Source organism: Peromyscus eremicus, chromosome 3 (assembly GCF_949786415.1).
Source record: "Peromyscus eremicus chromosome 3, PerEre_H2_v1, whole genome shotgun sequence".
Lineage (NCBI taxonomy): Eukaryota > Metazoa > Chordata > Mammalia > Rodentia > Cricetidae > Peromyscus > Peromyscus eremicus.
The window spans coordinates 142,798,060-142,870,148 of NC_081418.1; the positions used below are offsets into that span (position 1 = coordinate 142,798,060).

Consider the following 72,089-nt stretch of genomic DNA (forward strand, 5'->3'; position numbering starts at 1 on the left):
GAAAGAAAGAAAAAGGAGGGGGCTGGAGAGATGGTTCCGTGGTTAAGAGCACTGCTTGCTCTTCCAGAGGTTCTGAGTTCAATTCCCAGCAACCACATGGTGGCTCACAACCATCTATAGTGAGATCTGTTGCTCTCTTCTGGCATGCAGACATACATGCAGACAGAACGCTGTATACATGATAAATAAATCTTAAAAAAAAAAAAAGAAAAGAAAAGAAAAGGGGGTCTGGGGGTCCTCGAGATGGCTCATCAGGCAAAGGCACTTGCTGCCAAGTCTGACAATCTGAGTTCAGTCCCCACAGGGTGAAGGGGGAGAACTGACTCTGGGGAGCTATCCTCTGCTTCCCACTCAAGTGTGGTTAAGAGGGCTTACTGCTCCTGCAGAGCACCCTTAACCCACATGGTAGCTCACACAGCCTGGAACTGTAGTTCCGGGGGATCCCCTGGGCTCCTGCACATAGGTGGTGCACAGACACACTAAGGCAAGCACACATACACCTAATTCTTTTTAATTTAAACGGGACTAGGCAGGTCCTCAGTCCATTTTCTGAGTCACGTTGAATTATCTAATCAGCCGGACTCCTCATCTGTCTACACAGTCACTCTACAAGTCGGGTCGTTTTTGTCCTTTTTCTTGCTGTGACAAAATGCCTGATGAAGGGTTTATTTGGGCCCATGGTTTAAGGTTCAGTCCTTAAACCATGAGTATGAGGCAGCTAGTCACAGCATGTGCAATGAGGAGGCAGGGTTGATGTCACTGCATCTGTATCGAGGAAGCAGGGTTAGTATCACTGCATCTGCAGTGAGAAAGCAGGGTTGATGTCCCTGCATCTGCAGTGAGGAAGCAGGGTTGATGTCACTGCATCTGCAGTGAGGAAGCAGGGTTGATGTCCCTGCATCTGCAGTGAGGAAGCAGGGTGGATGTCACTGCATCTGCAGTAAGGAAGCAGGGTAGGTGTCACTGCATGTGCAATGAGGAAGCAGGGTGGATGTCACTGCATCTGCAGTGAGGAGGCAGGGTGGATGTCACTGCATCTGCAGTGAGGAGGCAGGGTAGATGTCACTGCATCTGCAGTGAGGAAGCAGGGTGTGTGTCACTCCATCTGCAGTGAGGAGGCAGGGTGGATGCTTCTGACAAGTTTGTTTTCCTTTTTTTCTGGGTCTGGGTCCCCAGACAGTGGGATAGTGCCATTCACATTCAGGGTGAGTGTTCCCTCCTCTGGAAATGTCCTCATAGTAAAATCTCAGCAAGTTGACAAGATTAACCACGAGGTATGAAAACCTGCTTGTCAAATAGCACAGGACGGGGCTGGCAGGACGGCTCAGCAGGTAAAGGCACTGGCTACGTTTGACTGCTGCAGGCCGCAGGAATATATCATAAGAACTCAGCTGGTTATGGCAAAGTCACTACCTGGAGGAATCAGGGAATTCCTCCAGAGGAAGCCAAATCCCAAGGAGTTTTTGGTGTTACTTGGCTTGTTATATATCAGCTGTCTTCTGTTATGAAAATCATGTGTGCCTTCATAGTTTTCCCAATTGACTTTTCCCTAAGAAGGGCTAACAGTGTGGACTGATCACTCTCTGGACATACACATTCCAGGTATTTGGAGAACAGCCTCAGGAAAGGCTTTCTCTGGAATCAGATATCTCCCTTGGCCACTTTCAAGGACTAGCAGTAATAACAGTCCACATGCAAGTCTCCTGATTTAAAGTAAATTCCACAAGGAGACACCACCTAGGTCAGGTGGATGTTAAGTAATAGCTTTACACAGTTCAGCTCGGACCCTCCTTTCTTACAGCCTTACTAACTTTATAGACCGCTAACTCCTTACCTAACCACTTCTAGGAATATTTAGATAACCTTCTGCACTGACAGCTATGCTCAGCCAGATCCCCAGTTCAAGCCTCCCTGTAATTATCGTCATTGGCAGCATCTGACCAGGTCCATCCCCAGATGGAGGAAAGTACCTTATCAGAGTTACCTCTGTATTCTCTAAGAACAGACTTAACCATCCAGGCTACCTGTTTGAGAAGGCCTGGCGGATGTGCCAGTTAAGCTTTACTTCCTCCTTTCCCAAATCTTACCTCTGGTTCCAGATCTCCCGTTAACTATCACCAGCGGCATCTAGCTGTATACAGGTTGCTTAGCGACTGAGCACACTTTCCCCCACCCTGCAGAAAAACGGCAGATAGCTTGGACAGATAGGAGCCACAGGAAAAAAGAAGACAGTTTTATTTTCTCCCATTGACCTAGCAACTTATAGATTCTTAACATTTTCTACCAATCATGTTTAAGATTATAGTTGAGCACGTAAGAGCCCCCTTCCTAGATATTACCTGAATTTAGCCTTTAGTTAATTCATTTCCCCATTGGTCACTTCCTTTGGGGTTGCAAATGATAATTAATGGTTATTGCCTCTCAATGTGATTCTTATCACCTCTCCATTTGACCCTGGAAGCCTGGCTTTATATACCAGGACTTCCAGGGCACAGAGGACAGAGAAGAGAAAAGAGAATGGAAGAACTAGACGGGTAAGAACTTGAGAGGAACAAACTGAGATGGGGAAGAACTAGATTGAAGGGCTAGAAGAGAGGACTAGAGGAACGAGATGGAAGATGAGGAAGAGCAAGATGAGAGAGAAGGAGATGGGAGAGGAGCTGAGATGGGAAAGAACTAGATGGATGAGAACCTAGAAGGGACAGAACTAGGTGAAGGAATTAAGATAGAACCTAGAAGGGACAGTAGATAAATAGAGAGAAATCAGGCAAGAAAGGAGCTAGACATGAGAGCAGAAGAGAAGCTGTGCAGAGAGAGAACTATCACAGAATAATAAAGTGTATGAACTAAGGAATTTTGTGTACATAGATTCATTTCTTCTCATCAAAGATTAATTATCAGCTGGTTGTAGATTCTTCCCGGACCCTGGGAGGGGACTATCGAGGGGCTGGACCTCCATAGTCCCCATACTTGACAACCCGAGCTGATCCCTAGAACCCACACATACAGTTGAAGGGAGATCCCTCTCTCCCAAGCTGTCCTTTGATCGCACACCCATATACACACTAAACAAATGGGAAAAAGTAAAGATATTCACAGTATGTAAGGATTTAAGTTATCAAAAAGAGAGACATTTAATGAACTCAAAATGTAGTGTTAGCCTATTCCCAGGTTGTTTTCTGTATAGTGCTATGCTTATCCTTTGAATTGGTGTAATTGGAGGCTCTTGTGGCAATAATAGTCCTCAATTAATTAGGTTCATTTTAAAAACCACTGATGTTCCAACTGGTGATATTATGCTCTGATTATCCACATACAATGATTTTCAGGCTGCTAAATTCTAGGGTTGTTTTGTTGTTGTTTTTCCAATTCATCATTTTACTTAATTACAAGTGGTCATTAATCCAAGTCTGGACTGTCCTGTAAAGTTGTGCTGATTTGTGCACTGCACAGACACACAGTTAAGGTGGCTGATGGGCCTGAACTCTAACTCACATTCCCCCTTAATAAACCCTGTAGAAGAAAGCCACCTGTCATCTGCTTATTGAACCATGTCTGTTGCCTAGGTCTGCCCAGAATTTACCCAATCAGCTCACCCTTTTTAATTCCTCAACTCACTAGGGGTGCTCTTTTGAAAAGTGTGCAAAATAATGGCATTTTACAGATGGCTTTAGCCCAATTAAGTGTGTATCTTCTACTCTATGTTCAGTGACATTGGTGTGGTAGTTACTTAGCAATGGTAGGTGTGTGTACTCTATGGAAATCAGTGAAGGCTACAGACCATGGACAGTCAGTCTCCAGCGCACCACTGAAAATGGCCAAATGGAGGCTAGCACAGCCCAGCTCCGAACAGGTACAGCTGAGGCCCCACAGTGTAGGCTCTAAGAACACAAGGACTGGAGGATCTCAGAGACTGTAACAGCATGGAGCTGCCCAGAAGTTCAGATTCTGTTGCAGGACAGATTGTAGTTGTGATTCCGAAGCTACTGAAGCTCCACCCACTCTAGGACCCTGAGACAGAAGATCGGCTGAATTTCTTTTTCTTTTCTTTATTTAAATAAGGTATCGGGCTAGAGAGATGGCTCAGAGGTTAAGAGCACTGACTGCTCTTCCAGAGGTCCTGAGTTCAATTCCCAGCAACCACATGGTGGCTCACAACCATCTATAATGAGATCTGGTGCCCTCGTCTGACCTGCAGACACATATGCAGGCAGAACACTGTATACATAATAAATAAATCTTTAAAAAAAAAAAAAAAAAAAATAAGGTATCACTCTGCAGCCCTGGCTGGCCTGGAACTTACTATGTAAATCAGGCTGTCCTTAAACTCACGGAAATCCACCTGCCTCTGCCTATAGAGTACATGGGTTAAGGGCCTGTGCCACCACATCCACCTGAATTTTTAAATCCTGGGGTCTCCACAGACTCAACTAATCCCCTTACTGTGTTTGACACAGGATCCCAAACACTGTGGGTCTGGGCTGGCCTGGGCTGGCCTGGGCTGGCCCGGGCTGGGGTTGGGCAGTGAGCTGTGCCAGACAGACCGTTTGGGTCCTCAAAGATCTGAACAGGAAAAGCCCAGTCCAATCTTGTGTCCCTCAGCACCCCCTTCCTGGCAAGGACTTGGAAGACCCTGAGACAGTTGAAGTGACATCAAATGGAGTCTAAAGGCCAGGAAGCTCAGAATCAAATAGGGCAAAGACCACACCAAGACCACACCAAAACCACCCCTTCCAGGGCCGCAGGAGAGAAGATACAAGGTCTATGGCAACCAACAAGACATGACCCTCATTAAGCCCTATCCGGCTCCTTTCAGCTGAAGGGAAAAGGATCACCCTCAGCTACATCACAAGTTTGGGGCCAACCTGGGATATGTGAGATGCCATCTCAAGAAACAAAAAGATAAATGCATAGTGAGTCTTGGGCCAGCCAGAACTGTATATCAAGATCCTGTCAAAAAACAAAAAAAACCAAAAAACCCAAGACTGACAGAAACTGCTGTTGAAGCTCAGCAGCCAGGCCCCACAGCCACACAGGAAGACAAAGGAACATCAAAAAGACGAAGAGGAAAGCTGATGAGGCCTTCATCAGAAGACTGGCTTCTGTGAGGGCTGACGAGAGACACAAGCTGGGAATGCCCCTCACCGTATTAGCGTATCCCCATCTTTTTACAAGTACAGGCCAAAAAGTGAAAATCCATGTGAACATGAGCTTTTTCAACCAGAAAGACCAAGAACTATGCCAAACATGGGAAAGGAAAAAAGGAAAAAAAATAAGATGTTTTTGAAAACTTTGAAACCTCACGAAAGAGCCTTGAGTACAAATGACAAACAGCCCAGTTCGAGAAAGACATCACACTGGACCCCAAACAGTATTTTAGAAGAGGCTTCTGAGATAGACTATCTTGAAACTTGAAGTGTCCACATTTGGAAAAAGTATAGTAGAGGGTCTGAGGTCAATGAGATGGGCCTAAAGTGAATTCATTCCACACCAAATTTATTTTACCCTGCGCATGCGCGTCCACTCAGGGGGGCCTACAACATACTGCTACGAAGTCTGCACATTCTCTGAGCCAAATTATGAAAGCAGAATAGCTCAGCTTGCACAGTGCTTACCCAACATGAACAGAGTCCTGGGTTTGCTGCCCAGCAATGAATAAAACCAGGTGTGATGCCGCATGTCTGTAATCCCAGGACTGGGGAAGTAGAGGCAGGAGGATCGGATCGTTAGTTCAAAGATAGTCTGGGATGCAGGAGACTCTGACTTAAAAAGAAAGGGAACAGAAAACGGAGAGGCCCCGGTAAATGCTGGTGGTACCACTGCCAGTTTGGTGATCTATGGGACTTTTAAAGCATGATCACATTTGTAAAATGGGTTTCAAACAATATTTCGAGTAGTGATTTCGTGCCTGTAGCGTGTATTATTTGCTAGGGAATCTCCTCCGATGTTTTTTAAGCACACTGATTGGTTAACCCACAGCTGAGTCTGGGAGCTCCGCAAACTTGGCTGTGTGGTTGCTAAGAGACGAAGGCTTCTCTGAATTCCGGTGACCAGCTCGGTGAAAAGAAGCCGGCTCTGCCCGCTAGGCGCAGCGCCACCAAGCGGCGTCTCGCAGAACTGCGTCCGGGTTCTCCATCCTTCCCTTCGGATGAATTAAGAGAACAAAGGACTGTGTATCCTTTCAAGGTCGGCCCTCAGCGAGGACGTTTATTCTCCAACAAATGAATCGTGAGAGATACAGAACTAGTTGCCATATTTATTTAAAAATAAATGTTAAATAAAATTTACGGGGGTGTGGGGAACCATAGCAGGTGTGTGGAGGTCAGCTTTCAGGAGCTGGCTCTTTCCACTGATCCAGGGACAGACCCCAGATCTTCAGTTTGGTGACAAGCACATGCTGAGCCATCTCGCCCACCCAGTTTGTCAAGAACGGTAGATTACCTCTAACTTTACTTATTGGCTTGAGGCTTCCAGGGCTCCTTCTGCTCTGAAAAAATGTGTATTTAATTTAAATTGTTATTTTATGCATTTGCTTTTTATGAGACATAGTCTCATTTTGTAGCCTAGGCTGTCCTGGAACTCAACTATGTAGTCCAGGGTGACCTCAAACCTATGACAGTCCTCAGCCTCCTAGGATCCAAAGCATGAGCCTAAATCTTTTTTAAGTGTGTGTGTGTGTGTGTGTGTGTGTGTGTGTGTGGTGGTGGTGGTGGTAGTGGTGGTGACTAACTTTAATGTCTTACATGTTAGACCATCATTTTGCCATTGAGCTATATCCCCAGCCCTCTTTTTACATTTTTTTTTTTCAATTTTAAGAGGGCCCTACTGTGGCAGGGCATAGATGACACATGACTTTAATCCCAGCACTCTGGAAGCAGAGGCGGGCAATCTGTATGAGTTTGAGTCTAGCTTGGTCTACATAGTGAGTTCCAGAACAGCCAATGCTACATAGTGAGACTTACCAGCATTCCAACCCCCTCCCCCAAATTAAATTAAAAAAAAAAAAAAAAGCTGGGTATGGTGCTGCAAACTAGTAACCCCAGTATTTGGGAGGTAAAAACAGGAGGGTCAGGAGTTCAAGGATAGCCTTGTCTTTATAGAAAGTTTTAGACCAGCTTGAGCTACGTGAGACTGTATCAAAAACAAAAACAAGGCTGGGTGGTGGTGGCACACATGCCTTTAATCCCAGCACTCGGGAGGCAAAGGCAGGCGGATCTCTGAGTTTGAGGCCAGCCTGGTCTAGAGAGTGAGTTCCGGGACAGCCAAGGCTACACAGAGAAACCCTGCCTCAAAAAACCAAAAGCACAACAACAACACAAATAAAATAGAAAATAAAAAAAAAAAAACCCAAACCCCTAAATAAATAAAAGTGGAGCAAGTGTGCTGGTCAGCCTTTTGTCAACTTGACACAAGCTAGAGTCATCTGGGGAGAAGAACTTGAATCGAGAAAATGCCTCCATCAGACTGGGAGCAAATCTGTTGATGATTGATAAGGGAAAGTCTAGGCCACTGTGGGCAGTGCCACCCCTGGGCTGGTGGTCCTGAGCTGAGCAAGCTCTGGGAACAAGCCAGTAAGCAGCATTCTTCCTTGGGCTCTGCTTCAGTTTCTGACACCAGGCTCTGCCTCAACTTCCCTTCATGATGGACTGTGAGGTGTGTAAAATGAAATAAACCCCTTTCCTCCTCAAGTGGCTTTTGGTCACGGCGTTTATCACAGGGACAGAGCAAACTAGGAAAGCCACTGTTCTTGCTGAGTGAGCTTGGCATAAGTGTGCACACACATCATACATATGCACAATAACAATAATAAAGTCAAATTAAAATAAGCGGGGCCTGGAGAGATGGCTTAGCAATTAAGAGCACTTGCTGCTCTTGCAGAGGACTGGAATTGGGTTTCCAGGAGGTTCTGATGCCCTCTCCTGGCCTCCATAGGCACCTGTACACATCTACAATACATGGACACACACACACACACACACACTACAATCAGTCTTTAAAATAAGTGCCAAGTGGTGGCACACATGCCTTTAACCTCAGTATGGGTGAGTTAGAAGCAGGCGGATCTCTGTGAATTTGAGGCCAGCCTGGTCTACAGAGTGAGTTCCAGAACAGCCAAAGCTACACAGAGAAACCCTGTCTCAAAAAACAAAACAAACAAACAAACACAAATAAATAAACAGAACAACTAGAAGGGTTCTTTCTACTTTAAAGTCTGAACCATAAAATAAAAGGGCCAAGGGAGGCATCTGCCTCATTCAGAGACATCTGCCAAGCCTGTGAAGAGGGAAGAAAGGGGATAAAGGGAAGCACTTATTTTCTTTTATATTTTTAGCCTTCTGAATTGGTCCTTTGAAGGAAGCATCTCAACCTAAAAGCATTTCTGAAGGTATTTTGTTGTTGTTGTCATTTGCTGTAGAGAACAGTCTCACTGTTGGACCCCGCTGGCCTGGAGCTTACTGTGTAGACCAGGTTGACCTTGACATTCTAGGTCCTCCTGCTTCTTGATGATGACAAGGGTATGCCAGCATGTTCAACTCCTGTAGATGGTTTTAGAGCAAATATCTTTGTTCTGTTGGGGTTTTGCCTTGGCTTTTGAGACAGGCTCTCACTATGTAGCCCAGGCTGGCCTGATCTTGCTGTGTAGACCAGGATGGCTTAACCTCAGGGACCTGCCTCTCTCTGCCTCTTGAGTGCTGTGATTTAAAGCGATTGCTGTCCTTTGTCACAAATACCAAACACAATCTTGTCTTATTTACTGGTGTTTGTGAGACTAACTTCTGGATCTCAAAACACTCAGTACCAGAGATTGAAGAGCCAATCCATGGCCAAGAGAAAGGTGTGAGCCAGCTCATTAAACTCCATCTTGACGCCATCAGAACAGTCAGATTACTTTAGACCTTACAGTTCTGCCAAGGTTGTGATCAGGCCAATGGGGCATGTCTCGTTGGGGGCACTCACGTTCTCTAAGGAGACATCTGAAATGGTAAGGAATGAGCCACAGGGGGAGGGCCCAAGTCAGAATGCCAGCTGTCACATTCCGACCTGACAAGCTGCATCACTGAGTTCTAGACTCCTTGTCTGGTAAATAGAGGCGATTATGAACTCATCACAGGTGAGGCTGAGGCAAGATTGCCTTGAGTATGTAGCCAGCCTGGGCTATAAAATGACACCCAATGTAAAAGAACACAAACAAAAAACAAACACATCATGGAGTTGTTGAGAGGATGAGCTAATACAAGCAGATTGCTAAACAATGAGTTATTACATGCAGCTCGTGTTAACTAGCCCATGAAAATGCAAACCAGGCTTGTCTGTAAGCCCTTATTTCATCAAAATAAATTCCTTTTGTCTTGTGTTGTACTGCCTTTGAGACAAGGTCTCATATGTGTAGTCAAGGATGACCTTGAACTCCCGATTCTCCTGCTTCCATCTCCAGAGGGCTAGAATTATGAGTGTGTGCTATATCCAGCTATTAAAAAAAAACTTCTAGGGGCTGGAGAGATGGCTCAGAGGTTAAGAGCACTGTCTGTTCTTCCAAAGGTCCTGAGTTCAATTCCCAGCAACCACATGGTGGCTCACAACCATCTGTAATGAGATCTGGTGCCCTCTTCCGGCCTGCAGGGATACATGCAGGCAGAGCACTGTATGCATAATAAATAAATCTTTAAAAAAAATTCTAAATGTACTAGTGCTAGATTTCAAATAATGTACACCAGGGAACCAAGGAGTCAAATCCTAAGTCACACAGGAAAGGAGAGTTTGAGTTTGGAAGGTGAATCATGGTTCCATCTAGAGAGAGAGAAGAGAACCATATCTGACTGGAGATGAACCTCATGGGGCTAGAGGCATGGCTCATCAGTTAGGAGCACATACTGCTCTTGCAGTGGACCCAAATTTGGCCCCCAGTACCTGTGTTGGGTGGCTCACAACAGCCTGTAATTCCAACCCCACCGGATCCAAGGCCATCTTCTGGCCTCTATGGGCACCTACACAGACACATAAAGTTTATTTTTTTAATTGCAATTACAATAAAAGGCTTCTGTCAGAATTTATAGAAGAAAAACTAGTCAAATCTTGCCCTTTGTGTCCCAGTGGTCACAGCAGGGCCAGGCATTTGAAGGTCTCTTTGTGAACTGCAGAGCAATTCCTGTGTTTGGCAATCCTGGCAAGGTCACTTGCTCCTTTGCCTGTGTATGACTTAGAGAAAGGAGATACGGGTCCGAGGAACTGTGGATGGGTCACAGGTACGAGGGAAATAGCACACTGATTTCCAGGCGTAGACCAGCAGGAAGGCTCAGTGGGAGGTGCCTACTGTCAAGCCTAATGACCTAAGTTCAAGCTCCACAACCTACACAGTGGAAGGTGAGAACTGACTCCTCCAAGTTGTCCTCTGGTCTCTCCAAGTGAACCCCATCACCACCAATAAATAAAATAATGAATTTTCAAGGCTTCCCCAGCTGCTTGGATTAAGGAAGGATGAAAACAAGAAAAGGCAAGGAATGTAGATGACTCTACCCATTCTCTCTCAAATAATGATTAAACCCATCACAGGAGGCCTCCCAGCAGTTCCGTTAGGCTCTGGTGGATGGTCAACAGCCAGTGCCCCGCCCCCACTTCAGGAGGTAACATGCAAATACATACTGTGTTGCTGAGCCGGAGAAACATAAGTTCTTGAAATATATCCCTTATGGGATTTCAGTGAAACAGGAGGCCACAGTTATAAAAATTCAGTAGAGAAAAGACAAGAAAAACAAAATAAAGCAAGACAGAACCAAAAATGGAAGCATGTGTATACTGACCTGATGACAGAGCAAAAAGTGTTTTGAATTTTTCTTTCACATTTATTTAGTGTGAGTGTGTGCACACACAAGTGCACGCATGCCACAATACTTGTGTGGAGACCAGAAGACAACTTACAGGAGCTGGTCCTCTCCTTCCACCATGTGGACTCCAGGGATTGAACTGGAGCTGTCAGACTGGGGAGGAAGTGCCCTTACCCTCTGATCCATCGTCCCCATTCAGGAAACTTTCAAACAAACGAACAAATAAGCTTTTTTTTTTTTTTTTTTTTTTTTTTTTAAATTTTATGTGTACAGGTGTTTTGCCTTTATAAATGTCTATGCACCACAAGTGTGTAGTGTCCTGAGAGGCCAGGAGAGGTTACTGAATCCCCTGAAGCTGGAACTAAAGGTGACTGTGAGCTCCTGTGTGGTGTGGGTGCTGGGGTTTGAACTTGGGTCCTTGGAAGACTAACCAGTGCTCTTAACCACTGAGCCATCTCTCCAGCCCAGGAAGGAACTTTTCATGGGCATCTAATGCCCATGAAATGGTGGGAGCGCTACCGACCAACAAAAAGCAGGTAGAACAAAGTCCCCAGAAACCACAATCAGCAGTGAATGCACTTTACAAAATAGACAGGTGAGTGAAAACTAAGGAACTCACTCCCCTCTCATAGTTAAAGCCTTTTAATCTCCGCACATAACAGTGAAAGAATTCTTAGAAATTAGACAAAAGTGTTTGGTGGGTTTGAATTGATGGGCCAGGCAAGCTTCTTTTCCCTGGCTTCTCGGTCAAATGAGTCATAGATGGAGTCTTTGGTTATCGTCCTGCTCATGGGAGGGATTTCCGAAATGCCAACATAGTTTCTTTTGGCCATCCTTGAACTGGTGGTGATGGTGTAGGCATTGCTGCGGTAACATTTCATGGAGGACATGCAGAAAGTCTCTTTCATCCCTCTCCGAAAATTGGCATTATAAATTGAGTAGAGAGTGGGTTTCGAGGCTGAAGAGCTGAAGGATACCCATGTGACCGCCGTGAAGACAAGGGAGCTCTTTTTGTAGTCTTGCTCATGGGGGTGCCAGAGCTGAGCCACATGGAAAGGCAGCCAGGAGAATAGAAACACCACGTTCAAGAGGAGAAACATCTTGACCGTTTTCACCTTTGTCCTGGGGACAATGTTCATCGTCCTCCTCAGGGTCCGCCCATCAGTGCCTATCCTCCAGATATACTTTACGACCTTCTGGTAAAATAAGATTATGAGGACAGAGGGAATCACAAAGCCCACCAGGAAGTGGATGACCTTGTAGGCGGTCCCCTCCCAGGAGGGAGGGAGGAAGTAGTTACAATGGCTGTCCCAGCCAGAGCCATAGAAAAAGAAGACGGGCGTCACAAAGGCTGCATCCAGCACCCAGGAGGCTGCGATCATCTTCTTGGCCTTTTCTCTGGACACCTTGAAACTCAGCGGGTAGACGATGGTGTAGAAGCGGTCTATGCAGATGGAGAGGAGCACGTAGATCTGGACGCCGGGAGTGAGATACTGGAAATAGCGCACTACCTTGCACATGGCACTCCCGAGGGTCCACCTTCCAGTGGTGAACTGCAGCACAACAAACGGTGTGCTGGCCACGCTGATGAGGAGGTCGGCACACGCCATGGAGACCACAAAGTAGTTGGTGGTGGACTGAGTCCTCCGGCTCCTGTGGATGACCAGACACACCAGGGAATTGCCAAAGATAGAGAACAACCACAGAGCGCCAAAGAAAATGCTGGCTGTGGCCACCTCTCCAGGGTTCAGTCCATACTGAAGATCTGTCCTGTTGCTCATCCAGCTGTGTTCCTCATGGAAGTCCATCAGGCCATGGGGCAGCAGGGCCTCGGCTGCTTCCATGCAGCTGTGGTTCTGAAGCGGCGCCAGCAGGGTAGCAGTCACCACAGGCGGCTGGTCGTTATCCATTCTGTGAGCAAAAACCATAGTCACTCTTTTCCTCTTAGGTCTAGATAAGACAAGAAGAACAAAGCCTCCTGTTAAAACGCTGTTGTGTAAGCTGGCTACTGACAAGACAATCCTTCTTAGAATATTCACTGTAGTACTGGGTTGCATAAAGACATTTCATTCAAGCGAGTCAGGTGCTTAACCACATCCACTCTTCAAAACATCCCTTTCTCCCTCTTGCTAGTCTCTTTCTTCTCCCAGACAATCTTGCTTCTATGTCATGTCTCTCTCTCTCTCTCACACACACACGTACACACCTACACACATATGTATATATTAATGATTTTATGTATCTATTCAAAATCTACGATCCAGAGATGGGAGAAAACATGTGATACTTGTCTGTCTGCGTCTGAGTTGTTCTGTTACTAAGATCTCCGCTTCCATCCACTTTCCTGTAAATGATATAATTTCATTCTTTATGGATGGACAGGACTCCACTGTGCTCGTGTGTGTGTGTGTGTGTGTGTGTGTGTATGTGTGTGTGTGTGTGTGTGTGTGTGTGTGTGTGTGTGTGAGAGTGAGAGAGAGAGAGAGAGAGAGAGAGAGAGAGAGAGAGAGAGAGAGAAAGAGAGAGATTGATTTTCTTTATTCATCTACTGACTGGTTCCACATCTTGGCTGTGGTGAGTTGTGCTGCAGTAAACACAGATGTGCAGGTACCTCTGTGGCAGGCCAACTTAGAGTCCGTTGTGTGTATTACCCAAGAGTGGCAGAAAGACTATCCATCCACTGTATTTGACACTGACAGAGGTGGTTTGTCAGTGATTAGAACTCGTCCACTGGTAAGAAAATGTAACTACTGATCTGGGTGTGGAGAACTCTATGTGTTCCAGGACAACCAGGGTGATGTAGAGACCCTGTCTCAAAAAAGGGAAAAGGAGGAAAGAAAGGAAGGGAGGGAGGGAGGGAAGGAGGGGGGAAGGGAGGAAAGGGAGGGAGGGAGGAAGAATGGATCCTCAGAAAGATAAGGGAGAAAAAAATCCCGGTAAAATAGCACAGAGGAAGCCGGGCGGTGGTGGCGCACGCCTTTAATCCCAGCACTCAGGAGGCAGAGCCAGGCGGGATCTCTGTGAGTTCGAGGCCAGCCTGGGCTACCAAGTGAGTTCCAGGAGAGGCACAAAGCTACACAAAGAAACCCTGTCTCGAAAAACCAAAAAAAAAAAAAAAAAAAAACAGCACAGAGGAGAAATTCAGAGGGTAGCCTTCTGGGTTGATCTTTGAGGCCCCTTTTTCCTTAGAGACACAACCTCCTTCAAGGCATACCTCCTAAGGTATTTTTCTTTGTGTGTGTGTGTCTGGGTGATGCTCATTTGCCTGTGTGTGGACATTGGTGTATCTTCCTCACTCTCCTCTGTGTTACATTTTAAAACAAATGTGGGTATGGGTAAGTTGTAATATCCACACATTATTTTAAAATTTCTTTAGATTTATGTGTATGAGCCGTTTTCCTACTTGCATGCATGTGCACTGTGTGCAAGCCTGGTGTCTTCAGCAATCAGAAGAAGGTGTTGGATCCCCTGGAACTGGAGTTACAGGCAGTTATAAACCACGATGCATGTGCTGGGAACCAAAGCTGGGGTATCTGCATGAGCAACAAATGCTCTTAACCACTGAGCCACCTCTTCAGGCCCTCCACTGTAGTTTTTGACAAAGGCCTCGGACCGGCTAGCTAGCACCTCCTGAGGTCCTCCTGTCTCCGCTCTGCACCAGAGACAGCAGGACCATTCGGCAGTGCCCAGCCCTTCAAGTGGGTTCTAGGAGACCAAGTCAGGTCCTGGCGCTTGCATGGCAAGTACTTGACTGACTGAGCCATCTTCCAGCCCCCAGTGAGCATGTGTGGTGGGTGCTTTGCAATCAAACTGACCTGACACTTCCCCACGCTTACGAACAAAGGCTGTATTTTCTGCACTTGTGGGCGGAAGCGTAACTGGATAGTAGGTTAGCCTGTCCAGGGCTGTGGTGCCCTGTTGATTCAGCACTTGATGCTTCATGAAATTTTCCCGGTTTTTTTTACTCTAGCTTAGCAGTACACTAGAATCTCCCAGAAACCTCTAAAACAGACTGATTTGGTCCCATCCCCCAGCCCTGGGATTCTGATTTAATGAGTCTGGAATGTAGAAGGCATCAGGGTGTTTCAGAGTTCCCCAGGTGACCCTAATGTTCAGTCACGATGAAGAAACACAACTTCGGAAGGCTTTCCACGTTTCTGTCTTCCCCATTGAATTATGGGTTCTGGAGGAGGTATTGTTCCTTTCTCCATGCCCCACAGAGTCTAACTGAAGTACTTTGCATTAATAATTGCTTGTTAAATATTAACTAAACTGGATCCATAAGGACAGAGAACTTAAATAAACTCCTCCCACCCATGGCTCTGCTAGGAGAATTCAGTGGCAGCGGACAGAAGATCACTGTGTCCTCAGGGAGCTGAGACACTGGTGACCACAGAAAGAGAGGAAACCATGACTGCTGAAAGCGAGAGCGGTAAAACCGGCCTAAGGCAGTCTAAGGCACTAAGGCAGAGGAAGGACAGCTTAGGTGTCCTCAGACAGGTCTAACCCAAAGCAGGGGAAAGCCTGCTCCTTGTCATTCTGGAGTCCCAGAGTAAAAGTTCTCAAAGGCTTCTGCTAGTATGGAAATAAATGCCTTTCAGGGCATGGTTCTGAAATAAAAGGGCGGTTTACTTAGTAACTATGCCTAGAGTCTCCTATACATAGTAATTTTAGAAGTGACAGATACACTGTGAAGTTACATGTTAACTTACATATTCCTGTCTAGCTGAACAAATAATCCCAAAGGTTAGGCGCTTGCTGCCTTATAGGACATTAACCAGTTCTGTGTCTAACCAGCTGACACTGTTTTAATGCTGACTTTTTTTTAAATGCCTCTAAATCTGCATTCTTTCAAATGCTCTTAGAAGCACCCTTATCTGGACTTCTCCTTCAATAGTAAGTGAACAAATCTTTCTTTCACGTTCATCATGTTTGTGTAAGTTACACCATTAACTTTTTGAAACTTATATGTAGTGGATGGAAGAATGGAAAGATGGATGGATGGAAGGATGGATGGATGGATGAATGGAATGATGGATGGAAGGAAGGGTGGGTGGGTGGACGGATGGACAGACAGACAGACGGATGGAAGGAAGGAAGGATGGATGGAAGAATGGATAGATAGAAGGAAGGATGGATGGATGGAAGATCGAATAGAAAGAAGGAAGGATGAATAGATGGATGCATGAGTGGATGGATGGATGGATGGATGGATGGATGGATGGATGGATGGATGAAAGACTGGAAGCTAATGAGATAAAGGGAAGAACCACAAAGAAGAGAGGGATTCTTGGCTGTGAGGACACACACTTTTAATCTCAGCACTAGGGAAGCAAAGGCAAGTGGATCTCTATGAGTGCAAGGCCAGCCAGAGCTGCATAGTGAGACTCTGTCAAAAGAAAACAAACAAAAACCCAGAGGAGCACACACGATGAACGCTGTGTCCTGTGGAGGACCGATCCCAGCTAAGCTGATCAATGGCTAGTTAGTTAGTTTCTACACCATGCAACATCACACCTAGGGAGTTTTAAAACTCCAGTAAGGGGAGCTAGGAGAATGCTCAGTGGGTAAAGTGCTTGCCACACAAATATCCAACAGGGGTCTTAGACCTCCAGAACCCACATAAAAGCTGGTGGGCACGGAAGCCTGGCTATAATACCAGCACGTGGGAGACTGAGACGGGGTTCCCAGGACAAGGTGGCTGGCTGGATTAGCCAGCTCTGCACGCTCTGCTTCAGTGGGAGAGCCTGTCTCTAGAAGTAAGGTAGACCAGAGAAAGACGCCCAGTATCAACCTCTGGCCTCCACACACACATGCACGTGTACCACACATACACGTGCCATACACACATACAAACATCCCTAACAACTGACTGTTTTCCTCCTGAAATAGCCACAAGCTTTATTACAAATACTCATCAGCATTCTCACTGCATAGGAAAACCATTCTTTTTGTTGTTGTTTTGTTTTGTTTTGTTTTGTTTCTCTGTGTAATAGCTAGCCCTGGCTGTCCTGGAAGTTGCTCTATAGACCAGGCTGGCCTCGAACTCACAGAGCTCCACCTGCCTCTGCCTCCCGAGTGCTGGGATTAAAGGTGTGCACCACCCAGCTACCATTCTCATATTTGAGATTTATTTAAAAATGTAATCTGGCGGGGGGTGGGGGGGGGTGGGTGGAAAGATGGCTCAGCAGTTAAGAGCACTGACTGCTCTTCCAGAGGACCCAGGTTCAATTCCCAGCACCCACATGGCAGCTCACAGCTGTCTGTAGCTCCAGTTCCAGGGGACCCGACACCCATGGCAAAAAACACCAATGCACGTAAAATAAAAATTAAAAAAAAAAAAAAGAAAGAGAAAAAAGAAAATAGGTCTTTTAAAAAAATGTAATCTGGGAGTGGTAGTGCATGCCTGTAACCCAACACGTGGGAGGCTGAAGCAGGAAGATTTCTTTGAAGACAACCTGGATGACATAGTGAGATTCTGTCTCCAGAACCGAAAACTAAGTACAGACTGCAGCACCTAAGGTCACTTTAGATAAGTACAGACTGCAGCACCTAAGGTCACTTTAGATAAGTACAGACTGCAGCACCTAAGGTCACTTTAGATAAGTACAGACTGCAGCACCTAAGGTCACTTTAGATAAGTACAGACTGCAGCACCTAAGGTCACTTTAGATAAGTACAGACTGCAGCACCTAAGGTCACTTTAGATAAGTACAGACTGCAGCACCTAAGGTCTCTTCAGATAGCAGTGGCAATTCGATTACAGCGGGGCCATGACAGCATTAATCTCACCCCCAGTTAGTACTTCCTGTGGTCAAGGATGGCCTATGTGTAACTCTTAGAGCAGATACTACTTACTAGTCGGTTTCACAAGTGAGAGGAGCCTGAGGCTTTCCCCTCGGTCACACAGTTGGAAATGGTGGCCACCTCAGGCGCTTCACTCCCTGGGTGAGCTTCATGCACAGAGACAAGGGGCTTGACCTGAATCCAGAGGGTCACACAAGCTGTACTTGGGAGCCTTTCTGGATTCCTCATCCAAAAGCAGAAGTATCCAGTTATCCCCCAGATCCTCCTGCCTACCCACAGATAACAAACATCTCCTCAACTTGAACTCTGGAATTTGTGATACGTCCGTCCCTAGCTGGGAGCTACTGACAGCTGATGGCTGCTGGGGAGGCAGTCAGTTTCTTTGGGGATACGACTATGCTCCACTGGATGGTCCCACAGCAATGCATATATGGGCAACACAAATTGGACTTGGCGAGTTATTAAAAACAAGAACAAAAACAGGTCAGGCATGGAGGTGCACCCCTGTAATCCCACCACTCTAAGGCAGAGTGCTTCTACTCTGTACTTCAAACTCCGCAAATCTGGGGGTGGTCTGGTCTATTTATTGAGTTCCAGGCCAGCCAGGGCTACATAGTAAGACCCCATCTCAACCAAAACACACAAAAACATGATTCTGAAAGGCAGGGGTGAAGGGGGAGATTGACAGGAGTTGGACAGGGGAGCTGGGGTCAAATATGATCAAAATACATTGTTTGCATGTATGAAATTCTCAAAGAATATATAAAAAGGTTACATATTTAAAAAGAAATATGCAACATGGCGAGCTGTTTAAAAATCACAGCCACCACCTGGGGAGTGGTGGCACACGCCTTTAATCCCAGCACTTGGAAGGCAGAGGCTGGTGGATCTGAGTTTGAGGTCAACCTGGTCTACAGAGCAAGTTCCAGGACAGCCAAGCTTAGGCAATGAAAGTAACCATCAAAAACAGAAAGCTGAGAAGATGTAATTGAATAACAAGGCCATGTTCCAGCCCCAGCAAGCAGCAGAATTTAGCAGCTTTGGCTGTGGTTCTGGATTTAGAGTTAAGGAATGTGTCAGGGGTGTCCCTGAATGCAGGCCTAGAAAGGCCACTGCGTGAAGCTGTGAAGTTGAAGTCTGGATTGCCTTGGAGACCCCAAGATGTTAGAGATGCCAGAGTCGTGGGATACCCACTGAGGAGAGCTGCTAACAGGGAGTGGAACCAGCCCGAGAGAGAGAAGTAAGTTGCAGTCAACAAAGCTGAATGGAGTTGGAGATGGGAAGAGTGCTTTGACATCAGACATGGAGATGCGGAATTTAGAGTTTGCCTGGCTGGTTTTCAGTCTTGCCTTGGTCCAGTATTTCCTCACTATGCTCCCTTCCCTACATTTTGGAATGGTAATGTGTATCCTGTGCCATTATACGCTGGAAGTATGTGATCTACTTTTTTATTTTAATTTTATAAGGGATTACAGTTAAGAGATTGCACGAACCTCAAAAGAGACTTTGAACATTGTTGTGACTGTAATAGACTATGGGGACTTTTGAAGTTGGACTAAATGTATTTTGCATTATGATATGGCTATAAGCCTTTGGGGGCCAGGGAGTGGAATGTGGTGATTTGAAAGAAAATGTCCTCCAAAGGGAGTGGCATTTTTAAGAAGTGTGGCCTTGTTGGAGCAGGTGTGGTGTTGGGGGAAGTGTGTCACTGTGGAGGCGGGCTTTGAGGTATCATATGTGCTTGAGCCAAACCAGTGACTCAGTCCACTTCCTGTTGCCTTCATATCAAGATGTAGCCAGCACTATGTCTGCCTACACACTGCCATGTTCCCTGCCATGATGATAATGGGCTGAACCTCTGAAAATGTAACCCACCCCCAATTAAGTGTTTTTCCTTTGTAAGAGTTGTCATGGTATCTCTTCACAGTAATGGAAACCCAAACTAAGACATATTCACACCACAGAAATAGACAAACATGATAATTTTTTATCATCTTCTCTATAGAGCCAGTTACTGAACAACTACTAGCATGCCACTTCCAGGAAAACAAGTTCACAGCATGCCCCTGAACTTACAGAAGCTTCTGGATGCTTGCTGTCTGGCCCTGAGCTAAGAGACTGGGGTGGAGACACTGTGATAAATGCTTTATAGAATCCCTTAAGGTAGCCACCAACATACCTGCAGGGAGGAAATGGAAAACCAATGAAAGTAACATGTTCTAAATGATAATTAGGTACACTAGGCCCTTCACAAAAGCCATTTTTCCTTAACAAGTCCAAACTATGGGACTAATGTTAGTGTGATCACTATAGCACATGATGTGTGATACGGCTTTGAAGACCTGAGTTGACAATACTTAAGGTTGTGGGTTTTTGTTTTTGTTTTTCCGAAATCACCTGTGACAATCAAAACTAAAAAATATCAGAAAGTCTGCATGTTTAACATGATTTTAGGTGGCCAGGAAAGCTTGTATCCTTCAGTCTCTCTCATAACTACAGCAACACTCTTTTAAAGTCAAGGTCTCCACAGGCATAGTGACACATGCCTGTAATTTCAGCACTAGGAGACAGGAAGACCATTGAGAGTTGAAGGCCAGCCTGGTCTACATAGCAAGTTCTATGCCAGCTAGTTTCAGACTCTGTCTCAAAAGACATAAGAAGGGCCAGTGATTCTCAGTGGAGCATCTGCCATGCAAGCCTGAGAAGCTGAGTTAGAATCCTAGAACCCACATGGAGAGAGAAACAGCTCCCAAAAGTTGTCCTCTGACTTCCACTTGCACACTATGGCATGCACACGCCCACACGTACATACATCATGCACATACACACAATAATGTTTTTAATTTAAGGACATAAAACTTTATTAAAATGTAACTTCTTTTTAAAGAACACATTATATATGGGTCCTGATCTCTAGGACCTATTCAAGTACCAAAGTCCATGGTTTTAGTGAAAATGAATGCAGGCCTATCCTGTGATACACTGGTCTTGGCGGGCTGGGCAGTGTTGCAGCATCAGTGATTACAGGAGTCTGAGGATAGCACCTTAACAATGATTCTGCCCAGAGCTCAGCCCAGCTCCACAGTGTGGGACCATAGGCCAGGGCTGAGGATGAGACATACAGCCCTACCCTTGGCCTCAGACATCAGAGAAGGACTACCCTTCTTTAGGTGTCTCGTGATGAACAACTGTGTACTTGAGGCTGGCCTTGGATTGCCCTCTAGGGCTAAAACAGTGTCAACACACAAAACCATAGCCTTGAGTAAACCCAGACTTAGGATGCCATCTAGTGTGTCAGCAGAGCATCCACAGATATACAGGCTTGCTTGAACTACAATGACAAACTAAAACGTGCCAGAGTATGAAGACAGGGACAGATAGCTAACCTTTCAATGTCCAGCCCATAGTCCACACTAACAAGCGTTAAGAATGTTTGAGAGTTGGGGAACAGGTTTGCAGAAAGATGGTTCAGCAGGTAAAAGTGTTTGCCTTGAAATCTTAGATACTTGAATCCATTGCTCTAACTGAAGTAAGGAGGGGAGGAGAGAACCAACTTAAGTTGTCCTCTGGCCGGGCGGTGGTGGCGCACGCCTTTAATCCCAGCACGAGGGAGACAGAGGCAGGTGGATCTCTGTGAGTTCGAGGCCAGCCTGGTCTACAGAGCAAGTTTCAGGACAGCCAGAGCTACACAGTTTATATATATAAATATAAATATATCACCCTCACCCAAAAATAATAAAAATTGTTATATATAACATTGCTATTCATTGTTACACACACACACACACACACACACACACACACACACACACACACGGAGTGAGAGAGAGTATGTGTCCAATATAGTAACCAATGGTGACTTTAGTAGCCCATTTCCTGGAATGGACAGGTCCTCCAGATGTAAAGTCATAAGGGAAGAACAGAGTTTGATGGCACCACAGCCCAAAGGGCCTCACAGACATCTCGGGAACATCCCATTCAACAACTGCACGTGCCTTCTTCCAAGCAACACAGGGACCACTCCCAGGACAGACAGGCCACAAAACAGTCTCAACAAGTGACAGCACACCAAACACCTGAAATCATAGTGAGTCTATTTTCCAACTATAGTGTAATAAAACTAGAAATCAGTCACAGAAAACTGTGTAAACTGTACAAATATGTGGACGTTAACTTATTCTTGAACTTCCTTGGATCAAGGAAGAATTTTTAAAGTTTCTTTCCTTTTTCTTTCTGTTTGTTGTTGTTTGTTTCAGACAGGATCTCACATGTCCTAGGCTGGCTTCAAACCTGATACACAGCCAAGAATGACCCTGAACCTCTTTCTTTGTTTTGTTCTGTTTTTTGTTTTTTTTTGAGACAGGGTTTCTCTATGTAGCCTTGGCTGTCCTGGAACTCACTCTGTAGACCACGCTGGCCTCGAACTCACAAAGATCCGCCTGTCTCTGCCTCCCTCGTGCTGGGATTAAAGGCATGCGCCACCACTGCCCGGCCGACCCTGAACTTCTAATCCTCCTGCCTCCACCTCCCAAGTGCCAGGATGTTAGGTGCTGCCTCTAATCTTAGTACTAGAGAGGAATGAGTTAGGAGGGATGCAGATGTGAGATCAACAGCAGCTATATAGTGAGTTGCAGGCCAGCCCTACAGTATAAGATGACACTGTCTCAGAAAATAAAGAGTATAATAACAATAAATTCAAAGTTGAATCTTTTGTTTGTTTGTTTGTTTGTTTTTCCAAGACAGGGTTTCTCTGTGTAGCCCTGGCTGTCCTGGATCTCACTCTGTAGCCCAGGCTGGTCTCCAACTCACAGAGATCCGTCTGCCTCTGCCTCCCAAGTGCTGGGATTAAAGGCATGCACCACCACCGCCACCACCACCACCCGGCTCAAAATTGAATCTTGCTTCATTCCTTAAAAACTCTCACAAGCCAGGCAGAGGCAGGCAGATCTCTGTGAGTTCGAGCCAGTCTGGGCTACAGAGTGAGTTCCAGGAGAGGCTCCAAAGCTACACAGAGAAACCCTGTCTCAAAAAACAAAACAAAAAAACAGCCGGGCAGTGGTGGCACACACCTTTAATCCCAGCATCTGGGAAGCAGAACCAGGTGGATCTCTGAGAGTTCGAGGCCAGCGTGGTCTACAGAGCGAGATCCAGGACAGGCACCAAAACTATACAGAGAAACCCTGTCTCTAAAAACAAACAAAACTAAACAAAACAACAACAAAACAATAACATAAAAAACAAAAACAAAAACAAAACTCTTAACAAGTTAGGAATAGAAAAAACATAAACATACCTCAACACAACAATAAAAGCCAAACACAATGAGTGGGGGAAGGCTGAAAATCTTTCTCTCAGATGGAACAAGGGTGCCCTTTTCCATCACTTTTATTTATTGTTATACTGAAAGTCACAAGCAAAAGAAAGAAACAAGAATATACCAAAGTGGCAAAGAACAAGCCAAGTTGTCAGTTTGCAGATAGTATGCTCTAATGTGAAGAAAACCCTCAGGTACCACTGAAAACTATCTGAATAAGCAAATTCGGCAAAGTTACAGGGTACAAAATAAATACACAAAAGCCAATAGCTTGATATACACCAAGAGCAAATTACCTAAACTAGGATCAAGAAAGCAACCTCGGGGCTGGAGAGATGGCTCAGAGGTTAAGAGTACTGACTGCTCTTCCAGAGGTCCTGAGTTCAATTCCCAGCAACCACATGGTGGCTCACAGCCATCTGTAATGAGATCTAGTGCTCTTTTCTGGCCTGCAGGCATACATGTTGTATACATAATAAATAAATAAATCTTTAAAAAAAAAAAAAAAAGAGGGCTGGAGAGATGGCTCAGAGGTTAAGAGCACTGACTGCGCTTCCAGAGGTCCTGAGTTCAATTCCCAGCAACCACATGGTGGCTCACAACCATCTGTAATGAGATCTGGCGCCCTCTTCTGGCCTGCAGGCAGAACACTGTATACATAATAAATAAATTAATTAAAAAAAAAAAAGAAAAAGAAAGAAAGCAACCTCATTTATAGTGGCTGTAAAACATACATCTAGGAGGAAATGTAATCAAAGATGTGAAAGCCTGTGACACTGAAACTGTAAAACACTAAGAGAAGAAATAGGAGATGAGGAGGGTCAGAGGAGGGAGGGAAAGAAAGGGGGAGGGGAAAAGGAAAAGAAAAGGAAGTTTGTGTTCATGGATAGAAGAATCAGTATTGTTAGACGTCCATAATGCTCAAAGTGATCTCTAGATTCAACACAACCTCTGACAAAACACCAATGACATTCGTTATAGAATTAGGAAAAAAACAATTTATATCAAATCACAAAAGCCCCAAATAGCCAAAGCCAAGCTGTAGTAATCAAGCCAGCATGGTACTGGCATTGACGCACACACACAGACACACAGACACACAGAAATCGAGGGTTGTCAGGGAGCCTGCTCAGATGGTCCCACAGGTAAAGGCACTTGCTGCCAACCCTGACAACTTGAGCTCCATCCCTGGAATCCAGAGTAGAAAGACAAAACTGACTTCCACAAGTTGTCCTCTGACTTCCACATTCCTGCCATGGCAAACACAGCAACCTTCCCCTCATCAAAAAAAAAAAAAAAAAAAAAGAAAAGAAAAGAAAAAAAAATGTAAACACCAAACACATGCACTCCTAAAAGTGAACTACACAACTAAACCCAACTGATTTTTTACAAAGGTTCAGAACACATATTGGAGAAGGGACTTTTTTTTTTTGTTTTGTTTTCAATAAACAGTGCTGAAAAAACAGGATTATCTTCAAGAAAAAGGATGAAATTAAATTCCACTTCTTGCCAGGTATAAAAAGAACTAAAAGTGGATGAAAGGTTTGAATGCTAGCCCTCGAACTGAGAAACTACTAGAAGGAAGCAAGGAAGGCCGAGGACACCAGGATTGATGAGATCTCTTTGGACGGCATCCTAGTTCACTCTGTGGAGTTGACACAGCCTAGAGTCATCTGCGAAGGGACTTTTGGCTGTTGTGGGGATTTTCTTGATTATTAACTGAGGTGGGGACCCAGGCCACTGTGGGAGGCAGCATCCCTTGGGCAGGTCTTCCTGGCCTGTATAGGAGAGCTAGCTAATAAGCACGGGTCTGCAAACCAGCCAGGAGGCAGCACTTCTCATGCAGTTCCTGCTCGAGCTCCTGCCCAGACTTCCCTCCATGATGGACTGTATTCTGTAAGCTGAATGTAAGCCTTTCTTCTGCTAAACTACTTTGGATCACAGGTTTTTATCACAGCAACGAAGAGGAAGTCAGGAAAGATAGGATGCTGACAATACAGGAAACAAAGACAAAATCAGACAGATAGATGGGGGCTGGAGAGAGGGCTCGGCAGTCAGAGTGCTGGCGGCACACCTGCTGCTCTTGCAGAAGACCACTTCTGTTCCTAGCACCCATGTCTGGCAGTTCACAATTACCTGGAACTCTAGCTACAGGGGATCACTTTCTTCTGGCCACGATGGGCATCTGCACGCACAGGTACATACACACACAGACATATACATACAGACAGAAATACAAATAAAGTAATCTTCCTTTCAAAAAGAAGGGAGGGAGGGAGGAAAGGAATGAGAGTCCATCAAACTAAAAGGCTCTGCTCGACTTCTAGGGAAGGTAGAGGATTAGAAGCTGCATTGTAATACAGTGCAGAAGAGTCAGGATAAGAATTGATTCCAAAGAGGAAAAACATTGTGAGTTCACAAAGGCTGTGACAGGACCACCAAACAGTTCAGAGAAACTCAGCAAAAAGAACAGAGCTGCCCCAAGGACCCGAAGATGGACAGCCATTGTGGGGAGCACACATCCACATGCCACTGGCCCAGATAAGAGACATCCAAGGGATGCAAGGGGAGAACAGGACATCTTAGGGCACAGAGGATCTGCTTGTGCAGTGGGACCTACGGCGGGAGGTAGCTGCCCTGGTGGTTAGGTGCTGACCCCATCAACTGAGAATCACTTTGGAGTTTAATAGCCCTGAGTCCAAAGTCAGTCTGTGGTCAACTTCTGGCCTGACCTAGCCGCCATGAGGGTCACTGCTGTAGAGGGATCATACATGTCCACAGCTGCACCCCTACAGAAGGGTGATGAACGCTTGATGCGTCTGGAGTATGAAGACAGGTCTGCCTGGACAGATCTCAGTGCTGTGGTTTCCTCCCCTACACCTGCCAGCTCGAGCAGTAGCCACCACAGGGTCTAAACACTGGAGAGCCTTGGGAGGGTGGGAGCGCCTGCCCACACACGGCTGCCAAGTTAACTGTGGAAACAAAGGCCCAGGGGTGCACCAAGGGAAACACCTGTCCAGCACAGGCAACACTAGCACACATCACAGGGAGGACACGTCTTCAAAGTCACGGCCCCTGCCCCTGGCTTCAGCTCCCTGACAGACCCAGCAAGAGGCTCCTCCAAAAGTTGCTTTCCCCTGTGTTTCCTGTCTTCTTTTTTGCTGTACGTTTCAGTGCTTTTGCTTTGTCTTACTTCTTAGGTGCATGCATATGTGTACATGTTTGCATGTGTGTGTGGAGACAGGACAATCGTAGGTGTCTTTCTCAGGAATGCTGTCCACCTCCTTTGTGACAAGTGTTTGCCATTGGCCCTAAGGTCATTAATTAAACTAAAATGGCTGGCCAGCAAGGCCCTAGGATCCTCCTGTCTCTCCCTCCCCAGCACTGGGATTCCATCCACGATGCCCAGCATCCTTACCACACCTAGCACGGTACACAGGAGCTGGGCAGTAATCTCAGGTCCTCCTGATCACAGAGCAAGCGCTTTACTTGACTGAGACCCCTAAACAACTTTATCTTATTATTTTTTACTTTAAAAAAAGATTTATTTATTTATCATATATACAATGTTATATACATGTTATATATGCCTGCATGCCAGAAGAGGGCACCAGATCTCATTATAGGTGGTTATGAGCCACCGTGTAGTTGCTGGGAATTGAACTCAGGACCTCTGAAGAGCAGCCAGCGAGTACTCTTAACCTCTGAGCCACCTCTCCAGGCCCTATCCTATTATTTTTTTAAGTTTTTGTATTTTTTTATTTAGACAAGGGATCATAGCCCAAGTTGGCCCCAAATTTGAAATGTAGTCATGGATGTCCCTTAAACTCCTAATCCTTCTACGTCTACCTCCCAAACCCTGAGATTACAAGTGTGCACCCAAGCCTGGCTTTTACAGGAACTGTTTTTTCCTTTTGCCGTGTGGGCCCCAGTGATCCAATCCTGGTTGTCAGGCCTGGCAGCAAGCACCTTTACTGGCTGAGCCACCTTGCTGGCACTCTGTACATTTTAGGTATGAAGAGGTTGTAGAAGCCAGAGGCTGGGCACCAGGGCTTCAGTCTGGCAGTTCTTAGCTGGAAACAACTTTACGTCCCAGGAGACATATGGCAACGTCTAGAGATATTGGTTACTGGTATCTGGGAGGAAGAATCCAAGGATGCCGCTAAACATTCTACAACAAATATCAAAGAATTATCTGCCCCAAATACTAAATGTGGTGACAAAATGCTGCAGAGCTAGCCCGGCTGGGTTTCAGCTCACAGTATGTGTGGCCACTGGCGAGTTAATGTCTTTGTGCTTATTGTTCTCATCTATAAAATGACAGTGCCTACTGATATGTTGCCAGAATAAAGTACACGAGAAAGGGTTAATCCAAGTGTGCTGTTGTATGGTCGAAAGTCCAACACTTGGGAGGCAGAGGCAGGAGGATAAGCAGTTCATTTCTAGTTCCGGGGATCCAATGCCCTCTTCTCGTTTCCAATGGCGCGTGTGCGCGCGCGCGCGCGCACACACACACACACACACGTAACTGAAAGTTTTCTCCGGGTCCCACCAAGCCCCCTCAGTCCCACAGCCCACTGATAATCACTCAGAAGCTTATATTAATTAAAACTGCTTGGCCATTAGCTCAGGCTAACTACTGACTAGCTCTTACACTTAAATTAACCCGTAATTCTTATACATGTTTAGCCACGTGGCTTGGTACCTTTTCTCAGTTCTGTTTTCACATCCTTTGTGTCTGGCTGGCGACTCCTCACTTTTCCCAGAATTCTCTTCTCTGCTTGTCCCACCTATACTTTCTGCCTGGCTACTGGCCAATCAGCATTTTATTTATTAACCAATCAGAACAACACATTTACAGCATACAGAGAGATATCTATAGCACGCGCTTGCGCGCACACACACACACACACACACACACACACACACACACACACACGTTAAAAAATAACAACAACAAAGAAAGGAGCCAAACGAACTATTTGGAGGGCACCCAGGCAGGGGGATCGGGATCTGTCCCTGGTCTATGGGCAGGCTTCTGGGAATCCGGTGCCTGTGGTGTGACGCCTTGCACAGCCTGGGTGCAGTGGGAAGGGGATCTGCCTAGGCTCAGTGTGCTGGGCTCTGCTGACTCTCCATGGGAGACCTCGATTTGGGTGATGTAGGGATGCGGGGTGGCTTGGGAGAGAGGGCTAGGAGGTGGGAGAAGGGAGGGGGGATCTGCGGGTAGTATGTGGAGTGAGTAGAAAATTTCTTAATAAAGAAAAATGAAAGAAAAAAATAAAAAATAAAATAAAAAGAATTAAGGAAAAAAAGAAAGAAAGAAAGAAAGGAGCCAAAAATACTATCTAGAACAAAATGAGAACTCAACAAATATCTGCTTTTAGTGATACACATTAAAAAAGACTAAAAAAAACATCAGGATTTTAACATGTTCTTGCTTAGCACTCTGTATCTTCCCAATTTACTTAAAAAATATGCACCGTGTTTTGCCTGCATGTATGCCTGTGCATTACCTGCATGCCTAGTTACTCTCAAAGTCCAGAAAAAAGCATCAGGTTCCCTGAAACTGGAGTTAAGACAGTTGCGAGCCACCATGTGGGTCCTGGGAATTGAACCTGGGTCCTGTGGAAGAGCTCCAGGGCCCACTTTTCCAATTTTTGAGAACTATGTTTTTATTATTCTAATACCTAAATACATTATTTTTAAAGAACAGAGGAAAGAACATTACTGGCAATATACTAGGACCAAGGAGAACTAGTTTAATGCTGGCTACTAGTTGTGAGTTTAGACGGGTTAGTTAATCTCTGAGCTGTAGTTTCCTCCGGGCTAATACAGTATATCAGAGTTGCTCCGAAGGTTAAATATGACAGCTGCCTGGTGCCTGGGAGAGTCTGTTACACGAGACGCCTCTTTAAAGTTTCTGCCAAGGGGAAGTGACACTACAAACAGGGTAATAAATCATGACAGTGACTCTCCTGCTCTTAACCTATGCCCTCAGAGAAGTCAACGCCATTTCATTCCACCTTTCGCCATGGCTCACGGAGGATACAGCACCCACACTTGGCCCTTGGCTCTATTCCCTGCCCTTCTGATACATACACCCTAGGGAGAGACGCAACTACACTACAAGATGGGACCTAGCCATCGCTCTCTCAGAGTCTGCACTCGGGTTTGCTGTCCACTTCCTCACAGATCTTTCACACCTACCCTCCAAATCAAAACCATACTGTGAGGGTCTCTCCTCAAGGCAATGACTCTACTTTCTCTGTTCTGTCTTCTGTTCAGCAAGTTCAGTGGGCTGCTCCTTTCAGATTCAAAGGGGCGGGTAGAAAGCCAGCTGGGCCTCAACTGTGCTGCCCTGTATCTATGCAGTTGGCAAGCAGTGCAACTGCTCTTCCAACAGGCTGCTGTTCTGCTGTGTAGCAAACTTAGCAGGTGACACTGGTTTAATTAGATAGCAAAATAATAAAGGCTGTATTATGTGTCTGATCATGAGGGTGACTAGTTTAATCACAGTTAGCTTGCCAACTTGAAGTCACATCCTAAGCAAGCTTTCAAAAATGTCCTAGCAGGGCTGGGACTGTCGCCTGCCAGTACACACAGGCCCTGGGTTTGACCCCAATGCCACACAGAGAAAACACCTTGAGACAGTATCTGTCATACAGGTCCTGACTGCCACATTCTGGCTCAAACTCGAGCTGACACTCAGGATCTCAAGAGTCCCTAGGAAAGTGTCTATTTAGTTCTGAGATTTCTTTGGACAGTGTTCTGGGGCCTGGATACCTGACTAAATAATAGAATGCATGGGGCAGAACCACTGGAGATGCTCCCTCTCAACCTGAGGTGAGCTGTTTAGTGACAGGAAGAAGTGTTAGACAAAACACTAGAAAGTGTGAGACTGCTGGGGTTGTCCCTATCCAACTCTCCAGCATACTATGAGGATTTCACCTCAAGTACAAATGAAGTATGAGGAGGACCAGTGATGCCCAGGGAAGAATTTATGGACACTATTGAGCTCTGGTTCATGATGAGCCGAGCTAACATACATACACTTCAAGCATAGTTTTGACTGCTGCCAAATTCTTACTGCATATTTGCTGCTTCACTATAAACACATGCAAATAAAATAGACTCAGAGCTGGGCATAGTGGTTCATGCCTGTAATCCCGGGACTGGGAAGGGGAGGCAAAAAGGATCAGTTCAAGGCCAATGCCATCTACATGGCAAGTTTGAAGTCAACCTAGGCTACATGAAATCCCGTCTCAGAAACAAACTAACTAAATAAACAAAATAGACACAAGCCCCAAAATTAGCTGCAGAAGAATGCTGCTCAGAGTCTTGAGTCTTCCCATTGTACGTTCACATATGTGTACTGAGAGATTACCATTCAGTAGCCCACTTTTCAGGTTACCTGTCCCAGAGAAATGTCTATGTCACCGAGGAAACAACTATTCTTCAAAGTGCTTTGCAATGAACTACTAGAGGGGAACACAATGTTTTGAAAGAAGTTTGAGAACCCGAGCTTGATGCCTATCTTACCACTTTATGTTTTAGGTCCAGCACCTCTTTCAATTTTCCACAGCATGGAGGATTTAGATCAGGCATCTTCTATTATCAAAGGTCAGAAGGAAACCCACACAGATCAAGGGGGAAAATCTTTCACGTATTATGTCTCTTTTCTAAGACAGAGGCTCGCTCTGTAGCCCAGGCTACCCTTTAACTCTTGGTGACCCTCTTTCTTAACCTCTCACTCCTCATCTGCAATTACAGGCATTGTCCACCACTCATGGTGAGAAAATCCTTTTATCTGTGTGTGTGTGCGCATATGTGTGTGCGTGTATGTGCCCATGCAGACCACAGGTCAAGGTTGACGAGCCCAAGAGACCCTCCTGCCTCTGCCTCCCAATGCTGAGATTATAGGTACACATAGCCACATTCAATTTTTTTTCCAACTTCAGTGCTAACTAGCTGAAGTCAGATCCTCACACCTGCTACCACTTTATACATTGTGCCGTCTCCTCAACCCCAGAAATACCTAACATAAAAGTCTTAGAAAATTTCTTTTACCCTTATAAACCTAAAATAGTTTGCAAAGAGAGATCTCCTTGTTTTAAAAGCATATTATTTAGAAACAACAAACCCAGTCAGGCATCATAGTTAATATGCATATTTTTTAAGGTTTTCTTCTTTTTTCGAGACAGAGTCTGACTCTGTAGCCCAGGCAGGCTTCAGAGTTGTGGAACTCTTCCTTCCCAAGTGCTGGGACTGCAGGCATGAGCCATCACTTGTCTTGATATACTAATTTTCTTTTGAGAATCAGATGAAGGCAATGCGCTTAGGCTGGGCTTGCTACTAGGTTCCAAGGATGGAAGAATATTTCTAGGTTTGATTTAAAAAGTCAACCATAACATAATTCCAGATTTATCTTTTTTCCTTTAGACTCAGTGATTACCATAGTAACATGGTGTTTTACTACTAGGTGTCTATGCAGCACAAGAGGGAGAGAATAGGCAATTACTTACTGGGTTATTTGGGGGTACAGACCATGACTATTAGGATAATTCAAAATTAAATATAGATTTCACTGGAGATCTGCTTTAGCTAGGCAAGCTGACTCAATCTTCTAGTAGCGTCAGCTGAACAAAATTTGTAGCCCAACAGACTGTTGACATCATTTGGGATAACACAAGAAGGCAAGCAGTATAGCTCAGTAGTTAAGAATGAGGACTTCAAGATCTTGAGATTCAGTTCTTATTCTATTAGGTGCTCCCTAAGTGACCCTAGAATAGCTCCAGAACTAACTCCTCTATGCCTGGGTTTATCTCTAAACTGTATTCTGTAAAGATTAATGATTACTTATGCTTGGAATCATGGCTTTCCTAGAACAAGAACTTTTTCAAGTATCTGTTAAATGAAATTCAGTGTGGGTTTGCCAGCTCTTTGTGCTGGAGAGAAATACTAAAAGAAACCAAGATGAGTGTATGGCAGATTGTAGCCTTTAAATCTGGCAGGTTCCTCTAAGAGCTTCCCTAGGGCTTTCCATAAGATGTGGCATTCTGTGGCAGTCCAGTGTCCTAAAGCAGAGCGTGGGGACAATCACTGGTGCTCCTGGTATCAGGGATTATCAGGAGGATGAGCTAACAGCACAAAGGAATAGCAGGACTGCCCGCTCAGGCTCCCTAAGCTACTGCCCATAACCTCTTAGAACACCGGTACAGAACAGCAGCTCAAAGGGATGAGACAGGATTTTCTAACAGTGACAATGAGATCTAGCTCTTCTGAGTAATGAGTCTCCCACCCCTTCTGAGATTACAGGAAGAAATCCTTTCATCAATGAGTTTATGGTTTTATTATCAATTACTATATATATATATATACAATTTCCAACCAATTTTTTTCATCAATAGGAGCTTACTCTGGAGTAGTATTTATTTTACAGAACTATCTAGGCATCTTTTCTGGACCTGTAACAAATCTAATGCCCCTAACGAGCATTTAAGCCCGGACAAAATCTCCAAATTGCCTGGAAAAAAATAAGAGAATGAGAAGGAAGGTATTGTGTCCTCTGAGGCAAATCTCGGCTGTGATGGAGCAATCTCGAGCACATACCTTCATCTGGACTAGATTTCAGGGTCAGTCTCCGTGGGTCTTCCTGGTCAGGAACAGCTCTCGGACAGGACTTCGGATGCCATAAACCACCAGGAACCCTTGGGAACACATTCATATCTGTCCTTCCCCCAGCTCACAGCCTGCTTCCTGGTAGGAGACCAGATGACGCTGTGCTGGGCTGCCTGCTAAACCATCTTCCCACCCCCAGCCCCCCAGCCCCACTCACGGGGCCCCTCCTTCTCCTTTCCAAGGCTCCGGAATGTGTCACATGGGAAATGGATCATGTGGCTTGGGGGGAAATGTGGCCATCGTCTCTCTCCCTTCCCCCACTTCTCTTTTCAGGAGCAAAGCAGCAGAAATCTCTGACCTGATTGGCTCTGATCAGAAAATCTCCATGTGAAAAGGGCAGATCAGCCGCAGACCTCCAGCCTTGCTTGCTGCTTTTTTTCCCATCAGGTAATTTTATCCTGAGCTTTCAGAGTTGCTTTCACGAAGGAAGAAAATTATGCTTTCTCTCCAATTCCTCATTCTCTTTCTATTACCAGCATCCGATGGGGCTATGTGTTCCTTAGTCTATCTTGGGGGCACCCTTGAAGCACATCTGGGCGATGGCGTGTTCAGCACCACGGACAGCATTACCCTCCCTTCCGCACTCCTTAAAGCCATTGTCTACTGCAGGTAAACAAAAACATTTTTAAAGCTTTCCCCGAAGTCTTATATTTAAATACAAATCACACCATGTATTTGGGGCTCTGACTTCCTCTACTGTCAACTTACTTTACTTAGGAGAACAAATAATTTCATTAAATCTACATCAGCTTTCCAGCCCCTAGCCTGCAACTCACCCGTCTCTTATCCCTTAAACATACTCTTTGGGGGTTTTATTTTGTTTTGTTTTGGTGGGGGGAATTTCAAGATATAGTTTACTATATATATGTTCGTACATCTCTACTTATGGGAAAATCCACATCAACACACAGGAATGTTGGGGTGTACAAGCCTAGATGGTTTTAGCTCCACCAGTGGGCCTCAGGCAGAGTTGAACTGGAGGCAGGAGAGAAGCCTGGCTGCAGCTATTTTGTGTGGTTCTATCCTGCTTTGCTGACGTCCTGGTTGCCATGGTGCTAGGTAACTGTTGAAGGGGACTATTGCTTTCAAAACCCGTCACCATGGGACCCTGCCAACTAAAGAAAGGGGGAAAGAACTGAACTGTTGAAGAGAGCTTTCGGTTAGCACTGGCAGAACCAAATCTACCTTGTGGACTTCTTCCTCACTGGACTGCTGTGGCCCTACATACTGCCAGAATTCTAGGAACCCACATTTACACTAAGACAGTAAGCCCTCCCATCCTGCCTTGCTTCTTTCCTTAAAACTCCTCTATTTGGACTGAACTGAGATGCCAGCTGTGTAGAGTATTTGAGGACTGTTTCCACAGGGCGGTGGAAGCACACAAAAAGGCATTTCTTTTTGAGATTACGTGTCTGCCTTTTGGAAGCCACTCCTGTGATTCCTAAGAGTCCATTGCAGAGACATGTAAGGAACACAACTGTATGTTGACCACGAGAACCAGCTTGCAAATGCTTTGCCACTTTACAGGAAAATTAAAAAGATAATTTGAATACAGATCGCTAAATTAATTTTAAAACATAAATTCAGGTAATAATTGGAGGGCATTTGGATTACCCCAAATTAGGAATTTAAAGCAGCTATACTCTGGCTGGCAAGATAGCTCAGGGTGTACAGGCCCTTCCTGACAACTCAAGTTCATTCCCAGGACCAACATGCAGAAAAAATATCAGTTGTCCCATGACCTCCAAACATGCCGTAGCCAGTGTTCTTGTTCTCTCTTTCTCTTCCTCTTCCTCTTCCTCTCTCTCTCTCTCTCTCTCTCTCTCTCTCCCTCTCCCCCGCCCTTCCCTCTCTCTAAGAATAAATATCTGGGGAGATGCTTGCTGCTTTTCCAGGGGACCCAGGTTCAATTCCTAGCACCTACAAGGTGGCTCACAAAGGCCTGTAACTCCAATTCCAGTGGATTCTGACACCCTCTTCTGGCCTCCACAGGCACTAGACAGACATGGTGCACATACATACATTTGGGCAGTCGTACATGTAAAATTTAAAAAAAAATTTTTTTTTAAAGAAGTAAATGTAAATGTGTAGCTATATTCTTGTTTCATAGGCTGACATATAACTTAGTATTTCTCACTGAGAATACAAACCAAGGCACTCCAAATATTATTGTTTGGGAGAAGAAATGCTGATTTGCCAGATGTGAAAATGCAAACTTTGAAATAAGAGAGACAGCTGGGCCATGCTGATGCACGACTTTAATCCCAGCACTCAGGAGGCAGAGGCAGGTGGATCTCTATGAGTTCAAGGCCAGCCTGGTCTACAGAGTGAGTTCCAGGACAGGCAGAACTGCTTCACAGAGAAACCCTGTCTTGAAAAACAATATAAAATGAGAGAGAGAGAGATAGAGACAGAGAGACAGAGACAGAGAGACACAGAGAGAGAGACAGAGAGAGACTGAGATTGATTAGCTCCTTCCTGGCTTAATATCCACAGCTAAAGATGTATTTCTCTGTGTCTCTCTCTTTCTGTGTGTGTGTGTGTGTGTGTGTGTGTGTGTGTGTGTGTGTGTGTGTGTAAGCACGTGTGCACACATACACATCTGTGTGGGGACCAGTGGTTAACGTTGAATCTCTCCTCAATCACTCTCCTCATTATTTTCTGAGACAGGTTCTCTTTCTCACTAAACCTGGAACTCACTGATTTGGCTAGGCTGTCCAGTCAGCCAGCTCCAGCTTTTGACCTGGTGCTAGAGATCCAAACTCGGTCCTCAAGCACTTTTACTGACCAAGTCATCCCCCAGTCCTGTATTTTCTACTTTTATTTTATGAAAAGGACCACGTTCATTCTTTTCCACATAAGACTCAGAATACTCTTGCTATATAGTTCAAGCTAGTCTCCATTCATGGTCCTTCTGCCCTTGTCTGCAGTTAGAAATCCAGAAATTTTAACATTTGCCACATTTAAAATTGCCTAAATAAACTGGGTATGTATTATCTACTTGTTTAGTTTTGTTTGGGTTAGGTTGTCCTCAAACTCATCATCCTCCTGTCTCAGTCTTCTAAATTGTTGGGATTACAGTCATGTGCCACTGAACTAGGCTCTAGGTGTGTTTGGCCAGTCAGGAAGCTGGTCAGTACTTATAACAGCACCATGAACAACCAACCTATACCAGCATTTAGACAGCAGGAAGATAACCAGTCCAAGCCAGCCTGGCTACAACAAGATTCTGTCTCAAATCAAACGAACAAAACCCACCATCATCAATGGTGGCTGGGGTCTGTTATCTCAGCACTTGGGAAGCAGAAAGATCTTACTGTCAAGGCCAGCCTGGGCTACCATAACAAGGCTTTATCATTCAAAACAAAACAAAACACTAAACTCACCCACTGTAACCTCAAAACCTCCAGGGTTGTATTCTTTGAACTTATAAAAACCTCTTGAGAACCAAACAAGATAAGTGAATGGCTCGGATAACTGGGTAACTAATCGTTTTAAGAGAAAGGAGCAGGATGGCTGGTAAAGGTACTTGCCACCAAGCTCAACTGCCTGAGTTCGAGCCCCAGGGCCCATGTGGAAGAAGAGAAATGACATCTGTAAGTTGTCCTCTGACCTACACTCACACACACACCCTCGTGTGTATGTGTATACAAACATACACACAGACACAGTAAGTGCAATCAATTTTAAAATAAAAAGCACCTTCCCAATTGCTTCAAACATTAACTGAAAGAAAACCACTACCCAATTGTCCCTGGTAAAGTCATTAAAATGTTTTCCTTTTTTAAGTTCTCTGTGTTATGCCTCCATGGTTTAGGCTTGACAGTTTCTATCTTGTCTACTATAAAAACAGACTAGTCTCTCAAACTATTGTTTTCTCTTTTTTTAAAAAAATTCTTTTCTCATACAATACATCTGGACCAACCACAGCCTCCCCTCCCTCTACCCCTACCACTCTCCCCCACCTCAGATCCACTGCTCCTCTGTTTCCCTTCAGAAAAGACCAGGCTTCCCAGTAATATCAACTGAACAGCATAACAAAATGCAATAAGACTAGGCACAAACCCTCATATCAAGGCTGGACTAGGAAACCCAGTAAAAGACAAAGGGTACCAGGACCAGGGAAGAGTCAGAAACACCGCCCTCTCCCACTGTTAGAAGTCCCACAAACACCCCAAGCTAAACAGCCACATATGCAAAGGACATATGCAGACCCATGCAGGCTCTGTGGTTGTCACTTTAGTCTCTGTGAGCCCCCGTCTGTGGGACATGTTCTGATGTCCTCGAACCCTCTGGCTCCTACAATCCTTCCTCCCCCTCTTCTGCAGGGTTCCCCGAGCATATCTGGGTGTGGGTCTCTGCATCTGCTCCCATCAGCTGCTGGAGGAAGGCTCTCCGATGATGACTGGGCCAGGCACTGATCTATGAGTATAGCAGAATATCATTAGATATCACTGACTTTTCTTTTCAGGCAGTGTCAGGCATGGGCTCAGTCTCGTGGCTTGGGCCTCAAGTTAGACCATCATTAGTTGGTCACTCTCACTAGCTCCAAGCCACCATTGTCCCAGCACATCTTGCAGGCAGGACAGGTGTGGGTTGAAGGTTTTATGGCTGGGTTGGTGTCCCAGCCCCACTCCTGGGAATGCTGCCAGGTTAGCAAAGAAAATATCTCCCCCTTGGTTCCATATCTCACCCACTTCCCACCTATCACGGTTAACTGGCAGCGTGATTGGTCTAAGAAACCCCTTAGGGACTGCAGAGATGGCTCAGTGGTTAAAACGATATAGCCCTACAACACGAGGGCCAAAGTTCAGATCCCTAGCACTCATGTAAAAACGGGACACAGAAGCAAGAACCTGTAATCCCAGTGCTGGGGAGGCGGGGTCCCTGGACCTCACTGGCCAGCCAGCCCAGCTAAACTAGTGTGCTCAAAGTTCAGCGAGAGACTCTATCTCAAAGAATAAGGTGGACGTCCAATACGTGCATCACCCCCCCCCCCCCACACACACACACACACGCGAATGAGCATGCAGCATTAGTGAGGCACATCTTTCGAGTTTATCTGTGAAGGTGTTCCCAGTGGTTTAACTGAGGAGGGAAGACCTACCCTGAGTTCTTCAGCCCATGGCTGGGATCTTGAAATGAATAAAGAAAGAGACGGAGAAAGCTGAGCACCAATACTCATCTTTCTGCTTCCTGAATGGAGATGCCGTGCAGCTCACACCACGCATGCCTTCCTTCTTCTTCCGCATGCTAAGCTCGGGATAGACCTTGAGCCAAAATAACACCGACCTCCTTTCTTAGAGTGCTTTGGTCAGGTGTCCCATCACGGAGCAGTGAAGACCCCAGACAGGACCCTCCAAGTTTAGTTACTCACGTCTGTCTTCTTTAATCTGTGGTGCTGAGGACCGCACCAGGGCCTCGGGCATGGCAAGCATTCACTTCATAGCAAGCCACACTCCCAGACACAGCTTCCTTTTTACCATATACTACTTTAATTTTCACACATATTACTTCTGTGGATGAATTCATTGCATTTCAATTGTTTGGTTATAGGGGTTGTTGTCCTTGTTATTTTTTGAGACAGGGTCTCATATGGCCCAGGCTGGCTTGGAGCTTGCCCATGTCACTTTAGGTGACCTTGAACAGCTGATCTTCCTGCTCTACCTCCCAAGTGCTAGAATCAGAGCTACCATGTTTATAATATATTGCATCTTGTTCAAAGACTATAGTAGGGAGGATCCTCATCCAATCAATCTTTACACCTTCAAGATTAAAAAGAAAATTAAGATTTTCTTAAAATTTGTTTTATTTAAAAGTATTATATATGCATGTGTGTCTGTGCACCATATACACATCTAGTACCCAAGGAGCTAGAAGAAGGTTTCAGATTCTCTGGAACTTGAGTGACAAACAGTTGTGAACCACCATATGGGTGCTGGGAATCCAACCCAGGTCCTCCAGAGCTCTTAACTTCTACGTCATCTCTCCAGCCCCAACAAAACTAAAAAATTTTAAAAGCCAGCTAGGTGCTTCTGGCATATTAAATAAATGTGAATTTGGGTATTACCCTAAGGCAAATTAATTTTTATTTTTCTCTGTTCCTTTAAAAATGTCTTGTGTATGTTGATCCTTTTATCCCTGAATTAAAACTTGGGTAGTCCCATTATTTTTCCTGGATATTTTTACTTAAAAGACACTACTAATTAAAATATTCTGTCTTTGTTTGGATTTGGTTTTTGAGACAGGGTCTCATGTAGCCCGGCTAGTCTTAAGAGTTCCCTATGCATCCTGGAATGGCAGTACGCATCACCAATTATGGGGACTAAACCTATAGCTTCATGCATGCTAGTCATGCACGCTACCAACTGAGCTTCATCATCCCAGCCCCCCCCCTGGGGTTTTTGTGACTTTTGATCTGCTTCCCTTCACCCCATCTCCTATCTTTCTATCCCATTCCACTACGCACTTCTGCAGAACCTGTTCTTCAGCCACTTCAGGCGTCTAGTGACTGTACCTCTGCAGGCTCTGGACTCTTGCCTCCTAACCCCCAACACTAAGCATGTGTCCTACCTCTAGGCTACAAACCCAAACCTCCTACCACATTTTTTTTCCAGCTGGGCCTATCTTTTTCTTGTTTTCCCTCTATGCAAAAGCACTGGTGATCTCCAGCAGGTGAAAAATCAGTCATGAACCAGCTAACTCAAACTCATAAAAATCATCTGGGGTGGTGAGATGGCTCAATGAGTAAGGTGCCGGAGGAGCCTGGCAACCTGAGTTTGATCTCTGGAACCTACATACAGGTGACAGAGAAAATTGACTCCAAAAAGCTGTCCCCTGACCCCCACACTCATGCTTTGGCAGGCACAAGCCCACACACACATCACATTCACACACACACCAATAATAAATTAATTCAAGTTTACAAAAGAACTACCTGAGCCAGACACCAATCTCTCCTGCATGCCTGTCTGTCGTACAATACTATCTTTCACATGTATGCCTGATTCCGTAAAAAACCAGACCTACTCCATGATAGTGTCCTGGTTGCAGAGATGATTCAGGGGTTAAGAACACTACCACCACCACCCCACCACCACCACCACCACCCCGCAAAAAAAAAAGAGAGAACATTTCTCTCCCAGACATTCCCCATCCCCAAGTGATCTTGGTTTCACTGAGGAAGGCTATAAAGATAGGCTTAAAGCTTACTTTTCTCATCTGTCAGTAACAACAAAACCGTTGGTGTGGTCAGATCCACCTCATCCCTCTGATAGGCTTATGGAAAGGCCTCATTATCGATGCCTGCTAAGAAGGCATTCCCACCTGTCCTCACAGGAGAGACCACCCGGGTGCAAACACTTTAATCATGCCTTCCCCAATCAATGGAGCAGAGCAGCTCCAGGTGGCAGGGAAGTCAAGCCATCTTTTGTGTTGCCTGTGCTAGATCAAAGGGCCAGCTTGGGAGGTTCAAAGTCTCCCATACAGCAAATTCAGTATGTTCCTGGCATCCATAGTCATGCCAACACTAACTGCTCCCACGTCAGCATGTGTATTTAAGTGCCTTCTCTGCACAATCTACCTCACTGTGCCCAACTCATCTTCGAATGTCTAACTATGCAGATCAGCAGGTCTTAGGCCACCAGTCTTTCATTTTCTAGAGGGATCTCTTTAAGCAGTGGTTCCCAACCTTTAATAATAAAAATAAAAATTGAAAAAACAGCTTTAAAAAAGAAAAATACTAATGGAGGCTGGGCATGGCAGTGCACATGCACACCAGATCCCAGCACTCGGCAAGAGAATCTCTGTGAGTTTGAGGCCAGCCTGGTCTAAAAAAAAAAAAAAAAAAAAAAAAACAACTGATGGGCCAAATAGATGAGTCAGCAGGTAAGAGTGCTTGCTGCCCCACAAAGCAAGCCTAAGGAGCCGAATTCCATCCCTGGAAACTAGAGAACAGAAGGAGAGAAAGGACTCCAGAGTTGCCCCTCTCACCTACACATGCACACTGTGGCAAAAGCATCCGCATACATCATATACTGACACTTACCAACAATTATAAAGATAAACTAAAAGGTACCGATGCTGAGCCACTGAAATGGCTCAGCTGGTTCAAGTTTGCTGTCAAACCCAAGGACGCGAGTTTGAAACCTGGGACCCATATGATGTTGGGAAAGCCAACTTCTGCAAGTTGTTCTCTGGCCTCTACACACAAGCTGCAGCATGCACATACTCTCTCACAAACGTGTGTGTGTGCACACACACACTAAATAAATCTAAAGGTCTTAAACTAGAAAAACTACTGGTGTCTAGGAGCACCACTCCCAGACATTCTGATTTAATCGATCTGGGGTAAAGCCAGGCATTAGAATCTTCAGAGCTCCCCAGGTAATTCTAATATGCAAGCAAGAGAAAGGACCTGTCTTAAGGCTTTCCATGACAGACAGACTTATGCTCCATGCAGCACCCACAATTCAGTGGGTAGGTGGCAAGCATAAATCCTGCATAAGAAACTCTCCCTTACTGATCTTATATGATATGCTAAGTTCTATGCTGTTAACACATTTTGCCATTATACTAATTCTTTAAGAAAAGTTTGGAGAGATGGAAAAATGTCTCAGTAGTTAAGAGCACTGGCTGCTCTTCCAAAGGACTCAGTTTCAATTCCTAGCATCCACATGGAGGCTCACAACCATCTGTAACTCCAGTCTCAGGGGATCAGATGTCCTCTTCTGGCCTCTGAGGGCATGAGGAACACAAGTGGTACACAAACATATAGTGCAGGCAAAACACTCACACAGGTAGAATCAAATAATCTTTTTAAAAGATACTCTTACCCTTATTCGTCTTTTACTGTAATCCTTACTTTATAAACAGGGCAAGTGAGCCTCTGAGCTGTCATGTGGCATGATTGGCAGATCTAAGAGTCTAGCCTCAGGTTTTGGATCCCCAATTCTAAGCAGTTTCTGATATTACACTTAGATGGTGGATGCCCCGTCCCGCGGGCCAGGTTATTTGATGAGACCCGAGGAGGCACCTCCTGAAAGATCAATGGGGGCGAGAGAGAAAGGAGACCAGGCGCGTAAAGGAAGAGAGAGACATTCTGAGTTGCGTCGAGGTCTCCGTTTATTGACTGGGTGTTGAAGCTTATAAACAGGGCTTCAGGCAGGGAGGGGGAACAGGGGAAGCAGGAGAGAAGGATGGAAAATTCCTAAGGGAGGGTGAGGTCGCTTTGGTCCCAGGCCCCTGCAGCTGGTTGATTAGCAGGTATTCCAGGAAGTTGTACAGCCCGCAGTTAGGCCAGGAACTTCCTGCCTTTGTAAGGTTTGATAAAGTAAGGACACTGCTGTCTGGAATCGGTCCCCAACAGTTCCCCCTCTTTTCTCAAAAATGGACTAAATCCATGTGACCGGGGTGGTCCGAGAGAGTCCCTGTCTTAGGCTACACAGGGGGCTTCCCACGCTCGGCAGCATGCCGTGTTGAGCCGGTCTCGGGCGACCTCTGTATGCTGTTGTCTCCGGCGTGGGCCCTGTACTATTCCCGTCATTGAGTACCCTCTAGCAGGACCGTGGGGACGTTAGGGCCTTAGGACACTGAATCTGAGTCCTTGATGGGGCTCCTGGCCGGCCTCCTTGGAATCTACTCTGTGATAATGAATCGAGACATGTCGTGGTAAGGCCGAATCAATCTGATTTTTGATAAACTGAGTCAACCGCTGAAAGGCCCAGGGACCAAAGGTCAAACCACCCGTGCTGATTTTCAAACTCCCTTTTTCTTTGAGCCAGCCTTTCCCTTAATTTTTCCATCGATTCCCTGACAATACCAGTATGGTCGGCATAAAAGCAGCATTCTCCCTTCAAGGCTGCACTTAATCCCCCCTCCTTTAAAAATAGTAAATCCAGACCTCTTTTGTTTTGTAACACAACCTCAGAGAGCGAGGTTAAAGATTTCTCCAGAGCAGAAATGGATCTTTCTATGGCCTCTAGGTCAGTAGTCATAGCCATTTGTAACTGCATAAGGTGGTTGCTCTGCACGAGGGCAGTAGTTCCTGTACCAATTCCTGCAGTGATGCCCCAATACCTAACAAGAGGGCAATAGTCATAGACACAGGTTCTCGAGTGTATCTGCCTCTCTGCTCAAAGAATTCCATATCGGAGACTAATTGGACCAGAGCATAAGAGTTTTCCCATTATCAATGGCAAAGCGAGCTTCCCCTTATTTAGTTTTTGCCATCTGCAAGTGTGTCATGGGTTCAGAGGTGGATATTGGAATTCTAGCATCCTCAGTTTAGTGGTACCCAGACATGAATCATCATTTAGTTAAGACATCAGTGATATAAGAGCCAACAGTAATTAGCAGAAGCACAAGGCCAAAAGCCTTATGATGGCTGACAGAGTTCCTTATCCTCAAGGAACTTGGAACTTTATCTCAGGTTCCCTATGACAAAAAATTTCCTTTTGAGCTAACATTCCAGGGTGGGGGGGAAACAGGGTCGATGTTTTCTCTCTTCTATAATTACTTCCTGCTGACATTGGGACGTTGTTATCAAGGCCCTGGAAAGCCAGAATGTTAGTCAAAGACAAGAGGGAACGTTTTATTGACCAGCTGAAGAAATGGTATGCATATCGGCTGAATTGGTCCATATCAGCTTTCAGCAATTTCAGGGCTCATGGTCATTTGCAGTAGGTTGTCACCAGCAAATGATGCTTGGATGTATCTGTCAGCCAAGTGGAAACCTGTTGAGATAGATATAAACTAGGAACAGGAGTTAAAACTTATGAACTTATTTGGAACTTTTAGACCCATAGTCTTAGTAATTTTAGTATTATCAATTTGCCCTGAAATCCATAGTCTTTTCTATCTAGAGAACCAAATATAGATTAGACTGAAATTTCCTTGGCCCAATGAAAAGCATCTGTAAGTCTATATTTAGAACCTTTTTTAAAGAGACTTATTAGCTTTAATTAATTAATCCATTGATCAATCAATTACTAAGCTGAGAAAGCTATAGCTAGCCCAGTCATCAATGTCATCAAAGATCTGAGAAGGATAAACTTTACCTGAGTGCAGACTTTTAAGTCTATTTAAAAAACAACATAGACTATCCATTACCCAGACTGCCATCATCCCAGGCTCCTATAGTCTTCATAGTGTTGGCAGGACAGGTGTCAGGACAGCATTGTCCACAATTCAGGTGGCATCTTCTTGTTATTGTTTCATATCTTCTTTGGAGACCTTGGGAGTCATTGCTAGGAGCTGGGGAGCTCAGAGTCTCTGTTTGCTATAGTAAGCTTTTTATCAAATAATGTAAACGCCATATTCATCAGATCTTTCACAGGTTTGAGGACCATTATCTATTAAATGTATCTGAGCCAAACAAATCTAGGCCTAATCTTGAAAATATCTCTAAGTTTGGTAACAATAACCAGGACAATTTGTTCTCCTATAGATATATTAGTCAAATATACCTCTCAGTTTTTTTTATATTAAAATAAAACAGTTTATGCTTTAAACTAGTATCTGAATAGCCAGATGACTAGTATTAACTTGCATTTCTTAACATAAAGGACATACAAACTCAGACATTCAAAACCAAACATACATGTGGCCACATTTTTCATTCATACCTGTAGACAGACATTTTTACAACTATGACCCTTTGGAGTCTCAATGTAACAGCAGAATAGCAAGACAAAGAAATATGAAACATGTTTCATTCTTTCTTATATATATATCTCAAGTCATTTTTTATAAAAACATTATTTTTTATCTTAACCAACAATAATTTGAAACCAATTCTCTTAAATGATGGCAAGTATTTGAAACCCACTGAACTCAAATGCCCAAAACCCATGTAAATTTTTATTTTTCCTGTGGAAACAAAAGCATAATTTTCCCAGTATCTTGAACTGGTAATTTAACATTTCTTTTCAAGCAATACCAGGACAGAGAAGGGTTAACAAGAGAAGCTGCTGGCCGGCAGAAGAGACCTTGAAGTTATCACAGTAAAGGAAGGGAGGGTCAGATTCTCTCTTTAGTGTTCACACAGTTTTTGTCAATTGCAGGCAGTCCCCATTGCCCTGTCCAGAGCTCCTGTCTTTGCCCGCCTGTACCGAGAGCACGCACCCCCACCCTCGTGAGAGCAGCCAGCTGGCTGCAGTCCTGATAGCAAGAGAGCTAGGGAGGGACGGAGATGGCCTTTGTTATGCCTCTCTTTCCTCCTCTTCCTCTAGGAAAATAAGGGAGGTTAGTAGACAGAAACAAATAACATTTACATAGACAATCCAAGAACCGGAACATCAGCACTGAGACAAGGGCCTCATTCATAGCCAGCAAGCCCCTCTTGCAGTATGCAAGCCCCATCTGGCAGAAGCTACCTGTTTATCTCAGTTCAATCAGGGAGCGGGTGTGGGGGACCCAGTTCCCTCTATTGTGGCTCACACATTCTTCCAGTGGGCTAGGCAAAGGTCTAGTAGAGAAGAAGGGAACTGTCCCATAGCGTCCGTCACAGTCAAGTCAACAGAGAACAGTTAATACATTACACACAAGACCAAGGGCACACAAAAAAACTTTGCCCCAACAAAACAACCAACAAAGCTCTAAGAACAATGACAGCCTGATGTGCTCTGGGGGGAGGGGGGGTAACCCTCCAGGCTCAATCACATCAAAAACAATCCAGACTCGAGGATCTCTGTCCTTGATCAAACAGACATCAGGGGCTTCCACATCCCTGTCAGTCAGACATGCACCTTTTTTTTGTTGTTGTTGTTTTGTTCATACACTTTATTATTCTGTGACAGTTCTCTCTCTACACAGCTTCTATTCTGCTCTCATGTCTAGCTCTTTTCTTGACTGATTTCTCTATATTTATCTACCTCTAGGTTCTATCTTAATTCCTTCATATAGTTCTGACCCTTCTAGGTTCTCATCTATCTAGTTCTTTCCCCTATCAGCTCCTCTCCCATCTCCTTCTCTCTCATCTGGCTCTTTCTCATCTTGTTCTTCCCCATCTCAGTTTGTTCCTCTCAAGTTCTTACCCATCTAGTTCTTCCATTCTCTTTTCTCTTCTCCTTTCTGTGCCCTGGAAGTCCCGGTATATAAAAGGGAGGGTCCGAGCTAAACTGTGTAAAGCTATTACTTAACATCCACCTCTCCTAGGCGGTGTCTCCTTGTGGAATTTACCTTAAGTCAGGAGACTTGTATGTGGGCTCTTATCACTGTTAGTTCTCGGAAATTGAGCGACCACCTGGGCGGTGTCTCCTTGTGGAATTTACCTTAAGTCAGGAGACTCGCCTGTGGGTGGTTATCACTGTTAGTCCTCGGAAGTTGGGTGACCACCTGGGTGGTGTCTCCTTTAGTCCTTGAAAATGGCTAGGGGAGATATCTGATTCCAGAGAAAGCCTTTCCTGGGGCTGTTCTCCAAATGCCTGGAATGTGTATGTCTAGAGAGTGATCAGTGCACATTGTTAGCCCTTCTTAGGGAAAATCAATTGGGAAAACTATGAAGGCACACATGATTTTTATAACAGAATACAGCTGATATATAACAAGCCAAGTAACACCAAAAACTCCTTAGGATTTGGCTTCCTCTGGAGGAATTCCCTGATTCCTCCAGGTAGTGACTTTGCCATAACCAGCTGAGTTCTTATGATATATTCCTACGGCCTGCAGCAGTTCCCCTTTTTTCGTTTAGTTAAAATTTTTTTTTTTTTTTTGAAGAGAAGGAGAGAGTAAAGTAACAATGATTACAACAAAACATACAAAAAAACGAACAAAATGGCTCTGACAAATTCCCAGGACAAAATACAAAGTGGCACTTCCTCCCACCTTGGGGGAAGATACCCAAAGATGCTCCTAAACCAAATCGTCACCTCTGAGGTGGCCTTAGGGCTCTGGGACGTCTCCCTTCGCCGCCAGGTTCACTGTCCAGACACATCTGCCCCAGTGAGAGCCTGCAAAGTACAAATCGATCGACCGGTACAAAACAAAAGTCCATAAAAACTAAAAAAGGCGTCGGGGACATTTTCCCCATCTCTGATTAATTTGTTAATATCTTTTCCAACCTTGTTCCAAGTCAGAGGGTGAATTCCTGGTCCATTAATCACTAACCAGGGACATTTCTCCTCCGCATATTGGAAGAATTTTATCAAATCCTTTTTCTTAACTCTTATTCCTCTCTCCCTAAGATTACCTTTTCATCTCCTTTAGAAAAACAGCCTCTTTAGATAAATTTTTGCCCATGATCGATGGGACGACATACTTACCTCAAGACTCTCCCGCGTTGCACGAGTGATGCGGTCCGGGCGTCTCTACCCTGATCCTCTCCGGGGCCCCTTCCGTTGTCCGTGTCGTCCGGCAGGTCACTGTTCCTCGAGCCCCACGTTCGGGCGCCACTTGCCCCGTCCCGCGGGCCAGGTTATTTGATGAGACCCGAGGAGGCACCTCCTGAAAGATCAATGGGGGCGAGAGAGAAAGGAGACCAGGCGCGTAAAGGAAGAGAGAGACATTCTGAGTTGCGTCGAGGTCTCCGTTTATTGACTGGGTGTTGAAGCTTATAAACAGGGCTTCAGGCAGGGAGGGGGAACAGGGGAAGCAGGAGAGAAGGATGGAAAATTCCTAAGGGAGGGTGAGGTCGCTTTGGTCCCAGGCCCCTGCAGCTGGTTGATTAGCAGGTATTCCAGGAAGTTGTACAGCCCGCAGTTAGGCCAGGAACTTCCTGCCTTTGTAAGGTTTGATAAAGTAAGGACACTGCTGTCTGGAATCGGTCCCCAACAGGTGGATGACCCCGATCCCTAGCCAAATATCTAGGCTTCGACCCAGAAATCCTATTCTATTGTATCCATAACTTTTTCCTGTGAATTCAGCACATACAGCCTATAGGACAGAATACAGTCTGTCAATATGCAGTGCTCTAGGGAGAACTTCCTGGCAGGGTCTACATGTCTGGCCCTTTTTTCCCTCATTCCTTCCTCTCTCCATCCACCTCCTAGCTGTTTCCCAACTAGGTTCAAGCAATCCTCCTGCCTCAGCCTCCTTGAGTAGTAGGTGTATGACGTTATACCTGGTTTCCAAGCATTTTCCTCTATATGTTAATAACTAGATCTTTCTCCATCATTGCCAGCTTTAATCCTAAGGCATTCCATTTTTGTTTTCTTAGATGAAGGAGGCTATATTGCTCATCTATCAGCTACTCTTTTGTTGGGCCTCACTAGGGGCCCCAACAGTCTTCCTAGGTTTACTGTATAGAGCACACAAAGGATTAAAATATATTCAGAACTGTCCCCAGCACACACCTGCAGTATCAGTTATTAGGGAAGCTGAGGCCAGAGCCTGACTGCCTGAGCTAGATTTTGAGCCCATTTAGGCCAGTCGTGATCAATACAGGGAGATGACTCTTTCACACAGAAAGGGAGAAAGTCAGCCCCCAACATAAATGGGTTTCACATCCTCAGATTCAGCCAAATGCAAAAAAATATTGAGAAGAAAATTTGCATCTGTACTGAATGCTTTTCTTGCCATTACTCCCTACACAAAATAGTACTGGAGCTATTTACATAGTATTTACATTGATTTACATATCACAAGTAATCTAGAGACTCTTTATAGCAAGATGTACACAGGTTATATGCAAATAGTACACCTTATTACGCGGGACACTTGAGCATCATGGATTTCAGTATCCGTGCAAGGTCCTGGAAACAATCCCTGGGGGATAATGAGCAATGGCTGAATACTGTGTTCTACAGCACTGCTCCCGATATTTAGGTGGATTCCAACCAAGATTTACAGAACCAAGAGGGTACAGACTAGGAGTACGCAGTCTTGTAATGAGCCAGTGACACATTTGAATAACCTGTAAGCTAAATTTCATTCTGGCTGAAAGGTGAGGGGATTCTACTGGGAAGAGGATACCTCAGGTGTTGGATGGTACCTTTGAGATGTTGTAGGGCAGAAATCCAGTGTTTGTGCAGGTGTTCCATGTGCCCTGAGAGAGAAAAGAGGCCCGATCAGTGAGACCCCTCCAAACTCCCAACATTCCAGACTCAAGATTACTACGTTTTACCCAGCCCCTACCTCAGCTCTTGCTCATAACCCTTGTAGAAACGTCTCCGTCCGTTCAGTCAGGCACTCCCATTCCACTCTCTGCTGTCACGGACCAAAAGGCATTTCTGCCTTCTTGTTTATAAATATGCATAGACTTTTTGGGGCTAAGCTTCCTCTACTCCCTATAGTTAATTCTAGCCTCATCTCTCAAGCATGTGGTACTGTCTTCATGTACCTCGTTCGTCTTTAAAATCTCCCATCTTCATCCCACTGTATTACCTCGGTCCACATTCACAGCCTCTCAAGATCTTCAAGAAAAAAAAATCCTTTCGTCCCTCGGATTTGTCCTTTTATGCGGCTCGCAGAGTTAACCACTCTACACAACTAAAACTCCACATTTTATTTTAAAACCGTGACGGGCTCGCCCACCCCCACTCTGGCTATTGGACTCGCTGAAACCTCTCAGGAACTCATGACCCACATACGAACAGAAAAGAGGGGACGCGTTTGCATTCAAGTGGGATTTCGAACGAAAATCCCTAAGAACGTGATGTTGTGGGCTTGGACGCTGACAGACATTCCTCAGGGGCCGAATTCGGCCACCTGTGACCAAGCAGGAAGTTTTGAACCTCGTTTGCGCGCCAAAAAGCCATACGCATGCGCACATAACTCGGAGATGGGGCGGGGTGAGTGGAGTCACGTCCTGGCACAGGATCTCGCGTTGTTTGGGGAAAGGGCAGCGCTGAGGAGGTTTTTATGTGGCGTTGTAGGGCCCGCCCACCACCTCTCCTTTTGAAAAAGAGAAAAATTGTCTTTTCTTCGTTCCAGCCTCAGCGCTGTCCCAGGCGCCTCCGGGCCGACGGTTCTCCCATGGTCGCGGAGCTGGTACCTCAGAAACCGAGTTAAAGAACAAGAGCCAGATAGTTTGTCGTCTTAGGATGCAAGGGTTTGTTGGGCGTCCCCACCCCCACCCCTTTTTTCCTACTATGCAAAACAAAAGACGACAAAAAAAAAAAAAAAAAAAACCCTTGGCCCACGGCGCATGCGCAGTGCTTGTTTACCGTGGGCCGAGCGCAGGCCCCTTCCCGCCGGCGTGAGCCCGCTCCTGCGCCTGCGCGGGTGACGTGGCTCGCTCGCTCTCCGGGAAAAAGGCGCCTGCTTGTCCCGGGACTAGGGAGCGAGGAGCGGAGGTGTAGGACGGCGCAGTGTGCGCTTGAGAGCTCGGAGGGCTGAAAGGAAAACAACAACGCCCAGAAGTCGGTGTCGTGTCAGAGGCAAGAGCACACATGGCCCAGATGCTGGGCACTCCACCTCCGCTAACGGGAGCAGCGGAACGTGAGCGCGAAGGCTGGCAGCGCTGTCACCTAATTAAAGGATGGACTTTGCTATGGCAGAGATGCAAATCAGGCTGACCCTGAGGTCCCCGAGTTCGAGCAATTCCTGCATGGTTTAAGACTGATTCTTGAAGCAAACTCAGAAAGGCAGCCATGCAAATTTTGAAACTAGAAAGAGCTGACACTAGAAGCAGTTGCCAGATAAAGCAGAAGCCTAAATGCTGGTTTTGAAGAGTTTGAGTGTCCATTCAAAGTTCGCTTCGAGTGGACTCGACAATGCTTATAAAGTACGATCTGATAAGCACATTTGATTTAGATTATTTTAGGTGTGATTATCCATTTGCAAGTAGAGGCAAAGTGATTTTTTTTTTTTAAGTTTTGTGAAAGAATTTCTATTGATATATTCCAGTATGCTCAAAAACCATAAATAAGCTTAGCCTGGGTATTTTTCTAGGTTTAAAAACAATTGGTGTTTTTGACAATTTTATTAGACCTTAGTTATTTTCTGACTGGTAAATTTGAAGACTTGAAATTTGTAACATTTCCTACTAGAAAAGTGACATTTCAATCAGTAAAAAAGAGGAAAATGTATGTATGTGAACAAATGGCCAGATTTTTCAAGGCTTTTCGTGCTCCCCAAAACGAGTCACAGAGAGAAGCCATCATCTCAAAAGCTAGCCTTTGGATTTTCTTCATGTTCAATATGATAGTTAGATTAAGTATAGTATTTTAAACCATTTTTCTGTACCATCTGGGTATGGTGGTACATGGCAAAAAAGAAAAGGGGGTAATATAGATTGCTGGGGTCTGTAGTTGGTAGGCTCCTTGCACAAAAGCCACAGGTCTCATCCAGAGCTGAATGAAATGGGGCCTGGTGGCACATGTCTGCGTATTCCCAGCTGTAGAGGCAGGACCAGAAATTCAAGGTCATCCCCACCTACACACTGAGTTCCAGGCCACCTTGGGCTACAAGAGACCCTGTCTTAAAAACAGATACAGGTGGGAACTTACTTCAACATTCTCTATTATCTACAGGAACAATAGCTTTACTTGAGGTAAGATGATAACCAGTTTTCTAAGCCTATGTTGAACTGACATTTTATTCATTAAGGAAAAAATATAGAAAAGGTGTATGAATTTCTTGTTCATATTTATGATTAACTCAGAAAGAGGGCTTACTTTGTCAAGACTGACAGCGATCACAAAAGAACATATTGTAATGGTAATTTATTGTTTGTTTTTTTTGTTGTTTTGGTTTTGGGGGTGTTTTGTTTTTGTTTTTGTTTTGAGAGAGGGTCTTGCTGTGTAATCCAGGATGGCTTCAAACTTGGAACCCTCCTGCCTCATTCTCCCAAGTACTGGGACTATAGAAGTGTTCCACCATAACCACCCTGAAAGACTGTTTCGAGCATTATGATATGTCTCTAATGGAATTTCTATATGAGAGTTAGATGAAGAGTTCATACACTCAGGGCAGGAGAGATGGCTCAGTGGTTAAGAGCACTTGCTGCTCTTGAAGAAGACTGGAGTCAGGTCCCTAGTACCCAGTTGGCAGCTCCAGGGGATCCAATGCCCTTTTCTGGCCTCTGTGGGCACTTATATGTGATGCATATAAATGCATGCAGGGAAACACACAAACTAAAAACTAACTCTCTCTCTCCCTCTCTCTGTCTCTCTCTGTCTCTCTCTCTCTCTCTCTCTCTCTCTCTCTCTCTCTAAAAGAGTAGATAAAGCCTGGCATCTACATATGATAAAAAATTAGTGTAGGACCGGTAAGTGGTCAAACAAAATGTCTCTCTTGTAAGTAGTGGCTCACTCCTTTAATCCCAGCACTTGGGAGGCAGAGGCAGGCAGATCTCTGAGTTTGAGGCCAGCCTGGTCTACAGAGTGAGTGCCAGGACAGCCAAGACTACACAGAGAAACCCTGTCTTGAAAAACCAAAAAAGAGAGAAGAAAAGGAAGTGAACTAGAGTAATGATCACCCATTTACTCTCCTATGTAACTGAGAAAATATACTTAAAAGTTTTCACAATCAGTAACTAAAAAACTTCTGAGTACCATTTCTTCAACCAACTTTCTGGGCATGTGCCTTTGTTAGACTTTCTGTTGCTTCAAAGAAACACCATGACCAAAAAGCAAGTTGGGGAGGAAAAGGTTTATTTGGCTTACACTTCTATATCACAGTCCATCATTGGAGGAAGTCAGAACAGGGCTGGAACCTGGAGGCAAGAGCTGATGCAGAGGCCATGGAGGGGTGCTCCATACTGACTTGCTCCCTATGGCTTGTTTAGCCTGCTTTCTTATAGAATCCAGGACTATCAACTCAGATGGCATCACCCACCATGGGCTGGGCCCTCCCCCATTGATCACTAATTGAGAAAATACCTTACAGCTGGATCTCATGGAGGCATTTTCTTCACTGAGGTTCCTTCCTCTCTGATGACTCTAGCTTGTGTCAGGTTGACACACAAACCAGCCAGTACAGCATATTTGCCTGTGATTATCATGACACTGTATAGTACTGCAAACTCTGCTGTCGTTTGTGCCCACATATTGAGTGAATACACATTTTGGATATTTCTGGTGGGTGGTGGGGGACTTTTTTTTTTTAATCTTTGCTGTCACTTTTAGCTCTATACTAAGTAAGTACTTGTTAAGTACTGGGGGGGAGGGCAGGTAATCCAACACACTTGTTATATCTTAAGAAATGATATGGACTGGGTGTGGTGGTGCATGCCTTTAATCTCAGCATCCCAGAGCAGAGGCAGGAAAATCTCTGAGTTTGAGGCCAGCCTGGTCTACATATCGAGTTCCAGGACAGCTAGAACTATACAGAGAGACCCTGTCTAAAAAAAAGGACTGATGGGGGAAAGAACCTTCAACAAAGGAGGGAAAGGCAGGAAGAAGGGCCGGTTTGGTTTGTTACTGTTAAGGCAAAGCCTGTTGAGGACCTTGCTGACACACTCTACCTTCTGATAGGGAGCTCTGCCCTTGCCTCCCTTTGCCCCGTGTCTGCATGGTTGGCTTCATAAATTTACATCTCTGATAAGAAGAATGCCCTTCTGTTATCTCCGCTGTGTTAAAGAATCTTTTGTCATTATCCCAAGGTAGTTGTCACACCCCTACACATGTTCTCAATAGGAAATGTTCCAAAAAGAAGGAAAGAGGCCACTGGGCATTGTGGCATACGCCTCTGATCCTAGCACTCAGGAGGCTGAGACAGGAGCCAGCTACTTAATCTTTCTAAATACGTAAGGGATAAGGAGTGTGGGTAGCTTTCCAGCGTTCCTCTTGAAGTCTCTCTTATAAGGACAGTTTCTCCCCCATATGACTTAATAGATATTCATTTGTATTGTATTACTCAGAACCCCATCATATGTTGAACTTCCATATTGAGCTACAAGTATATACACAGAAAAATAACGTTCTTTAAAGTAACATTTTAAGCTGATCATAGTGGTGCACACCTGTTGTCCCAGCAGTCTGAAGGCAGAGGCAGGAAGATCAGGAGTTCAAGGCCAGGCTGGGCTATTTATTATTTGTGAGACCCTGTCATAAATAACTGCCTCTAAAAATAACAAGTTTAGAGTTAGGAACAGTCCATTTAAATTTTACCTAGGGACCTTAAAAATAGTGTGGTGGTAAAAAGTACACAAGGAAATCTCAACTGGCATTTGGAAGTACTAGCATAGCCTTTTAAGGTTTTCTGCCCACTGTGATAGAAAAATACCCTCTGTTATTGACCAGCACTCTGGCTATGGAGCACTGAACTGTGCTGATCCAAATGAAGATGGATTGTAAGCATAAAATATACTAGATTTCAGAAAATCAGTATGAAAAAGGAAATATAAAAGTCGAGAACCTGGGTGTGATGAGTCATCTGTAATTCTGGGACCCGGGAGGCTGAAGCAGGAGGATGGCTGTAAATTTGAAGCCGGCTGGGGCTACACACTGAGACCTTGTCTCAACAATAGCAACAAAGTCTTGATAAATTGTATATTCATTACATGCTGAAGTGACATTTCATTTGTTTCTATTTTACTTTTACTTTGTAAAAATGTGGCCATTAGGGAACCCAAATTGCTTGTGTCCCTGTTTCTGTTAGACATGCTGCCTTAGAGCCTTTAATCCAGGAACAGGTGCTGCTTCCTTGAACATACATTCCCTTAAGGGCATTTGTTGGGATTGACAGCAGTTTCAGGCCAAGTATAGTGATGTATGCCTGTCTGAGCCAGCCTGGGCTACAGAATGATAGATATTATTTCTCAAGAAAACAAAAACAATGTAGTTTCATCCAGACCTAGTGTCATAGGCCTACAGCCCCAAATAGATAGGAGCAAGAGACAGGAGGATTGCAGTTCAAAGCTTGCCTGAGCTACAGAAAGAGTTCAGGGCCAGCCTGGGCAACTTTGTGAAACACCGAGTCAAAATAAAAAGCAAAACTGTGACTGGGGCTATAGCTCAGTGGTAGAGTATTTGTCTAGAATGTACAAGGTCCTGGGCTCAATCTCCAGTACTGATTTCACGCTAAAGCAAACAAATACAGTTTCATCAAAATTTAAAACCAAATCCAAAAGTTTGCTTTAAAAAAATTTGTGTGTGTGTATGTGTGTGTGTGTATGCATGCCTTGCATATGCTAGGCATGTACTTCCCTGGCCTTATTTTGTTTTGAAGTCTTACTATACAGTTCAGAGTTCAGGCTAGACTTGAACTCATTGTGTAGCCCAGGCTGGTTCAAATTCTCAGTGATCTTCCTGCCTTGGCCTTCCTAGTGCTAGGATTACATATGTGAGAATCATGCCCATGTTTTGTCTGGTGTTTTTTTTTTTTGGTTTTTCAAGACAGGGTTTCTCTGTGTAGCTTTGTGCCTCTCCTGGAACTCACTTGGTAGCCCAGGCTGGCCTTGAACTCACAGAGATCCGCCTGGCTCTGCCTCCCAAGTGCTGGGATTAAAGGCGTGCACCACCACCACCACCACCACCACCACCACCACCACCACCACCACCACCACCACCACCGCCCAGCTTGTCTGTTTTTTAAGACAAGCTCTCCCAATGTTGACCAGGCAGGCCTTGAACTTGAAATCCCGCCTCAGCCTGAACAGTAGCTGGAGTCACATGGGTGTGCTACAATGTCTGACTGGATATTGCTTTTTTGATCTTTCTGTACCCCAACATACATAGGAGAAAGTGGTTTCACACCTTCATTTACACTTTGCAGCTTTACCACATAACTCAGTGTTATGAAATGAGTAAAGGATTTTATTGTTTTGGTGCTGGGGAACCCAATGCTGTCTTGTCTTTTTTTTTTTTTTTTTTCTGGTGGGGCTGCACTCTGTGCCTCAGGCTATCATGGCACACACTGTGCAGCCTGACTGGCCTAGAACTTGTGGTGATCCTCCTGCCCCAGTTTCTCCAGTACTGGGATTACTGTGCCAGCTGAACCGAGGACTTTGTGCACATGCGCCACCATTGAGATATACTCCCACCCCAAGAGCTGGTGGTTTGACTCACATCTCCACACCCTATCAGAGTCCAGCAGAGCTCTCAGAATGAGTAGTGTTAGAAAGTCAGACTGAACGTTAGAGTAGGCACATGGCAGTTTTCAAATTTTATTTTAAGCAGTTATGACTATATCCATGGTAAACACGGACTTGTGATAAATCTGGATCCAAACAATGATGAATCATATATATATATTTTTAAGACATTTATTTTTATTTTATGTGTATGACTTTCTGCCTACATGTACTGCATGTCTGTTTGGGCATGCATGCATTTATGCATGCGTGCCTGGTACCCTTGGAAGCCAGCAGAGATCCCCCAGAATTGAAGTTACAGACGATTGTGAGCTACCATGTGGGTGCTAGGAAATGAACCCAGGTCCTGTACAAGAGTAGCAAGTGCTCTTAGCCACTGAACCATCCCTTCAGCCCCTGTGATGAGTCAAGACTTGTTTTCTTTACCTCCCTTTCTCTTTACTCGGTTCCTCCTCCCTTTCGTCCTCTATTTTAAACATGCGTTTACTTTCTTTTTAACATTTTTTTCATCTGTTTACTTCTGTTGGTAATCACCTAAGGCAGGCCTGCAAACCCAGCAGTCGGAAGACTGAAGCAGAAGGGTCTGGAGTTCGAGGCCAGCTTTGCATACCTGTAGTGACTCCCAGGCCGGCCTGTGTCATATACTGACACACTGTCTCAAACAAAAGAAAACAAAGGAGGAAAAGTCACTAAGGGATATATAACTCAAGTCTAAAACATCGTATCACACTGAAGTCCTGTCAAATGCACTTGTGTTAAACAGTGGTTACATTGAATTTGGTCATTATGAATCCTGACAATCTCGTTAGGCCATTCCACATACCAGTGATCAAGGCACTGAGGAGCTGTGATTTAATTCTGTCTTTGTGTTTTCGCTTGGCTAAACAGTATACTGATGCAAACCTCATCATGACTGATAGACTGTATGTGGGTAGAGGAGTTCTGTCAGAAAAATCTGAATGCCAAAGAGAACCTACCATTTAAGAAATGAGAACTGTGTTTATTACAGATTAGATTTTCTATAATTTGTTTCTTCTTTTTTTTTTTTTTTAAGTTACATTTGGTCAAATCACTGTACCCATTAGAGGTCAGAGTATAACTCTGAGTTGTTTTTATCCTTTTACCATGTGGGTCCCAGGGACTGAACTCACGTCATCAAAGTTGATGGTAAGAGTCTTTGCCAGCTGAGCCACCTCACTGGCCCCGTTGTTTTGGGTTTTCTATGGTGTATCTCATCCTTCCCCACTGATACCTACTCTCATTTGTCTGTGGAGCTTCTTTGTGTCTGTGATTGCAGCACCCAGCATAATGCCTGACATGTTGTAGGTTATCAACAGATACATAAGGACAGAATGGAATACATCAAAAGAATGATCAAATCAAACTGTGACTGCTCTGTGTCAGCTGGGCTCGGTTAACTGTGTGCTTGTCTTGGATATGGAGTATTAAGTCTGACTTGCTTCTGACCACATGGAGAGTGTCTGTAGCATAATTTGGACCTACCTCTGACTAGGTCTATGAGATATGGTTGAATTATGTCTTTTGGACGAAAGGGTCTGTCTCACTTGTCACCACAGGTAACGTGTGTAATGTGTGTTCATGTGTGCCACAGGAATCTTAATCATACTGCCAAGTTCTTAGAACATGAAAAACTGGTCTAAGGGACATTTACAAGGGTCATGTGCTTTTTTTATTATTATTTTAATGTTTTGAGTTTTTTAAGACAGGGTTTCTCTGTGTAACTCTGGCTGTCCTGGAATTCACTATGTAGCCTAGGCTGGCCCCAAACTCACAGAGATCCGCCTGCCTCTACCTCCCTAGTGCTGGGATTAAAGGTGTGCGCCGCCGCCGCCGCCGCCGCCGCCGCCGCCGCCGCCGCCACCACCACCACCACCACCACCACCACCACCACCACCACCACCCGGCTATAAGGGTCACATGAAAACAGGAATAGAAGATTTCTTAGAAGTTTGGGGGATCAGACACCTTGTCATAGATGTCCATGTTTAAACATTACAGTACACTGTGACTGCAGGTCCTTGCACAACTTCACTCTGTCTGTCTGGCCTCTTCTTTCTGTTATCTCTGATTCTACAGAAGAACCTTCCAGTTCTAATTATTTTTGTTATCTCTGATTCTAACAGAAGAACCTTCCAGTTCTAATTGTTTTTACATATTTATTTTGTTAATTATTTTTTTGTGTATGAGTGTTTCTGCCTGCATGTATGTTCATGCACAATGTTTGTGTCAGGTGCCCATGGAGGCCAGAAGAGGACATCAGATCCCCTGGACTGTAGTTACTGATGATTATGAGCTGCCTTGCAGGTGCTGGGAATTGAACTCGGTTCTCTGCAAGAAGAATAAGCACTCTTAACTGCTGAGTAAACTCTCCATTCCCCTCAGTTCTAATTTTTGGGAGTGTAAGGTTGACTTACTTAGTAACCATTTTCCTTTTTGAGGGCAAAATCTGTACTAATGGCCATTATAGGAGGCTGGAAAGATGGCAGCTCACAACCATCCACACTTCCAGTTTTAGGGGATCTGAAGGCCAGACATACATGCAGGCAAAACACTCATACACATTAAATAAATAGATGATAGATAGATAAGAGAGAGAGAGAGAGAGAGAGAGAGAGAGAGAGAGATATGATGGTTTTGTATGTGTGTGTGGTGCGTGCATATTTACATATATAGATGTGTGCACAAATATGTGAGGGGTACACCCAGCTCACAAGTCACCTTTTAACTTTAATTATTCTTTTTTTGGGGGGGAGGGGGCATGTTTCCCAGACCTGGAACTTGCTGTGTAGCTGAGGTTGACCTTAAAGTTTAATTCTCCTGACTCTGCCTCCCAAGTGCTGGAGTAACAGTCATGTCTCACCATGCCCAGGTGCTTCTTAAGGGTTATACTAACTATACAGACAATTAGTAGTGTACAGAAAGATATCCCCCAGCACCCTATCATAAATTAAATGTTAAATTCATATTATTATGTTGTACTGTGGGAAAAAGTTTAGCAGGTAGAATGTTGGAAGGTTTGGAGTTCAATTAAATTTCTAAGGATTAAGCTAGGCCTGGTGGTGAACACCTTTAACCCAGCACTCAGGAGACAGAGGCAAAAGGATCTTTGAGTTTGAGCCCAGCCTGGTCTACAGAGCAAGTTCCAGGACAGTTGGGGCTATACAGAGAAACCCCATCTCAAAAAACCAAACCAAAATACTTCTACTACTACTAATAATAAAAATTCTAAGGATTAAAACTTTACTTAAAATTTTTTAGATTTATTTATTTTATGTGTATAAGTGTTTTTGCTCACATGTATGTCTGTGTATCACGTGTATTACTAATGCCTGCTGAGGTCAGAAGAGGCCATTGGATCCCTTGAAACTGAAGTTATGGATGGTTGTGAGTTATTATGTGGGTGTTGGGAATTGAACCCAGGTCCTCTGCAAGAACAGGAAGTGCTCTTAACAACTGAGCTATCTCTCTAGACCTGAGGATTAAAATGCTTGTAGGTATGTTAGGAAAGTAGATTACAATACAGTTGTGGTTTGGAATATTTGCAGAATTGAAGCTGATGGTTCTGGCCTAGCAATGCCATGCTGTTTAAGCAGAGCCGTAGTCGATCATATTCCTGCTTCCAGGGTGTTCTGCTCAGGGCAGAGTAGGAAATTCTAGCTTATTACTGTCTTCTGTCCTCCTTTGGCCACAGAGGGCCTGACTCTTGGATATTTCTGCCTTTTCAGTAAAGAAAGGCAAAGAAAGTTAGTCTGAAGTAACTGAGTTATATTCTAGGTCAGAAAAAAAATCTAATTCCAAGTTAAGGGAGAGGCAGAAAGTTGTACATTGCATTTGGCCTTGGAGATATCCAACCCACTGAAATAGATCAGAAACAGTGAGCATAGCATTAGTAAAGGCTTTTTGTGAAAAATCAGTACAGCCAGGCATGTTGGCACTCAGGAGGAAGACCAAGTGTTTCAGATCAGCCTAGGCTACATTTCAAGTTCCAGGCCATCTGTGGCTACATAGTGAGACATAACTGGAAACAACAACCAAAAACAAAACATAAACACCCACCTTGCTGCCCTTTTCATATAATAAGAATCTGTAATAATGACTTACACTTTATTTTTCTGGGTTCAGAAGATGGTATGCTGCTGTGATTGGCTAAGAAAAACAGCTGCTTGAAGCCTTTTTCACATACCTTCAATCCCAATATTTGAAGCAGGAGGATCAGGAGTTAAAGGGCAGCCTCACCTACACAGGGAGTTCTAGGTCAACCAGGGCTAAATAGGACACTGTCTCAAAAAAAAAAAATTATTTTCAATTCTTTTTTGAAACAGGGTCTTTAACACCTGTGATAGTTTGAATGTAATTGGCCCACATAAGCTCAAAGGGAGTGGCATTATTAGGAGGTGTGGCCTTCGAGTAGGTGTGGCCTTGTAGGAGGAAGTGTGTCACTGTTGAGTGCGCTTTAAGGTCTTCTATGCTCAAGCTACACCTAGTGTGGACAGACTCCTGTTGGCTGCAGATCAAGATGTAGAACTCTCAGCTCCTTCTCCAGCACCATGTCTGCCTGCATGCTGCCATGTCTCACCATGATGATGATGGACTGAACCTCTGAACTATAAGTGAGCCGCCCCAATTAAATGTTTTCCTTTATAAGAGTTGTCGTGCTCATGATGTCCCTTCACAGCAATAGAAATTCTAACTAACACAACACCTAAGCCAGTCCAGACTAATTTCTAACTCATGGCAGTCCCCCTGCCTTAGCCTTCTAAAGGTCACAAGCATTAGCCACCACACTCAGCTTTCTAAAAAGTATAAAGATATTTGTTGGCACAGCAATGTATTACGAAATTTAAGAAAATAAGCTAGGTATAGTGATATATCTCAGCCTTTGGAAGTAGAAGCAGGAGAATTAGGAATTGAAGACCATCCTCAATTGTACATCAAGCATGAGGCCAGCCTAGTCTATATAGTCTTGTGTTTAAAAAATTAAATTTAATAAAAGAAATTAGCCAGATGGTGGTGGCAAATGCCTTTAATCCCAGCACTCAGGGAGGCAGAGGCAGGTGGATCTCTATGAGTTTGAGGCCAGCCTGATCTACAGAGTGAGTTCCATGACAGCCAGGGCTATCCAGAGGAACACTGTCTCAATAAATAAATAAACAAACAAATAAAAAAGAAAGAAAGAAAATAAGAGAAATTGAAGGTAGCAGTATAAAACCAATCAATGGAACTGAAGAGAGGCAGTCAGTATGGGGGACACTTTTTTTCAATACTAGGAACAGAACCCAGAGCCTTGTACACACTAAACACACTGTCCTCCCCTAAGCTGCCCTTCAGCCCTATGTGACATTGTTTTAAAACTCTTGCTCCCCTGGCAGCCATACCTCAGTGCTGGCTTCTCTCTGGCCTGCTCCCAAACTGCCTTCATGACATCAGGCCTATCATCTGCTTCAGCTTTCGTGTTGTTTTTGTTGTTGTTGTTGTTTTCCACATGGGCATATCCACAGCTTTCTTCTCAGCCTTCCACATCTACATCTTCCACTCTCTCAACACGCTTCTTTCTTTCTATCTAGTTAGTTAGTTCATTTTGAGGCAGGGTCTATGTAGCTCCGGCTGGCTGTCCTGGGACTCACAGAGATCCTCCTGCCTCTGCCTCCAGAGTGCTTGCATTAAATCATGCACCACTACACTCTGCTCCAACATTCTTATCAAGGTCAACTGAACACGAGTGTGAGTTCCCACCCTTCCTTTGACTTGACCTATGAGTTGCATTTGGTCAAATGCTCTCTCCTGCCTAGAAACACTTTTATATGGTTTCTGGGTCACTTCTAAAAGTTGTAGTGGCCTAGTGCTTACTGCTTAGGTTTTTTAACCCCTCTGTCTAACTTCATCCTGTAGCTTCTTTAAAAACAGAACAAATACCGAGGTCTCCTTTGCCTAGGCTGGCCTTGAACTTGCTATGTAGCTGAGGATGGAAAGTGATCTTGAACTACTGGCCCTCTTGCCTTCACCTCCCAAATGCTGTGGGTCTAGCTAGACCTATGGTGTTAATATCACCTATGTGCTCAAAATTTTCAAATTCATATTTCCAGCATAGATCTTTCTCCCCTGACTTCAACCAAATGCCTATTCAAACTTCCATCTGGATGTCATAAACATTTCAGATTTAACATTTAAAAAAATTTAACTTGAAGCAATCCTCCTACCTCTGTCTCCCCAGTGCTAGGATTCCAAGTGTATGCTACTACGCTTGGCCCAAACCTATTATGTTTAAAGCAAAATTTGTTCTTCCTCTAGTCAAACCCAGCTCAGCAAACAGCTTCTTTCGTGGTTTTGGCCAAAACCTTCATCATTATGGTCTCCTCTCTGTTATACACAGACATTTTCCAAAGCTTTAGCAAATCCCATCAGTTTTCCCCATCTCTCCACATCCACAGCTACCGCCCTGGGCTGAGCCTCCGTACCTAGAGTGCCGTAGGGTCCTCTAGCTGGTCTCCCTACATCTCTCTTACCTTTTTGGAGTACTTCCCACTCAACAGTCAAAGGAGTTGAAGTTGGCCAAAGTCAGATCAAAACTCTGCTCAAAGACGACCGACTTCAGTAGGAATAATGAATTGTACGTCATCCGAGCCTCTGCTTTCCTGTTTGATCTCATCGTCGACCACCCAGCCCCCGTCACTACATGTCTGGATTATTAGCTCCCTTGTTGTCCCTCAACCATCCATCCCAAGGATATTCTGAACCTCTGAGACTTTAGATTTGCTATTTCCTCCACCTGGAACACAGGAACTTCCATGGTCTATGCCCTCCCCCACTCAGGTCTCTACTCAGATGCCATTTTATTGAAGAGTCCTTTCCTGTTGGAGCAGCATGGGCCGTCATTCCCCTCTCTCTCTCCCCTTCCTCCCCCAACTTCTCTTTCTGTCTTTTTTGGCACTCACAACAACATGACGTAGTACACTTCTTTATTTGTGTATTGTGTGCCTTCCACACTTGAGTGTGAGCACCACTCCATGACAGCAGGGACTTGGGTCACTCTTGTTCTCCGCTGTGTCCCCAGAGTCTGGCATCTGCTAAGGGCTCATTAAAAATGAAGGAAGAAATGAACAAATAATCATGTGAATGATTAGTAAGAGGGACTGATCAGAAACAGAGAGTGGGGAGTTTCCAGGTTTTGTTATTGCTTTGTTGCTTTGCTTTTCTTTCTTTTTTTAATTTCGGTGGAACTTTGAATAAACTGAAGGTTGAGGTTAGAATTGTGGGAAATTTTCTCCATGCTTTCTCAGTCTGAAGAAGAGAATATAGTTTTAAAAGGTGGGTCGGTGCCGGGCAGTGGTGGCGCACACCTTTAATCCCAGCACTCGGGAGGCAGAGCCAGGCGGATCTCTGTGAGTTCGAGGCCAGCCTGGGCTACCAAGTGAGTCCCAGGAAAGGCGCAAAGCTACACAGAGAAACCCTGTCTCGAAAAACAAAAAACAAAAAACAAAAAAAAAAAAAAAAGTGGGTCGGTGACGAGGATGTTCATTATTCTAAATTCCATGTTTCACTTACAGATGTGAAAAGTGAATTATGTTCATGCTTTTGAATTCTATGTTTATTCCTATCCATAGGACACCGGCAATACCGCTCAGCTTGCCTTTGTATACTACATTTTCCTCAAAACTATTTTTTCCTCTAGCTAAAAATGGCCAATTTTTAAAAACCCTGACCTTACCATATTTAAATTATTTCTTTTTTTTTTTTTTTTACTTTTTGGTTTTTCAAGACAGGGTTTCTCTGTGTAATACCTCTGGCTGTCCGAACTCACTTTGTAGCCCAGGCTGGCCTTGAACTCACAGAGATCTACCTGCCTCTGCCTCCCAAGTGCTGGGATTAAAAGCACACACCACCACTGCCTGGCCTAAAAATTTTATTTTAAAAACATTTTTTTTTGTTTTTGTTTTTGTTTTTTCGAGACAGGGTTTCTCTGTGTTGTTTTGGTGCCTGTCCTAGATCTCACTCTGTAGACCAGGCTGGCCTCAAACTCACAAAGATCCACCTGGCTCTGCCTCCCGAGTGCTGGGATTAAAGGTGTGCGCCACCACCACCCGGCCTTAAAAACATTTTTTATGTGTATGACTGCTTTGCCTTCATGTATGTGCACCACACTCATGTATGGCGCCTGCAGAGGTCAGAAGAAGGTGTAGGATCCCTTGAAGCTAGCGTTACAGGTGGTTGTGAGCTGCCAAGTGGGTTCTAGAAACCAAACCTCAGTACTCTGCTAGAGCAACAGGCACTCTCAACCAATGAGATAACTCTCTAGCCCTCTTGTTTTGTTTTTGAGGCAGGGTCTCACTCTATAATCCCAAGCTGGCCTGCAACTCACTATGTAACCCAGGCGGGCTCAAACTTGTGGGCATTCCTACTGCCTCATGTCCCGCCCCCCCAGTGTTAGATTTACAAGCTGGAGCCACCACATGCAGCTAACCTCTTCTTACATCCAAAGATTCCACTTTTCTCTAAGGATCTGAAAAAGCATTTGTGTGTGCATGTATAATGTGTGTGTAGGCACATGAGCCAGGATGCATGTGTGGAGTCAGAGGACAGCTCTGTGGAGTTGGCTCTGTCTTTCCGCCTCTATGTGGGTTCTAGAGATTGAACTCAGGCTATCAGCCTTGCCAGACAAGTCCTTCTACCGGTTGAGCCATCTCCCAGCTCCAGAACCTTCTTTTTATGGACTTATTCATTAAGCCAAAGAGGCCTTTGAAAGGGTTCAGTGTGCAAAGCCATCAAGTCATTGCACCTCCTAAAATGAACTCTGCAGTCACCTCCAGAAGAGGGGTACCCTAGTCTGAGAGCCTTTGGAACACTTAGTCCTCTATCTCAGAGTTTCATGTACATAAGATGGTCCTGGTGTCTGCATCAGGATTGTGGTCATTGCAGGCTCAGCTGTGACAAAGCCAGAGGAAGCTGCTTCCGTTATGGAGAGTACTGTGCTAATCATGAATGTCAGGGTCCAAGAGAGAAACCCATAACACAGTAGCTTGGAGCAAAAGATGGGTAATGATTCTATTAACATAGGACAGTGTCTTTGAAACTTGCTACCGGGAGTCAGGTCTACAGCGCCCTGGCCTCTGTTCTCTGGCCATCATTGAGTGTTCTTTTTCTTCTCTTCTGACACTTAGCAGACAGACGTTATCAGCATCTCCATCACACATGGGCTGAAGATAGTGTTTTTAGAAGGGCACTTCTCATCCCAAGTCCACATTACCTTATTAGTCTTTAACTCACCGCGATCTGTTGCCTGTGTGTGCAGCAGCCTCCCAAATTACCTCCCCGTGCAGCCTCTCCAAGGCGTCACACCCAACCTTCACGTTGCTGTCAGACTCCACTTCCTAAGACAAAGATCTCATTGTCCAAGCCAATTGAGGCCCCTTAGCAGCTACTTCCCTGTGCACAGCCAAGGCTGGAGGCACCAGAAAGCAAGTGCAGCCATGCCTTTGAGGTTCAGGAGATCATGCCAGGCTGCTTCCAACCCTGCCTCATGGCCCTTCTGCCTCCCACTGTCCTCGGCACTGCCTCCCAGTTCCCTTTGGAGTCATTCTACAGCAGGACTGTCTGCCCAGCCTTTCAGCTAGCTCCAGCCTTAGACACTGTTTCTTAGATGACCGTCAGTTTCAACCTCTGGAGATCACTTTTGTCTGATAATCCAAACCTCAGAACCCTAACCCAGGCCCAGGCCCAGGCTTGCTTTCATTCAGGGGACAAGTTTGGAGAGCACTCATGTCATTCTCTCAGAAGTCCCAGCAGTACCCACCACTGGGTACAGAGGACAGTTTGTTTTTGCTTGCCTTCTCTGGCCTGTGACTGCTCTCGTTCCCCTTTCCTCCTGATACATGCTTATAGTTTTATCAGTGTTTTCTTTCTTTCTTGATCTTTTGAGGTTGAGGTCTGATACAATCCAGACTGGCCTCCAGCTCTCTTATACTCAAGGCTGCTTTTGAACCGATCCTCCTGCCGCCACCTCCCAGCTGCTGTGATCATATATGTCCACCACTATATTCAAATCTTTCCTCTGAGAAGACAGAGTTTCAAGTAACCCAGGCTGGCCTGGCCTCAGACCCTTTAGGTAGTTAAGGCTGGCCTTGAACTCTTGATCCTCCTGCCTCTACAGTCCAGTGGGGTTATAGGCATGTCACACCACACCGAGCTGACATCTTTTCTTTAAATTTTTTTTGTAATGACATTTACATATTTGATTTATTAATTATTATATATTATACATTATAATATATATTATACATTATTTATTTATGTATGTGGCATACATGTGCCATGGAGGTCAGAGACTGGGGGCAAGCACTCCTTACTAGTTGAGTCATCTTGCTAGCTCACATTTTCCTTGTCCTTCAAGACCCCAATATTCATGCACACGGTAGCTCTTCACTTCGTCCTGTTCATCTGTGTTTTCCTTTCCATCTCTAGTTCTTTGTGTATGTGGTGGTCTGCCTGTCTATGGTATGTGTTCTCCGCAGGCGAGAACTATGACTTATTCATCTCTTTATTCCCCAGGCTGCTGTGAAAGAGATGCCCTAGGAGTTTCTTCACACAGGGTAAGGTCACATCATTCTGCTACTTAAAGCCTCCGGACGTCCTGGTGTCTTCCTTTGTTCCTGGCTGTGGACACTCCCCCCTTGCTCCTGTGGACACTCCCCCCTTGCTTTGCCTTGTCTGCAAGCACAGGTGTCCTTGAATGAATGCCTCCTGCAAGGTCCCACCAGAGCCTCTGCGCTTGCTCTTGTTGCTCCTGGGACACACTCTCTTCTCAGATACCTGGCATGCCTGGTCCTCAAGTCCTCAAGCCTCTCTGGAAGGCCACTTCCCGGGTCACCGCATCCTCACTGTCCCCTCCCTTTCCCTTTGCTCATGGCTGCTTTTCCATAGTGTGATATCTCTACAAACCCTGCATTTTACTCACTGTGGTTATCTTCTGCCCACCTTCTCTTATTAGAATGTGAGCTTCATCCTAATTTCAAACTCTTCAGTTCTGTATCCCAAGTGCCAGGATGACGCCTAGTAACAGGAGATGCCAATAAATGTGTGAAAAAGGCAAGCGAGGCAGCTATGTGGTAGTGCATGCCTGCAACCCAGAGGCTGAAGCAGGGAGGCTGCCAGCAAGCTTAAGGCCAGCTTGGATTACACAATGAAACATTTTCAAAAACAATCACACACACAAACAAAAACCCAACCAAAGAAAACCAAAACAATCCCCCACCACACACACAAAGAAACAAACAAGAGCAACAATGATTATAACCCCAGTTGGGTAGGGTGGTACACCTCCATAATCATAGCATAGCACTCACAGGGGAGGAGTAGAGGCCCTGGCAGAAGCTAGGCAGGAAAGGAGGCCTGCCGAGGCAGCCTAAGTAAGCGCTACGTGGTGAGTTCCAGGACCAGGGGATGGAGGTGGGGGTGGGGGAGACGACGAAAGCAAGGGGACAAGAAAGAAACAGCATGTTAACCGAAGAAGCTCAGTAAATATTTGTTAAGATGAATTAAAAGTGTCAGAAACCAGGCACACCTTTCCCAGCTCTAAGAAGGCAGCTGAAGGACTGGTGATGTTGCGTGAAAGCTGTCCTGTTGTGTGCGTTTGCGGTAGGAGGGCAGCGGGACATCTCACAGACACGGTGGAGGCTCGCAGTTGCTCTGTGAGGATCGCACCTGGGAGCCGGGCTGCTAGGAGCTGCTTGCCCAACCTTTTGGGACACGAACCTTCCACACAGGTGTTTTAAATCGTTTTGATCTTAGCCTCTTCCATTAAACTCATGAAAGTCTCAAACCGGGGGTGGGGAGTGGAGGTGAAGGGGAGTGACATTTCTCAGCGCTAAGAAAGCATCCAGAGTGGAAAAGATTACCAAGCTTCGCGAAGGACTAGGGGGTCTTCGAGAAGCAAGCCCCATTGAAGAGCAATGTGCTGTGGGACTTTATTCTACCCGTGTGAACATTTTCTTCCTGGTTTACTTTTCCGCAGGTCCCTAACTTTCTACAAGGGACTGCGCTCTGCTCGCCGCCTCTTCCTCCACGACTCCATAGTATTTTTTTTTTTTTTTCACGCTTCGCCGCTACTACAGCCTTCTGCCTTCTCAGTATTTGCCTTACGATCTTGGGTGCCTTGATTGTAAACAAAACACTCTAGATCCGTAGTGAGGTCGGCTAAGCTCAGCCTTTCTGCTGGCAGCCAGACTTCTTAAGGTGGAGTGGCCAGGACTGCTTTACGTGAGATTAACACATCAACAAAATGGTGCTCCTACAGAATGCTGAAAGATTCCTTCCTGCCATGCAGGGACAGAAGTATTAAGTTTCTGCTTTCATATGGATATTAAATCTGTGACGAATTAAAAAAAATCTTGTGTAGTGAGTTGTAATTTCTCCGTTTTACATAAGAGCTATAGTTCACACACTGAAAGACAGGCAGAGAAGCGCTCCTTGCAGACTAGTAATCATACTTTATTCTAGTTTAAGTTTGAGACACCGTCTCACATAGCTCAGGATGGCCTTGAACTCTGTGTAGAGGAGATCTTACCTTTACCTCCACAGTGCTGGGATCTCTAGCATTTAAAATTTTTATGGTGTTGGTGTCAAGGATGGACATATGTTGTGGACATAAGGCTCACCCCGATTTTACTACGCCTTCTTCCCCAGTTCAGTATATTAAGTAGGAATGTTAAATGGGTGGGGGGGAGGGTAATTGGGGAACTACATTTAGTGTGTGTGTAGGTCAGAGGTCATAGTATACCTTGTAGGAGTCAACTCTTATCTACCATATGGATTTGGAAAACTGATAGCTTGTCAGGCATTTTGGCAAATGCCTTTACCTGCTGAGCCATCTCTCAGCCCAAATCTAAAATATAAAACAAAATAACAACCTGGGCACAGTGGAATGGGCCCGTAGTTCCAGCTACTGGGTTTTTGTTTTTTGAGATGGGGTCTCCGGTACCACAGTCTGACCTCAGCTATGTAGTCAAGAATGACCTTAAATTCCTGGTCCTCTTGCCTTGCTGAGGCACCATGGCACAAGCCCAGCCCAATCCTAGCTCCTTGGGAAGCTGAAGCAGAGGCCAGGAGTTCAAGGCCAGCCTGATCAACACAGCATAAAACCATCTCAAACAAAACACTGCAGAAGATGTAGCTTTCCACATTGATCCCAACTAAAGTCTTTCATGTGTGTTAATTCAGAAGGCCTGGCTTTGAAGTCCACCCTATTCCCTACTCTCTGGGTATCATCCATCTTTATGGAATCTGTCTTTCAGTTGAACTAGTAGATGGTGATACCAAAGGCTGGCGACAGCTGCATTAAATGATAGTGACATCAAGGAAACATCTGCAGGCAGCCCAGGCCTGGAAAGAGCCATTTTGGATCCTCATAAGACAGGAGGGCCTGCAGACTGCAGTCCAGGCAAATCCAGACAAAACCCGGAACCCTGCGACCACCAGGAAGGAAAGGACAGAAAATGAACCAGCCTGAGAATGAGGAGAACTGCATGTAATCCTGGCTTTGCCACCAACTGAATGGAAGTCCCCAGACAGGAAACCTGAGTCTCAGTTTCCTCATTGGTAAAAAAGAGGCTAAAACCACAGGGTCCTAAGGGCCTTCTGGACTGTTACATTCTGAATTTAGGAGGAGAGGCAGGCAGGCAGACAGACAGACAGACAGACACACACACACACCCTGGCAGACAAGATGTGACTAAGAAAACAAGTCAACATTCACTCTCGCCTACACATAGGTGCATAAGAAAACTATGCTACTGTGTGATACTAAAACAAATTTAATTTCTAATAAAATTAATTGGGTTCAGCACAAACCAAGACTGTTTTGGGAATACCAGTGGGTAAAGCTTAAACTTAAAGTCCCACTAAACTCTGTTTGAGCTATGGCAGGCCTGCCTATTCTGTTTTAACCTCCATCACTGTTGCCACCAGGAGCAAAGAAATATCCAAACAATATTACTAGAGTTAGTAATACCGTGATGGTGGTATTATAAAACACTTGCTAATCGAGAATCGGATCCCTAAAGGAAGTATTCTCAGCCTTTAAAGCCTGTAGCTCTCTAGAAGTATTTGCTTGTATTTGAATATTGCTGAGTGGATCGGGAGCTACAGGCTGGTGGGAGAGAAGAGGGGAGGAAGGAAGGAGCTGTTGTAGTTGGCATCTGGACTCAGGTGGAGGAAACGGCTTCAGCCCGGGAAAGAATTGAAACGTATAGAGGCGAGTTCCCACATGCAGCCTATGGCTATGGCCTTCGCTGTGCTTGGGAAACAAGAAAATCAGATTCTGGGGTGTAACCTGGCTTTTTCAAAATTTAGTGTCTGGGATGGCCATAAAGCAGATGAAGAGGCTTAAGAGAGCACCAGGGTTTTTCAATCACGAGATCCCTGTGGAGGCAATGCTTGGATTCAGAAACACCCTGATAACTTAGGAGCCATCAGTCCTGGCTCCTTCCTGAAGCCCCGGGCTTGTCCTAGCATAGCAGAGACTTCTGGGGTCAGACTAAGCGGCCGATTCTTGCACCCCAGCTAAGGCACCCTGCCAAGGGGGGTGGGGGGTGGTCCCAGGCGCTGAGCCAAGGTTTCTCCGGTCTCCCGCACACCCTCCCGCGTTCCCACCTCAGCGAATGCAGGCGGGCTGAATTAGCCACCGGGGCCCCTAATGAACCCCAGCGACCTTGGAGCCCACTAGCCCAGGCCCTGTGTTTTTCTGGGCGAAGACCTGGAGGTCGCAGTCGGGAGCGGTGGCGCGCCTGCCTGCGCAGTTTTGCAGCTCCCGGACCTAGATCTCCAGGTCCCCGCCTGGCCGCCGCGCAGGCCCCTCCCCAGCTCTCCAGCCGTTTGGCTAGTTTGTTTGTCTTATTTTTAATTTCTCCGGGGCCAGCCAGAGCAGGTTTGTTGGCAGTCGTACACCTCTGAGCAGTCACGCGACCAGCCAATGTCCCGGCAGCGCAACGGGGAGGCGGCGCGCACGGGAACGCGGAGAGGCGGCGCCGCCGCGCCCGGGGGCCACCTTAAGAGCGCGCTCGCCAGCCGGGGCGGAGCGGCAACCGGCGCCGCAACCAATGGAGCTCCTCCTCTGTTTAAATAGACTTGCAGTGTCAATCATCTTCTTCTTCGTCAGCCTCCCTTCCACCGCCATATTGGGCAACTAAAAAAGGCGGGGGGGGCTCCTGCTTTCGGGGTGTTTTTCTCCCCTTCATCCCTTGTCCCTACTCACTCGCGGCTCCGGGACTCGCGCGGCGGCAAGGTTTGGAGAGGGGCTGCGTTCGCGCGACCCACGGGCTCGCCCCAGCCTGCACTCCGACTGTTCGCCACCTCCTCTTGCCTCCTCCCCTCCCTTCCCCGCCCTCCAGTACACTTGATCACTGAGCCTCGAGCTGCGCGGCCGGGGCGTCCCTGCGCTCTCTCCCCCAGACCTGCGCACTCCTGCGGCTCGAGCGGTCGCTCGCCCGACTCTGCTCCACTTGACTCCCCGGCTGCAGTCGCAGAACTTCAAAGAGGGGTTCGCGCTGCGACCGGGGCGTTTCGCTTTTGTTCGGTTTTGTTGTTTATTTCGTTTTATTATATTATATTTTTTTTTTTCCGGAGAGCGCGAGCCGAGGCGGTGGTCCACACCCGCCCGGGGAGGAAGATGTCAAACGTACGAGTATCTAACGGGAGCCCGAGCTTGGAGAGGATGGACGCTAGACAAGCGGAGCACCCCAAGCCCTCCGCCTGCAGAAACCTCTTCGGCCCGGTCAATCACGAAGAGCTAACCCGGGACTTGGAGAAGCACTGCCGAGATATGGAAGAAGCGAGTCAGCGCAAGTGGAATTTCGACTTTCAGAATCACAAGCCCCTGGAGGGCAGATACGAGTGGCAGGAGGTGGAGAAGGGCAGCTTGCCGGAGTTCTACTACAGACCCCCGCGCCCCCCCAAGGGCGCCTGCAAGGTGCCGGCGCAGGAGAGCCAGGATATCAACGGGAGCCGCCAGGCGGTGCCTCTAATTGGGTCTCAGGCAAACTCTGAGGACCGGCATTTGGCGGACCAAATGCCTAACCCGTCAGACAGTCCAGCGGGGTTAGCGGAGCAGTGCCCAGGGATGAGGAAGCGACCTGCCGCAGACGGTAATGACCCTTTGAAAAACGTAAAATGTCTGTCTCTGTAGCGCCTCTCTGCTAGACCCTCTTCAGCTGGCTTTTCCAGTATGTTCTGCTTTAGCTCTGGGAGATCGAGCTTGTGCGAAGCTTAGGTTTGAAATGCCCCTTAGCCTAGACTGCTTGGCCTATTTATGATTTTGAAGTCAGAAGCCGGAGATAGTAAGATCTGATAACTTCCCCAGCCTAACACATCGCAGTTCCTCCCCGCTAGCCAGCTGTAGGTATGTGACAAAGTTGGGATGTTTACCAACTGCCTCCTCCTTGGCTAGGGCGAGAGAGAAAGATGTGGGGTGTAGAATACGCCTTCTGTTAGTGGAAACAACCTCATTTTTTGTCCTTAGAGGCTACCGGGGATGACGGGTCCA

General features: G+C 45.4%; 2 protein-coding genes across 3 annotated transcripts in view; one reads left to right on the forward strand and one right to left on the reverse strand.

Annotated features, from left to right (window-relative positions):
- Nucleotides 1–11,397: 11,397 nt before the first annotated feature.
- On the reverse strand, nt 11,398–49,293 carry Gpr19 (G protein-coupled receptor 19). Of its 2 annotated transcripts, none has more exons than XM_059258706.1 (3): nt 49,156–49,293; nt 48,554–48,607; nt 11,398–12,773 (listed from the first exon to the last, which is right to left on the reverse strand). In XM_059258706.1, exon 3 carries the CDS (start codon nt 12,749–12,751, stop codon nt 11,504–11,506), a length of 1,248 nt encoding a protein of 415 aa, XP_059114689.1. In that variant the 5' UTR covers nt 12,752–12,773; nt 48,554–48,607; nt 49,156–49,293; the 3' UTR covers nt 11,398–11,503. The 2 variants fall into 2 exon arrangements, with proteins under 2 accessions (XP_059114689.1, XP_059114688.1); XM_059258705.1 differs by having other exon boundaries at nt 48,697–49,293.
- A 21,402-nt stretch (nt 49,294–70,695) lies between these two features.
- The window catches only part of Cdkn1b (cyclin dependent kinase inhibitor 1B), a 3,946-nt gene continuing 2,552 nt past the window's right edge, over nt 70,696–72,089 (forward strand). The window contains exon 1 of the mRNA XM_059256965.1: nt 70,696–71,691. Within this exon, the coding sequence (XP_059112948.1) occupies nt 71,217–71,691 (475 nt within the window). The 5' untranslated portion in view covers nt 70,696–71,216. The remainder of the gene's footprint in view (nt 71,692–72,089) is intronic.

Coding starts and splice junctions, on each gene's coding strand:
- Gpr19 (XM_059258706.1), bottom strand. CDS start 12,751: ATGGTTTTTGCTCACAGAATGGATAACGACCAGCCGCCTGTGGTGACT.